Source organism: Microchirus variegatus (assembly GCF_963457635.1).
Source record: "Microchirus variegatus genome assembly, chromosome: 4".
Lineage (NCBI taxonomy): Eukaryota > Metazoa > Chordata > Actinopteri > Pleuronectiformes > Soleidae > Microchirus > Microchirus variegatus.
In genome coordinates, this window is record NC_139805.1 from 5,107,934 (window position 1) to 5,179,699 (window position 71,766).

Consider the following 71,766-nt stretch of genomic DNA (forward strand, 5'->3'; position numbering starts at 1 on the left):
AGGGTTTCCCAATGGTCCTTGAAAATTTTGCGGATTTGAAAAAAGGTTTTTGATCGTCCTAAATAGACAGATTACACTGGGTTACCAAAAAAAAGATAAATTGTAAGTTGTCTATGTCTTTTCAACTGAATTAGGACCATTTTGCACCGCTGAATCCAAAAATAAAATTTTTAGACATTTAGACATCCATTTTTCTCAATCAGGTCAGGTCTTTATGCTAAATAGATTTTTGAAAATTCCGATCTTCTGACTTAAATTTATTACATTTTTGTGACATACCACATTTAATACCAAAATAAGCATGGTAAGCATGGTTTATGAAACTTGTGACTAGATTCCTGTTGGGAACAACGGTGTATTCACCGCAGATTTAGCAGAAAAATACTTAAGGCTTATTTTTGCAAGATCTTCTAGTCAAAGCCATGACTAGAAAAATTGGGAAATTTCCCCACTGCGGGATGAATAAAGGACTATCTTATCTTATCTTATCTAAAAAAAACAACAATTAGTCATAAGTTGGCACATGCAAAATCTTCAGAATGTGTTTATTGCAAGAAATATAAAAGAATTATGCATCATATGATGTGAAAATACATGTAAACAAAAATGTTAAAAAAAACAAATATGTAGCTTTGTTCAGAAAGTTGACCTGATTGAGTAAAGCCAGTGTGATTTTTGGATTCAGCACATCAAATTATCCGAAATGAGCTAAAAAACTTAAACAATAGATTTGGTGTTGACCAGAGTTATGGAAAGTGCTTGTATTTTGTGCAAGAAAGAAGTTAAGTTATTTTTTAGCGACCTTGTTTGTTACGGTGCCACCTACTCTTTCATGTCCTGCATTGCTTGATGTTTGTAGACTCGGCCTACGCAGAACAAACGTGGAGTCATAATTACTAGCAGTGTTGTAGACAGTCTCTCTCTGTCCTCGATTGACGTGAGATTCCATGCAGAACAATGAGCGAGTAATGTTAAGCAAGAAAGAGCAAATGACGTGATGCCTGGGAAATGCAAATTCCAAGATTTCTGACTCACCAAAGAAAATGACAAAGACTGATTTTGACCAAGATCCCAAGGACAACCACTTGTCCAGATGCAAAGCATGTCGCAAATCTATAAAAGTGGACGCCATGGACGAAGCGGTTCTTACAAGTTTAGCCTCCCGTTTTCCCATTCAGGCCTTTTAATTTGAGGGATTTGGTCCTGGAAAGTCCTTGAATTTGATGTGAGCCAAGTTGTGGGAACCCTAATTTTACATATCACCTTTTTAGATGTGTGAAATATTCAACTAGAGTATAGAAGAAGGGAATGGATCTGTTGGGTGAAATATGACTTATTATGCAGTTGCTGCTGCTTCAGTGGTCTATACAGTACTAGTGCAGTGCCCGTAGGAAGTATGTATTCCTAGAGTGGGAGCTGAGGAAGATTTTTCAGTTATGGCCAAATGAGGCTGTGAGTGAAGGTTGGATGTACAAAGAGGTGTACTCTTGTGTAGTGCTAATATACAAAGTGTATATCGGGTAAGACATGGATGTACATTGAAATATGAAGAGACACAGAAATAGTTATTTTAAGAAAAAAAAAAAGTATGTGTGCATGATGATGTAGTACGTAGTAGTATGAAGAGAGCAGTAGGCTATTTACAACCTGTAGAACCGTGTCCAAACTATGTTTTGTCACAATAAAATACTCATCAGTCCTTAAAGTTATGAGCTCGTACACAATGTCTGTACAACAAACACATATTTTTTTAACACAGTGTTTGCAGATACATAGTTTTAAAAGTAGCCGGGGGGGGGGGGTGCACACCATCGGGACCTGCTCAACCCATATCCAAAATCTTAGGTCGATCTGACTCGATATATGCCTGTATCTAACTTGCTTTATAGATAGATAACCTCTTCATTAGTGATGTTTCTAGTATAAAAAGACTCTAGTCCTACTAGTGTGGTGGCACAAAATTGTCTGATCGTCAGGTGAAGGTAACGACAGTCAATAAGACTGCAAACTATCTTTAAACTATGTTTCATGAGCGCACAAGTGCACTTGACAGCTGCACATTGGTTTCCGTAATGGTGAAGTGGTTCCTAAAGAAACCCTTTCTCTCTATACAACACAGCTCATTGCACCGCATCGTAAAAACAACACATTCTCAGTTGAACTCAACAGTGCGTTATCCTGCTCATGAATGTGACGATTAAATACGTTTGCATTTGTGACACTGGTCCTCTTTCATTTGTAATTTTAGACCTCGGGGAAAAGGAGGAGCAGGATGATCTGCAGGACAGCGGATATGCAGAGGCCAGGCAGCACTGCCTCACTGCTGAGCAAGAGGAAGACTGGGGGGCAAATATTTGATCAGGAGGATGCAGCTTGTTTTCTGGGACAAGTAGGTCAGTTCATCAGATTCAAGCGTAGAAAAGTCCCTGTTGGACAGTCTGAAACTTGATGTTTTGAGTATTAAAAATGGCTTGAAAACACTAAATCCTTTGGCCTCGAACATATGAGTGCAGAGTGAAAGTCACTTGCACAATCCAAACGTAAAAATGAATCAGAAATCATCAATCAGAATAACGCAGTCACTTGTACACAGGTTGGGAGGAGATGTATACACCATGAGGCTTTTGGACAGTTTTATTCAGTGCATGGTACACATTTGAAGCATCCAGTACACTTGTTAAGGAAGCAAACGTGGGTCAAAAAAATACAAATCTCTAACAGGAAACACTGGACAGTGTCAGAACAGTGCAGACCATCACTCTACAGGCGAAGAATACATTTTACAGTTTTATACAGACAACAGCTTCACAGAAGAGAAGAAGCAACCATGTTTGTAACATGTTAGGTACCAAGACGAATATACCTGTTTCACACAAGTCATTTTGATCCCAAAAGACAAAAAAGGGACAAAAAAACAAGTTTATAATTGGTAACTATATATATTTTTTTTTTTACACGGAACACTCATTTAGCTATTTAAGGGGGGTGTTTTACCCCCCAAATAAAATGTTTAGAAAAAATATGGCACAATATCAGCAATGAAAGACAACTTTCAGCACAGAGACATTAAAACCACGCTGAACATAAAAAAAACATACAATGAGAACACTGATTTACAATTGTACACTGACATAATGTGCAGATATCATCTTCCAACAGCAAGTATTGAGCAGAAAATGACCGCCTTCATGCGAAAGAGGCAAACAAAACACTGTCTTCTGTGTAGAAGGGTGAAGTTTAACATGTGGCACCATATCAAATAAACAAAAAAATAAACAAAAAAGAATGTGTTAACCTCTGCATTGCTGACAAAATGACAAGTAAATCATGCAGAACACAACAACGTGAAAACTGAACACTGACGTATAGTTAAAATACCGTACACTGATGACGCTTGTGCTGACATTGATATAGCATGATGCTGTGATACTGTGATAAATGACGTGTGCAAACATTGCACACTCGGTTCACTAGTTATGCATCTTATACTGACATTAGTTTATGCATAGTCCTTGACACAGTTCTGGATTAACATCAGCATGATGAGGACTTTGACTAGTTTGATGTTGAACCGACTGTGCACTTAATCTCCTTGAAAGTAGTATTTAGCAAATTTGATGTTGCTGCATTAAGTTATTCTAAAGCACTAACTGATGAGATTGCTCGAGCCAACAGTTGATATGTTGCTAAGAGTTCCATGTATGCAGCTTCAGGACTACTGCATTATTTATATTATATTTTATTGGAGCTGTTAAGTATTTTCTTTGTGGCAGTGGGTAACTTTGTGACGCGTCCTTCATTGTACTGTCTATAGTTTATAGTAAAGTTTATATCAGGTACCAGGTGCAATACCAGAGCTTAGTGAACTCAGAGATATTATGCAAAGCATAGGTGTTGAACAGATGCACACCTGCAACACAGAGAATTACAGCATGACTGTAGATGCTTTTCATAGCATATTTATCAAATGAGCTCCTCTCCTAATTGCACATTCTAGGCTACAGAGACAAAATAAGCAGTTGTTTGGGTACAGAAAAATAATAAAATTATAAGTAAAAAAAAACAAGTCAGGATAAGGTTGCAAAAATAGCAGAGTGGAAGAGAGAGTGCTGACTCATTATTAGAACTTTTCCACTATACAGTTATAGCGGCTCGGCACCACACTACTACACTAATTGAATTAATAAAATGATTCATTGAGTACTTCCTGTATGACCGGAACACAGACTCCGTCTGAGACAGACGCTGAGCTAAAATACAGCGGAAGGGGTTGTGATGAGGCTCGAGATCGTCCGCTTTCGGCAGTGCTGTCGCTAAATACGCTCGACTCCTCTGTTAAATGTTGAGATTTTCCTTGCTAAATGTTGGAGATTAACGCATGTATTCCTGCGTCAGACATCACACTCATGACCCTTCCAGTGATTACACTCTGACCAATCAGTGGCCGGCCAGAGCAGGTACTTAAAAAAAAGCGCCAGGTACTATCGCTAATGGAAAAGTTGTGGTACATCTGTATTGTGGAAAAGCACTATATGTCTGAATCACCTGTTGGGAAACACTATAAGTGAACCATAGTTCTAAATTTAAGCTATTCATCACGTTTCTTTCTCCTTTTTTTCCCCCCAGAAAACGTTATTTATTGATAACTAATCAGGACACTAAGAATGTTTCAGAAACGATTACAGACTGCAGTTTGACTATCTGGTTTGTAGTCAAAGTTAAAAGTTATTTTTCAGTATTTTTTTTTTTTTATTATAGGGCAAACATATTTTAATCTCAAGTGAGTTTCACTGCATTTTGCTTTTGCGGAGTCAAATGGCTCCCTCCACTCATTCAAGACAACAGGATAACTGGTACAAGTAAAGTCTCATCACAGACACGTGACCACACACATTCACAACATTCACACAGCCAATGGCTCAAATCTTACACCTCATATTTGTAGTAAAATATTCTCACCTTCAAGACACCAACAACTGTAGATTACAGGTAACCCTACAGGCCAATATTAAATACAATGTCCTATTTGTAGGAAGTAATACAAAAAAGGTGACAAAAAGGAATGTATCAAACCCATGAACGTAGATCGCCTTCTGTCCTCCATTATAATTTAAAGGTTGGTCATTTATCAACTTTTATAATAAGTTGGGGCAACGCAGTTGACTAAATTTTTTTAAACATGGACATGAAATGTCTTGAACAATCTGTCGGTGTTTAATTTCCCTTCACATATTTAGCTACTGTGTCACGTTGCTGATGTGAGCACATGGGGGCGCTGTTGTTGTTGTTGACTTCACGTAGTCACACGTTGCTGATCAGGTCATAAGCTAAAGGAGTGGAGAATGGAATGAACTTGGGACTGAGAAATATTTTATATTTCCTCATTGCAATAAAAAAAAAAAACTCTCACAGTAAGAAAATTATTTCCATAATCAGATTCAGGATAATCATAAATATGGAAAACGGCTAATATCTCACATTTATGACTTGAAAATGATGTAAACCTGGCAAACAAACGGTTCTAGTGATTAGTTTTTAGTGCAACGAGGGGTGGGTGGGCTTGAGGACCTCATCATTTAAAACAGTCTTATTTAAGATTAAGATAATTTTTCACTTTAAAAAAAACCTGCAATGCAAAGAAAAAACCTTACAATTATTTCTGTGTGTTTTAGGGTTAAAAAAAAGCATATTTGTTGTCATCACAATAATGTAAATTGCAATAATTTTGGTTAGGATAACTGACATGAATTTTTCATATTGTCCCATGCCTGGAATGAACACAGTCCTGTCTCCTTTTTTTTGGGTGTAAGCAGCACAGGTCTTAACGCTTTATCACCACCTGTTCATACGCTCCGGCACCAACCCTATAGGAAGAGAAGACCAGATAAAAAGACTTAGAAATGACAGCGTACAGCCGCCAGGGACAAATCAATAAGGCTTCAAAATGGTGAATATTATCTGGAGGCTTGTGAAGCTCACCTGGTTGGAAGGTGGTGGCTTCCAAGGGCCGTACTTCCGCCAGGGCCGACAAACAGCCGCAGACCCTCCTCTGAAACATATGCAGGTGTCGCAACATTCAGTCAGAACCAAGAGCAACTCTGTCCTCCTGTAGAATTCATGTTATGAGAAGCTGCCAGTTGCTAGGCAACCTATAAATAATCACGTATTGACAGAAGCTTTCTTTTTCTGGCTTTGATCGAGAAGAGACCTTGCATAGAAAAACAATGCCACACTCCTTCGAAATACAAAGACTCATGGAGTCATGCGAGTGACGGAACTGCCCAAGTTAATGACTGTGTTTTGTAAATTCTCTGATGTACAACAACAAATTGCAAATAAAAACGATTAACTTTACCTGATTACTAGGTTTTGATCAGTGAAAAACCCAGGTCATACTTTCCACATTCCAAACGGCCTCATACTCGTATAAAAACAACACTCCTCAATCTCTCGTTCCATTCTAGTAATGGTGATTTCTCACCAGGAGGTGATGATACGTTTTGAGCACTGATTTGTGAATGGCGGACCTCCCTTGCAGCAAGTGTCCATGGTTACTACTACTACTACTACTACTACTTTGGCTCTTGACCAAAACAAGTGTGCCACCCACTAGACTAGAAAGTAGTAGTACTATAAAGAGCGTGCGGAATGGATGTGTACTGTACAGTGCCCACAAACTCAAACTGGAGGATTCCTTACGTTCATCCGAAAAGGGTAGCCTTTTGCAGCTATAACAGCTTTCACTCTTCTTGGAAGATTGCACACAAGATTTTAAAGTATACAATGTATGCCCGTTCATTCTGTAGAGCATTTATAAAGTCATACTCTGATGTTGGGCATGAAGGCCTGTTCCAGTTCATCCCAAAGGGGGAGGGTTGAGGTCAGGTTCTTCCACACCAAACTCACCAAACCATGTCTTTTTAGTCTTTGCTTTGTGCACTGGAGCAAAAATCATGGAATACAAAATGTTCTTCATTCAACTGTTGCCACAAAGTTGGAAACATGGCATTGTCCAAGATGTCTTGGTATGCTGAAGTGTTAAGATTGTCCTTCATTGGAGATGAGGGACATAGCCCAAAGCCTGATTGAAACACCTGAATACTTATTATGTGGCCAAAGCCTGCACCATATAGTGCAGGTCAAGTGGATCTTTGCAAGCAAGTGGAAGGGGAAAATTCTCAATTCTTAAAGAGCAAGACAATGCAACAATACAAAACACCAAAACAATGTACAGTAAGTCATGATGATTGAATAATGTTCCTCGTCTCTTTCTTCTACTGTTCTTCAGATAACACTGTCAATATTTAAATGACATAATTAAAACTTTATTATGTCATAAAAGATGGGGAAAATGTGCATATTATATTACACCTAAAAACCACCAAGACACCAAAGACTAGGGATGGGAATTACACGACATTTAGAGAGTCGACTGTCGAGGTCCACATGCCTTTTTTTTATTTATTTAAGCAACCGCAATGCGGGGGTGGAAAATATTCTACACTGTGCTACTTCCTTTTAGGCTCAAAATCATGGCTGTAATGTCCAATATTGACTATCATAGCAGCAATAATAAAATTGAGGGACAAAAAAATAACTCTTTCTGCTGGCACGGGTGTGTCGCCAGACGGCTCAGGTTAGGTGCCCACCAGAGTGCAGGATCTTGACTGGGTGAGATGCCGTCTTCATTTGTGTAGCGCTTGTGTTGTCCCCCCCCACCCCCGTCCTAAACATAAGCCCAAGCTCGTTCACACTGCATGCACACACACTTGTGCACACACACTTATGCACACGCACAGCCACTGGAGAGAACTGTTGTCACCATGTAGGCTAACCTTACAGGTGACTGGCCACACACTCATCCTGTAAACCAGCCTTTGAGCACCACGGACAGCGACTGAAGCTCCATAGTTAAAGCGGAACTAGACCGGAAGTTCCTATTATCGCTGTTTTTTTTGGTGTGTATCTGCGTCATTACCTTGTTTATGAAGCCCTGACAGTTCGAAACAAACAGTTCAGCCATTGCTGAGAACGCTGTGTTTTATTGTAATCTCGGGGCTCAACGAGATCACTGAAAATCCCGTAATAGTTACATAAGCAGCGGTTCTCCTGAACAACCGATCGTCCTGCTCCGGGCGGTAGTCCGGGCACATCCGGTTACGTACATTGAACCGCAGAAGAAGAATAACGTCCGTTGTGGAGGTGTTTCACGAGCGACAGTGTCTTCTGACTCTGGGTCAAAGTCGTAAGAGGGACTGCGGCGGGGAGTCGTGACGAAGCTATTTTTAAACACTGTTAAAACAATGTTTTGATAATGAGGAGCAGTGCATCCGCCGTTCCAGAGGGGGGCGCTGCGCTTCTGAGAACGGATGTGCTGGATAGTACTGGCCAATCACAAGACTCTGTCTTCTGGGGGTGAAAGTTCACTCTGAAACATCTCGGCTGAAAAACACTGTCAGAAAAGAGGATTTCTATCGGCTAGTTTACAGCAACTAGGAGGTTTTTGACCATAAAAACAAGTTAATATATGTAAGTAGACCTCCATAACTAACATTTATGTGCAACAGGACCACTCTATGTGACCTTTAACTTACCGACCCGCCCTATTTTACCGACGTGCGCACCATCATCTGAGAGCGCAGGGAGCCTGGACAGCAGGCTCACCTTTTCGTGTACAGCTTCCTTAACCTCGTTGGTCGTGAACTTTTTACGCGTTTGTGACACTTTGAACTTTTTTTTTTACCAAAGACTTCCTCCTTTTTATATGTGAGGTTTTATTATCACTATTGTCATACATTGCAGTAAGGCTCGTCAGCATTCCCTCCTTGAACAAGCTGTGTAGAAGTGAGTGTTTTACCTTCAGCACTGGAATCCAGGAGGCTGGGTGTGAAGTCTTGACTCTGGAGAATCTTTTCCACAACATCGTCTGCATCCACCCGTGTGTCATCCATTCTCTTTAGCTGAGACTCCATGGAGTCTTGTTTCACTGGGTGTCTGACGGAAGATAGAGGAGCCATTTCATGTTAATTAAACCACTAAAGAATGGCTTCTTTCTTGAAATTTGCATTTAATTTTGGGATATTCGGGCATTCGGCCAAGCAGGACAATCACAGCATTCCATTTAAATAGATTATGTGACTCAGGAGAAGACTTTTGGTATCAGCCACACAAGTGTCATAATTATGTTCTTACAGGATTAGGTTGTATTCATATTATAAACTACGCCCATATTCAAACAGACTTCATTGTGCTCTAAGCTGACTTTATCTTGCACATGCATAACTCACACCGACTGTATCCATTTACATATACGTAATACACCTGTCAAACAATGTTTTGTGGCTGATATTGATTCCATGTATAACAATTATGCTACACAGTCAGTGTCATGAAACCACAAACATTCTTGTACTGCTCTTCTTCACAGGTGCCAGGTGTGCTTCTGTCTACAGTTTAACGTCCCAACAATAACTTCCACTTAATTTCACTGTCACTGTCTACAATAGAAAGTGGTCACATTTGCCAAATAGATGGTGCTTTTCATGAATGATATTACTTTGTGCTTAAGTACTTACCTGTTGAGACGTTCACAGGATGAGGCACTCCTTACTGGTGTGCCTTGTGAGTTACTAGTGGTTGCTGTGGTGGTGTTGGTGGGGACCGGGTGTTCAGGCAGCGCAGGACAGGGTCTGGACTCTCTGTCCCGGTCATCGCTGGGTTCTGGGATGCTGCCGATGCCTGTTGAGGCACTGCCTACAGAATGGTTTCTCCGGTGGCTGAACTCTGAAATGCTGGACGAGCGGGAGTGACCCGTGCTGTAGCCTGCAAGAGATTGGTAACGATAATTGATTTCACATTGGGTGCCTTGATATTTTCAGATTGAACTGGCCGAACCTTTCCTCTGTAAATGTCAGTTAAAATTGATCTGTGATCTGTGGCTCTTATCTAGTCCCACTTGGCTAATGAAACGGATGCATTCAATAACGGGTAGTAACTGTGTGCGCCCTGTGAAATCCATCAAAGATTTATGTAGGATTCGAGAGAGCTGCGCCACTGCTTCAATCTGCGTGTAATCATTAATGATAGAAGATCAGTTCAAAGGCATAAATGCAGAATGTAGCCCACAATTTCTTGAAATTAAAATCCACAAATCACCAATTCCTACTAAATGTTGCACTGACGTAGATAAGCTAAAAACCCATTTTGAAAACACGTTTTTCAATGATTCAGCACAGTCGTGCAGCGAGCCACTTAAAGCGGAAAGTATTTTCAGGGCATCAGTAGAAATGCAAGCTGCCTTGATGCTAATACGAGGTTCAGATGTATGTATTGAGAGTTGTGTGGCAGGAAATACATTTCAAATTCAGAATTAGACGGCAATTAGAGCAGGTCTTAGTGCGTCTGCACTTCCTGTGATCTTTTATTACAGTCATCTGATCCGCCTGTAATGGAAACTCAAGCTCTGGAGGAGCGAGAGTGACACTGGAAAATAATCTTCCCTCCTCCTCAGTCAAATGGTGTCTCGGTTTGAACTTGCACACATTTCCTTTTAGTAAGGACAAAGAAAGGCGCCATGTCAGCTTAGACACTTACACCGTCTTTGTATTGTATGATATTCATATCACACTAACAGCAGTGTTTTTTTTTTAGATGCGAGGTGTCCCTACCTGAAAGTTTGGACTGTTGGCTGGCGTAGCTGGATGTTCGAGAGTGTCCGCAGCCACCCAGCTCTTCAGAGGTAACCGGACACTTCCCTTCACGGCTCTCTGATAGATTAAATGAAACAAAAAAAAAAGGTGTCAGGGATTCAAAGTTACATAAATACATGTGTAGCTTTAGTTATCCTAATTTTATATTCAGAAAGTAACTTGCGTAAACCAAAAGAAACAACATTATAATGGTATAACAATATAATAGATATATTTAATGTTAAATGAATGTTAAATTCTACCAGAGGTCTCTCTCTCTCAAACAACACAACAACAAAAAAGGTAGTTTGATGACAGTGGGAAGCATTGTGGGATAATGGAAAGTCCTGCGGTCTTGTTTGCTTCCACTGTGTGTTACGGGGAGAGCTTTGGCAGCATCCATTAGTGTCAAATACACACAATAACATGCAAAAACAATACTAGTCATACTACTAGTTATAAGAAATAGGTCAGGGGGGTTGTCCCGGAGGCAGATGCAGCTTAAGTGGATTATAATTATAGACGGGCAAGTAAAAATGAATATGGATTTAAAATACTTTAAACATTGTACACAACTATGTATAACAGTCTTGTTTTTTTAAGATATTTTACATTGAGAATCTACAGTATTTAGCTCGGACCCTGTCGGTGTGTTTTTGATTTTCCAGATTCTTTTTGCAAAGTGGCAGCAGCAACTACAACAGAGAAAAGTCCCCTCTCTGCCTCCCACACACAGTTCACCATCCCCGAGCTAATGAGCGAGTGAACACACGTTGTCAAATACAGCGTTGATTTTTACTCAGGATTAATCACACTTAGTCGAATGCCTGGAAATCTCACTGTAACTCACTGATGCTATTGTGTTGATTAATTGCAACAGAACAAGAACTGAGCAGTTTTGACATGAAAGGGAAACCTTGTAATACACAGTTATTTTGTGTGTAAAAAGGCCCTTTTTAAAAACGTGTGTGGAAACACAGAGCTGCCTGTATTCTTCAATCATTTTCCAGGGGAAAAAAATTTAATAAAAAAACCAAAATGAATAGTTTGACTAAAAATTAATTTAAAAAAATGTGTAAAATAGAATAAATCAATGTGTGATTATACATTTTAGAAATGGGTTTGTCTGAAATACTGTATTTATTGTATTTCAAAGTGATCTGCTAATTACAGTCAACATCAGAGACACTTAATTTGTGCAAAATTAGGAACAGAACGGTCACAGCAGTGATGAGATGGGTAAACAAATCTTCATTGTGCCCTACTTGTCACTTGTAGGATAAGACACATCACATAACCATATTCCATTTACAAAAACTGACACCATCATTTATTTCAATCTGCCAAACATCTACTTCTAATCGATCCCACACATAAAACCCACCTGCACACGAAAAAAACAAAAAAACTAAAACAAAGCATCTGACAGGAAATAATATCTGCAGAAACATGTGGTGAGAGCTCATACAAAAACCCCCTACACCACACGAGACAGACTTGCAGAACGTCCTATTTTTAACCAGAGAGGAGCCCACAGGGCCAGCGCAGATTGTACCTAATCTAAAGAGATCTAGTTTAAATTATACATGAAACGGGCTGTGCTGCTCTCTGAAGCATCCAGGAGGAACATGCATACACCACACAGAGATGTGCTCACATGTGATGCGAGTGTATTGCCATAAAAGTGGATGGAGATGAAGCGTAACACTGAAGCAGAAGAGCGTCATACTCAGGATATCCTGATGCACAGACTCAAAGATTCAGACACGGGTTATTAGATCAGTATCTACAGCTTAATCTGGGAACTTCATAACATGACAACAACCAACTTGATAAGCATCCTCCTGTCACCTAGAGCTTCCTTTATATGTATGTGCAAGGAAACAACTGGTTTATATTGCATTATATGTAACTGTTGCACGGTAGCATACCTTTTTATTTTTCCATCTGAGCTCATTTTTGAATGTATATAGAAAGTCTCACCAGAAGAGCCTTTCTGCGAGTCTCCTCCCCTCCTCTCCTCCAGCAGGCTCTCTCCATCTCCCTGAATCCCTATCACGGTGGCTGTGGATGGAGGCCTGAGGACCGATGAAATGAGGACCATGAGGGTTTGATTTATTAATTATTCTTTTGTGCAGCCAAGTTCTGTGGGTTGTAGTTTGGTTTCAGAAATGGTACCACAGTAGCAGCCACCAGACTGAGCACCGGTGTAAAAAAAAGCAGAAAGGTGTGATAACTTACGTTTTAAAACAGGGATCTCCTGACATGAGCTGTGTACTGATGACGACCTATAACAAGAAAAAATAACAATTATGCAGGTTGAATTCAGTGTTTTTTAGTTTGCAGTGGTCAGGAGCTTGTAAAATACCCAGCCCTATTTTCTTTCTGTTATTCCAGTAGTGGTTTTGTCACAACATTTTTTAAGATGACATTTTACTTCTAATGTTTTTGTTCTCGTTGCTAAATGTGAATGTAAAAAAACAAACAAACATGGCATCTTATTGAAAAAGTCACATCACTGTGTGGCGGATACCTGATCGTATCTTCAGTGTTACCTTGAGAATGGAGTTATCCTGGCGTGTATTTTTAGTATCGTAGCCTTCCAGCAGACATCTGCGGGTTGTGTTCCCTGAGCCTGCAAACTCTGCTAAATTCAGATCTGCAAAACCGAGCTGCAGGAGAAAGAATGACAAATTATGACCTTTTGTTTTCTCTCGGGAGATTGCCTTTTTGCCCAGTCAGCAAATGTGATAATCTATGTGCATGTGAGACGAAGCTATTAACGAGTTACAGACAACAGGAGCGTGTACAAGTGAGCTGTCAGTGAGTTAAAGGCAGAACAGATGACATAATGAGTCAACCTGCAGGCAGTGAGGACCATCTGTTCTATATGGTAGATATGGTATCATCCATCTACATCGATATGGATGATTCCTGTAAATGTAGGTGACAGGGGGCCAGTTGTTCAAAAAATGTAATCCAGATCAAAATGATCCAGATTTAGAAATCCCATTTTTTGCTATCCAGGATCAGGTAATCCGTCTTACTTTTAAGTCGGTTTTTCAAAGCAACATTGGATTGGATCACCCTGATCCAGATACACAGTTTTCAGGATTACCAAATCTGGATTACCAGCTATGTAAAGAACAGGTAGAAGAGCCCAACATGGGGTCACTTTAAGTGTTTATTTTAAAATGAAACACAAATCATAAACATCCACTTCCATTTAAAATGTATTTTATGACCCTTTTATAATAACCTGAGCGTGTTGAAGAACCACACCAGCCTCTGCAGTTCTGTCAGAATGAGGGACTGACTGGACGTGGAGTAAAAGATGCAATTGTTCGAAATGATTTTTGACAGGTTCATATCTGATGAACGTTAATATTCTTTGACATTAATATACAGTGATGAATCAGGGGTTTATTTCATGGGGACAATATAATTTTTATTTCTACTTTACTATACCAAAAGGCTTAATTGGTAGCCTAGGTCTACTTTATCACTGTAACGGTTAAACAAGTCAAGTGCAAAATATAAATCCAAATATACTAAATGATACAAATGTATTATTTCAGGGATCAGGGTAATCCTGTTTTTTTTGGATCAAAGTTATACAAATCCTACTAAAAAGTTTTGAACAACACAAACTGAAGGTTTGATCCATTTCCAAACTAGGATTGGATTTACATGATCTGATCCAATTGCAGAATCCTTCCTTCCCTTTTGAACAACCCATTTTCCAGATTAGAATCCAATCCGATAACCAAAATCCGATCAGATTACCTTTGAACAACTGGCCCATGGAGGTCAGGTTTAAGAGTGGGGGTTGCATCACAGAGGTGTGTGAGCATATTACCTTTGCATATGCCTTCCCACCCTTCAGTTCCTGGAGATGAAAGCATAAACATTTTAATATTACTCGAAAATGACAATACAATTGCAATTGTTATTGTTTATTATTGTAATTCGATCACAGTTTTAAAAATAAGTTGCCTGTCGGATGTCTTTGAGGTTCAGAATTGTCTTATTATGCAACTCTTTAAAATAATAACGATGTATGTAATTAATTTATGGTATGGGGTGCTAAAAATAGCCTCGGCTCTGTGTAGCAGTTGTATGTATTGGCAGCTGCTCCTATGGAGCAGATGGATCATTCAGGGCTTTTCTACATTATATCTATGTTGAAATGAGACTATTGCACATGCCCAATGATTGAATTAGTACTGTGCATACATTATAAATCTCACTTCTAAATAATAAAGCATAATTAATATACTTCCTGCTGTTTATTTTCTAAGTAATGTAGATTGACATGATTTAGACTGCAGAGACCACATTCATGTTAAGTGTAAAATATGGAAAATCCTTTCAGATTCACATTGCCACATACATGTTTATTATTATACACCGAGACCACCACTCTAATCTATGGTCTGAACTGGATGCTGCTAACCAGGGCCCGGGTTTTCAAAAGTTATAAATCTGGATAAAATTGATCCAGATTTGGTAATCCTTTTTTTGCTATCCATGATCATGTAATCCATCTTACTTTTGAGCCGGTTTTTCAAAGTAACATTGGATTGGATCTATCTGATCCGGATAGAAACTTTTCAGGATCACCAAATCTGGATAAGCTCAAATAGGATAGGAAATCGACAAGATATGTAAAGAGCAACACGTAGAATATAGAATAGCAATGCAACTGAGCGTTTAAATGGAATTCTTAAGCGGTGCTTTGCATGCCTTATCTACCTGAGAGCATACATAACATAACCCTTGCCTGTGTTGTCCTGAACAACATCGCTAACAAGCACAAACAGGACGTGCAACAGGGGACGCAATAGTTAGACACTATAAAGGATTTGTTTTTGTGTCATTGTGTCATTGCCATTGTTTTGTTATTCTGTTTCATCAATGCATGCATCACTAAAAATGTTCTAAAAACAAAAAATATATATTTTTGATTGTGATTAATTAGTGACAGAATTTAATATATTATTTGTGGTCAATATTGACAGCTGTTTGGGGGATTATTTATGAGGCCAAACTCTAATCACTGTAGCCTGATGGATGACTAAATCAAATTAAAACCGTATGAATACATAAGATCTCTTGTAGGCTGTACTGCATGATCCAAATTTAGTATTATTTGATATTTAATTTTAAAGTTTCACTACATTTTGGGCCTGAAATCCACGCTGAATCCACCCTTCTGATGGGATCAATTTAATCCAGACTTTTTTGGATCAAAGTGATCCCAATCCTACTACAAAGTTCTGGAAAAACCCAAACTAAAGGTTTGATCCGGATCAAAACCAAGATTGGATTAATCCATTTTTTCTTTTGAAAAACCCATTTTCAAGATTTGATCCAATCCGTCATCCAAAATCCGAGCGGATTACTTTTGAAAAACCGGGCCCTGGTGTTAATTCGTGCTGGTGGTTGAATTGGTGATTGGACTTTTGTGTGTACACAGCCTGAAAAAAGAGAGAGAGAGAATAGTTGGAAGGAGCTGAGAGTGTGTGTCAACATGTGCTGAGTGAGTGTTAATATTGTGACGATATAGAAATACATCCTCAGCTCCTTTTGTCATATGATTGATTCTAGTCTTGGTTGTCATCTGTTGAGGTATGTGAATGTCTCTGTGATTGGGTAGAGCAAAGGCGCTGTATCTATATCAATAAACATTGATTGATGTGAAACTAATTGGTCGGAGGACGTCAGCCGAGAAGGTGGTCTCTAATGCATTTTGAGGACACGTTGCATTGGCACGTGGTGAACATGTGTCCTTGTACAACCTCTGAAAGAATATGTTATTAGTGATTGGACATAAAGACACATTAAGGACGCAGAGGGTGTCCTCAGACCTGTACATACTGCAGTCCACTTGTGTACTTGTATACTAGTAGAATACAATATGACATCGTAGTATACTTGATTCAGTCACAGCGTAGTGCATGTTAGTGATTATATTATAGTATATTATTCAGTTCTGATGTGAGAGTACAGTAAATGATGTTACCATGAAATAGAAAGCTATGACATCACTGTATAGTGGATTATGATGGGGTTCAAAGGCCATTTAATCTGAAGTGGTCAGCGTAAAACATCCTCATGAACACTGGTATAAAAGCACAGCTGTTGAAATGGATTATTTTGGAGAAAAGGCAGCATATATTGTACCTTTCTGACAGATACGCGACACACACACGGGTCGAGGACACCCGTCCCTGCGTTGGCACTCATCTTGCAGGGGAAAGAGAAGCGCTTCCTCCAGCGAACACAGTTGGCCTGCACCGGCTCCCTGTGAGAGGAAATCACAAACACTTCTTTCAACACAAGCTGAGATCACATTATCATGCATGTGCAGAGACAGAGAGCACTGCTGGTAACAGCGTTGCAACTTTAGTGCAAATGTTTTATCGGATAACCGTTTCAGAATAAACGGATAAAAACAAATTGACAAATATTGGCAGGGATTTCATTGCCACTTAACAAATAAATGACAAACTGGTTCACAAACGTTTTAAAAATATTGACAACTCGCACTATAATTATTACTTATCATCAGCTGCTTGTGGCCGCCTAAAGAACGAACCAATAACTTAAGAGTCCTGTTTTCGTCCTATTGACTTATTGAACTGTTGAAACCAAAGGTTATGACAGTGTGGTTCGTATTGCCCTGAGAGAACTACTCATCCTTCATGAGCCTGAAGCTAAAGTGAAGCTGACGGCTCACTATCAGCGAAAGGATGAGATGAAGTGAAGGAGAAAGACTTAGTGTGCGTGGGCAGCATCACGATATTCCAGATGGCCTCTCTTTCACTGGCATCGTCTCCTTTTCCACCCACCAACCCAGCACCCTCCCGTTAAGACGGCTCACACGCCATTCATTTCAGTCAACTCTGCTGGATTTAAACACAAGTCAAACGGAGGATTTTCCTCTCTAGCACAGTGTGACAGAAAATGATGCAACAAGTTAAGATTCTGAAGTGTTTACATCTGTAATGGCGATTAAAAAAAGTCTACATGCTGACGTTTCCTTGGGCAAGACACTTAACCCCCATGTTGCTCCTGACAGCTGTGCCGACAACGTGTGACTGAGTATGGAAGATGAGTGATGGAAAACATGCGCTGCATGGTCCATAAATATTGGGACATCGACACAATTCTCTTCTTTTTGGCTCTATACACCACTACAATGGATTTGAAATGAAACGAACAAGATGTGCTTTAACTGCACACTTTCAGCTTTAATTTGAGGGTAATCACAGTCTTGAATGGTCTTCAGTTCCTGCATGTTCTTGGGGCTTTTTCCCTTCAGTTTGGTCTTCAGCAAGTGAAATGCATGCTCAATCAGATTCAGGTCAGGTGATTGACTGATAACGTTCCATATTTGCCTTAAAAAACTCTTTGGTTGCTTTTGCAGTATGCTTTAGGTTATTGTCCATCTGCACTGTGAAGCGCCGTCCAATGAGTTCTGAAGCATTTGGCTGAATATGAGCAGATAATATTGTTGGAAACACTTCAGAATTCATCCTGTTGCTTTTGTCAGCAGTTACATCATCAATAAATACAAGGGAACCAGTTCCATTGGCAGTCATACATGCCCACACCATGACACTACCACCACCATGCTTCACTGATGAGGTGCTATGTTGTGGATCATGAGCAGTTCCTTTCCTTCTCCACACTCTTCTCTTCCCATCTCTGTGGTACAAGTTGATCTTGGTCTCATCTGTCCAGAGGATGTTCTTACAGAATTGTAACAGCTTTTTTAGGTGTTGTTTGGCAAATTCTAATCTTGTCTTCCTGTTTTTGAGGATCACTAATGGTTTGCATCTTGTGGTGAACCCTCTGTATTCACTCTGGTGAAGTCTTCTTTTGATTGTTGACTTTGAAACACATACACCTACCTCCTGGAGAGTGTTTCTGATCTGGCCAACTGTTGTGAAGGGCTTTTTCTTCACCAGTGAAATAAGTTGTCCACCACAGTGGTTTTCCGTGGTCTTCCAGGTCCTTTGGTGTTGCTGAGCTCACCGTTGCATTCTTTCTTTTTAAGAATGTTCCAAACAGTTGATTTGTCCACTAAACTAATGTTTTTGCTATTTCTCTGATGGGTTTGTTTTGATTTTTCAGCCTAACGATGGCTTGCTTCACTGACAGTGACAGCTCCTTGGATCTCATATTGAGAGTTAACAGCAACAGATTCAAAATGCAAATGTCACTCCTGGAATCAACTCCAGAACTTTTACCTGCTTATCCGAAGATGACATAACGAGGGAATATCGCACAACTCTCCATGAAATAGCTTTTCAGTCAATTGTCCCATTACTTTTGTTCCCCTAAAAAGTGGGAGGCACATATAGAAAGTGTTGTAATTCCTACACCGTTCACCTGATTTGGATGTAAATGCTCAAATTAAAGCTGAAAGTGTGCAGTTAAAGCACATCTTGTTCGTTTCATTTAAAATCTATTGTAGTGGTGTATGGAGCCAAAAAGAAAATAATAATGTTGATGTCCCAATATTTATGGATCTGACTGAATAAACACAAGTGTGAGTGAATGGGTGTGAAAAGGGTGAATGGCAAAACTGTAGTGTGAAGCAGCTCTTCGTGGTCACCGAGACTAGAAATGCGCTATATAAATACAGACTTCACACCCGATGTCCATAATTGTGTCTGTCCTGACCTAATTGCTTGAGAATTTGCCTGAATTTGTAAAGTTTGATCCTGGCATAAGACTGACTGACTTTGCTGACTGCAGCAACAGTGTGACTAATGTTGTGCAAACACTGAATTAACTTGTTTTTCTGTCAGACATTGAACCCCCATCCAGCTGGACATTGTGAGCTTCAGGAATTCTGTCTTGATTACATGGATTGTTGCTTAAAAACCCTATTAGTGAGTGTGACTAACTGGTCTTCATATCATATCCAGCACCAATCTATTCTGTGTATGTATGTGTCAGATACGCTGTTAAACCACAGCTGTTTTCCCCCTTTTTGAAGGCCCCTACTGTCAGACTTCAGATAAACTTTCACAAACACAATTGCTACACAGAAAAAAAAACACAAATCTGACATGGATTTGATCAAGTCTGAAAAGAGGCAAATGTGTGACAGGGAAACTTTGGGGCCTGAAACAATGGAACAATCCTGATGAGAACCCACACCAAAGGGAAAGAAAAGGCTCATAAAACAACAATCCCCACTTCCCTTACATTCACAGTTGGGATGACTCAGGAGCAACAGATTTCCAACAAATCGAACCACTGCAGAAAATTACAACTTAACTTGTCTCAGACTTGTGACTACAAAGTCTTCTGATTAAAATCTTTAGCGGAAGACATAAACCGTCAAAGAGCTTGAGCACCAAACACTTCAGAGGCAGAACAGGATGTTTTAATCAAAGCCAGAAATATGAAAAAAAAAAAAACAGTTCTTGTCTTTCTTGATTACATTTAGCAGTTGTGGCTGCTTAGATGAGAAGAAATAAACCAAGAAAACTGTAGCCATGTTAAAATGACCCTGATGCCTCCAGATTCTGATCAGTCACTCCACTTTTTTCTCGTGTTCCTTTTATGAGAAATACTTTACTATAGAACAGACAAAGGCTTGTTATATAATCTCTCCATAACAACATTTTCTCCATCCAACAAGAGCTTGAATAGCTTAGAGGACAGTCTTCTCGTCTCACATTGACGGCTATAGTAGCATTATTGTGTCACTGCTATTCCCTTTTCAATGCCACCTATTTGATGTCGACTAAAAAAAAAAAAAAAACACCACAGTGTTGACAACACATCTGCAGACTGAGATAGAAAAGTAGATCACACTGTTCTGAAGCTGCAACGGATTGATCTGCAAGTATCTTGTTACATATGAAGGCAAACTGAATACGTTTATTATTTTAGTCTGTTGGACAAGACGTGATGATATCACACTGCTCTGACTGTGGGAGATTATTATAACGGCCATTTTACTTGCTTGTCATTTCACAGACAAACTGATTAATTGAAAAATAAATGGACACATGAATTAATAATAATGACCATTAGTTACTCTACTCTCTTGTAGACATATTCTCCACTGTGAGACAGAAATTATTTGGACAATGTACAGCTGACATGGCCTGACCGACTATAATCAATAAACACAAACAGGTTCGCCAAGGAATTAATAATCGATGACTGAATAATCGTTGCAGCCCTACTAGCCAACATTACTCGGTTTAAAAAAGCTTTGAGTGCATGGAAACGTTGAACTCGGACAACTAACACGTTTTTTTTTTTTATGTGGAAAAAAAAAAGAGTATAAGAGAAACACGGATGTGAGGGAGCGAGCAACGCAGTATGTCTGAAAATTTGAGGTGAAAGTGGGGCCTTCTAAAGCCCAATTTATACTCCTGCGTAAAGTGCTCTGCGTAGGCTACGCAGAGTCCTCTGCGTCGACACAGAACCTGTTGTAGAGTCTCTGCGTCGTCTCCAGCTGCACGGAATATTGTTTAAGTGTCCGTCACTCCGTCAAGGGACAACGGAGACGGCAAGAGCTGCGATTGGTCCTCAGGACAGGCCGAGCTAAGCTGCTCTGTGCTGGCTCACAGTGAGCACCGAGCGTCCACAGAGGGCGGAGCTGATCCCCGCCGATAACGTCGCTGCCGAACTATAAATACGTCATATCTTAACACACACAGCACATGTTTAGACTCTAAATGGCCAATTTCTCGCCTCAAATTATCTTAAAACTGCGTTCCGGGACACAGAAAAGTGACAAACGGCCACTGTTTCAACAACAACAGTCTTTCTCCCTCGGACGCCATTGCTCACTGTAGCCAAAAGCACAACAACCTTGCGCAGCGACCCCTACTGATCGGGCGGGAAATTGCAGTGCCTATCCGTCACCACGGCGCAGAAGTATAAAGGCTTGAGTGGTCTACGTGGTGACGCAGACGGATAACGCATTACGCAGTCGGAGAAGTATAATGTGGCCTTAAGGCCTTCTAAGGGGCCCCCCTTAAGGGGGGAATGGCAAAGAACACAACATTCACAGCCCCCCGGTGGAGGATAAAGCGGTAGATAATGGATGGATGTCATCTCCATTATTATTATGCTATCATTAAAAGTCGATATCAGTAAAAAAAAAAAATTATAATAATAATGAAAAAATTCAACAATTTCTGCTGCTTATATAAATGATATCATAGTTCTATAACCATGTCATCACTGACTCTAACTGTCCTGTATCAACTTATAACTTGATACAGTTGTTGTAAATCTGCTCCTGGTCTCCTTCTGTTTCTACCTCATCTCCCTCTTGTCTTCCACCTCTCCTCTGTCCCACCACTTTTTTTCTTTCACCCCAACCGGCCGAGGCAGATGGCTGCACATCTTGGATGGCTGAGTCTGGTTCTGTCAGAGATTTCTTCTTCTTCTTCTTCTGTTTTTTTATCTCCACTGATGCAGAGTGCTTGCTCATTGTTTGAATTGCTGGGTTTCTCTGCTCTGCAGGATGTTGTCTATGTATGTACCGTGCCTTGAGATGATGTATGTTGTGATTTGGCGCTATACAAATAACACTGAATTGAAAATTGAATTTTAATCTCTTTGTAAATAAAATTAAAAGGAAAAACGCTGCAAATAGGGAGAAACCTCAGGAAGAAACACAGAGGCGAGATCCTTCTCCCAGGACAGATAGACACGGACGATACCTAATTTACACTGGGTTAAAGGGGTAGTTCATGCTTTTTAAAGTGGACGGGTGTATATGTTGCTTATCTATAGACAGTGTGTATTATTGTGTTCAGTGTGCTGCCTGTTAGTAGAGGAAGACAAGAGGTTTTGAACAAGTTTTTCGTGTCGTGTTGATGTAACTGTCCACAGAGAAAAGCAGTACTCAAAGCCCATATTCAGTAATTGCAAAAATAATTCTTACTGTTTCTCATATGAAACCCTTTCAGTGATTTACCATGCTGTCAGGCATCTATAGGATTATGTTGAGAAAATGTTCTATGAAAAAAGGCCTGTGTGGCAGCATGTAAACCTCTGGAAATATGTGAAATATTAGCCTGCAGTTAGCAGGTTATTGGTTCTTCTTACACAAACGTCACGTTGATGTCCTGGCTCATATTGAAACAACATGTAAATCATGTTCCTGTTCTCTGTCTCTTCAACTGTACTGAACGATGTCTATTGTAACACACTGTGTCTGCATACGTGCTTCACACACCCCTACTTGTTTCCCCCCCCCCCCAAAAAAAACTGAACTATCCATTCAAAATAGCCCTGTTGTGGCTATGAATGTAGCTTAATAAGAGGCTGATTAACCTGCGACTGGTCAAAGAAAAGTGGGCTGTTATTGTTATTGAAACCAAAGAACCTCCGCTCACCGGGAGCACTCCTCCGAGAAGCCGCCGTCCAGCAGTCGGACTTTACAGAAGAGCACACCGTTGACGAAAGGCACCGACGAGAGCTCGTCCAGCTCGAAATCCACCTTAAACTTGAATTTCTTCTTCTTCATCATCATTAGATCCATGCACGGACTCAGTACTGTTGAGGATGTGCTGTGGACGCGCCCGTCGCTATCACAGCTCCATTGTGTTGTAGTAGGAACACACAGTGTGTTGTGTTTTGTTGTGGGAGGATGGTGAAGTAAAGTGACACTGCTGGCGTCAACAGGAAGAGCGACTTCCTTTTTGCACTTTCAAAATAAAGGCACTAATGTTTAATAACATTTTTTTTATTCGTTTTTATTTTATGTAAGGAAAGGAACAATGCATATTAATACATATTAAAATGTGAATATGCCAGGTTGTAGCCTGAGGATATATCTGCCTGTAGTCCCTTGAGACATGAGAGCTGACAAAAAAATAAAAGTTACAAGAGGACATACATTTCCATACATACAGTACATACTTACATACACTCACATACTCATACATGCATTGTTGTATAGTTTCTTGATTACACACAGCCCTTCAAATATTGCACTCTGGTGGAAATGCACACAAACTTATTTAACAAACCGCTTACACATCTGTAAAGGGTCAACACTGTCCCAAAATGCAAAACCTTTGAATGAAAGGACACCTTGAGAATGCAAAAACCAAGGAAAAGGAAACATACATAATAAACAATTACTGCCTATTGCAGTGTCCTTGAGATTAACTTGTTTACAGTTTAATATTGTTCTATTAATTTATTTATCTATTGTCATTCTAATAAGCAAGCGGAATTATTATCACATCGACAAAATATTGTGTTAGAGGACGCGTGTGTTAATATTCTATTACAAACTGACAATTGGAAGTTTTTAATCGAACATAAATTACACGTGATCATACTGTTCGTTTGAATGCCACTGAGAAAGTGTGGGTGTATTTAAAAACCACATTTATTTCTGCTTTTATTTTGAAGTAGCTATGGATTAAAAGGATGCAGGGATGTCAGTCAATATCTTGACTGTGTAGATGAAATGAAGCCCGCCTTTTCCCCTCTATTGCCTCCTGGCGGTCAGACAGGACAACAGCAGCACAGGTTGATGAAACGAAAAGAAACCTGTTACGTATGGAGAGAATGTTGTTCCTTTATTATTCAATAAAATTGATTTAATTTTCTACAATCCATTTCAAAACATGTTAACTCTTTAAGTAATGTTTTTTTTAATGTCCATATAGTTTACAGATTTCTGGACTATATATATATATGTGTGTGTGTGTATATGTTTATTTGAGGAATCATGCGATTCCTTAGCCATTTGAAATGGCATCAGCGTGTAACGCTGACGTTTGTCAGTGAATATCAGCTAAACTTAGTTTAATGGTCGCATAACTTGATGGTTTGTTTGTATGATTTTCCTGAAGCTGCACACCAGCAGAGGCGCAGCTTGTGAACAGGCAAGGCAGGCAACTGCTTGGGGCCCCAATCCGATAGGGGGCCCCCGACACTCGGAGCCTGAGGGCTGTTTTTACTGAAATGTGCAGTGACCAGCCGCCTCCCAGTCCCCTTTAAAAAACAATGGGCGATTTGCAATGACATCTCAGTAGGAAACCTCCCTAAAGGGGCCCCACCTCACGTTAATCTGAGTGATAATTCATAATAATTCAATTATTATTCATTATTATGATAATTCATAATAATGAATGAAATAATGATAATTAGGATGAATTCCAATTCCTTAACCCTCAATCTCAAAAAAGCGCGCTCCCTCTAGTGCAAGTTCTGTCCCGATTCTCAGAAAAATTAAGTTGAGGGCCAAGTTTAAGGGCTGTATCGCCCTCAATATTGAGATTTTCCGAGACCACCCTTGGGAGAAAGGGCTACCCAGAATGCATTGCGTGTTTTCACATAACAAAGATGGCACCGAAAGCAGCGAAACGAGTACGCTACAAATTAAGTATTTTCTTTGTTAATAGAGATATAAAAATGATGAAAACCATTATATTATCTTAGTTTAGGCCCATATTATGGATTACTGACGTCATTGTTGGGTAACATTTATTTTTATTTTACGATCTTTGATCTTTTGGCCGGTGCGGACAAGCGATCGTTTGCTATCGTTTACTTCTCAATAAGCCGTGGTGTGTGGTAACTGTCAGCTGAATATGTCCGTGGTTGTGGTATTTGTATGAGTATCATCTTATAACTAACTGACAACCTAATAACTTGACTGACAAACGGATCATAATAAATAATCGTGATGTAAATGTGTTCTTCTTCTTCTTTTTTGGAGTTGACAGACTGGACGCAGCTTTCGCGTTATTCTGCCCCCTACAGTCTGAAGACGTATCTGCATTTAAGGGGTGTCCCATTTCTAAGTGACAAAATAACCCTCAACACTTGGTTTTGAGGGCCAGTTAAGATTGTTAAGAACAATTGTCGCCATCCTGTGGAACAATGTAGGTACTGCCATGATACTCTTGAGTGATAGTTTTTTATTTATAGATGTCTTCAGGAACTGTGGGAACCACACAAGGATATTTATTTAGGAGTATAAAAGAGGTTAAAAAAAAACACCATCCCCCGCCCTAATTAAAATATTTGTTTTGACAGGGGCATTTGTGAGATTCCTGTGGGTATGACTCAGTGAACTTAAATTACTCTCAACAACTCTGTACACTGGAGGCAGCTGGGATTATAATGATGCATAGCCAATCCAATGCACTTTATTTATATATGGTGCATTAGTGCATAGTGCATTATATCGTGCAATTTATTTATATTATTATCTATAATAATAATAATAATTTTAAAATTGCAGCATGGCTGTATTTCCAATTAATGTCCAGCCCTGTACACAGCTTGAAAACTAAGAATACACTTGAAATCATTTAACACCAAAAGACAAAAAGACACTATCAGGCACACCATTGCTGGGTTAAAGGCCAAGGAGTAAAATATAGTTTCCATGGTTGGGGCCAGTTGTAAATTTACATGTCATGCAGCTTATTCAAAATAAGCTTGCACAATGCTTTACATACAGTCTGCATTTATCTATAATGTCTGTCTGTCTTTTTGTCTCTCTGTCTGTATGTCTGTTCGTCGATTGAATTCAAACTTGACAGCTGTCTCGCTTGGGGCACGAGTAAGTGCAGTGCCAAGTTTGACGTTGGCTAAGTAATGCAAAAAGATAAAAGTTAAATATATATATTGGTAAAAGAAGCAAACATTGGCTTTCGCCGCTCTACTCTAGTCACTCCCCCTCACACTGAGACAAGGCGCCGTCAAGCTGAGGCAGACACGAACGCAGTGCCCCTAACCACAGACTGTTCACCCCACTCGACCTCAAGGAGGCGTTACAGGTCTCTCTGCACCAGAACCAGCAGGTTCAGAGGAAGCTTCTTTAACCAACCGACTGTTATGCAACCAAGTTCAATTTTCCAAATTTTAATGTATGCCATTATATCAGTATCAGTATTTGCTTTCGACCATACACAAATAAAAATGTCGCTGAACTTTTGCTGTATAACAGTAACAATGAGCACTCAAACACACCAAACCAAGTGCACTGCACTAGTAATCATAATAAACATACAGTAGGGTGTAGTTGGGAAACACCAACTGTTCAGTTGAGGTGATCAGATCCCAACACAGTAAATGACAAAGACAAAGAGATTTGTTTGGGTGGGACAATGTGGGACGCCCATTATTAGTGCTGAGAAGTCTTAAAGACGTTGATAGATTGTGTATTTACCTGTAAAAATGCATGTATGTAACAAGTATTCTACTGGTGCTTTATAAAAGCTATGGCTTATTCAAAAAAAATAAAAATACAACCAATCTAAGGCATGTTTTTCCAACACTTTCCATCTTTTACGAGCATATCAACATGTACGACATAGATAACTAAACGAATATTTGTAATTATGACTGCAGCTTCTGTGCGACCACATGACACGAGGAGAAATTCCTTCAGCTGGTTTGACCCAGTTCCAGTCAGACAACTGTGGGATACAAGGTCTCTTCTTCTGATGTCATTTGGTGGTGACGACTAATAATAATAATATAACAAAGATAGTTAGATAGAGGGAAAAATAGTGGAGTAAAAGTTGCAAGAAATACAAATGACAACAAGTAAAGAGGGAGGTCACGAGTTTTGAGTCCTCTTTAAGAAGTGATTAAAACAATAGAGAAGTCATGGAGCCACAGAGCAGCAGCAGCAGCAGCAGTGTGTGTGTGTGTGTGTGTGTGTGTGTGTGTGTGTGTGTGTGTTGTAGTTCAAGGGTGTGTCCCTCCAGTGCGTGTGTGCGCAGTCAAGGAGGAGGTCTTCCCAGGCGAACTCAACCAACTCCGCATACACTTCTGTTTCGCCCCGCTACCTCATCACACATTTCTCTCCGTATTTATTTACCGGATCTTTTGACGACTTTTCTCCCGCTTTGCACAATATCTGTGAAATCTCGCTGTCGTCGCCGATCGAAACCAGAAGTGCCAACCACAGGAATCGGTTTGTGAACGCGCGCGCGCGTGTGTGTGTGTGTGTGTGTGTGCGTCTGTGCGCGCGGATTTTTCGTTTCCACTGCAGTTTAATTGCACTCTTGTGTCCTCGTGCCTCTCTCGGTGGAATTCCACTCGCGGTTCGACCATGTTTGAAGTGGCGAGGAAGCTGTTTTTCACGGACTGTCGCTGTGCGGGAGATGCGTCGAACACGTACGAGGAGCTGTTCGCCAAACTGGACGCGAACAAGGATGGGAAAGTGGACGTGTCCGAGCTGAAGGCAGGACTCGCTGCCATGGGCATCAAGACTGGACGAGCAGCAGCTCAGGTAAACAAGTCAACAGTAGAAAAAAACAAGAGAAGTTGTACTGCATTCCTCAATGAAACAAAAGAGGCTGTAATTCCTCAGTGTTAACCCTCCCTAACGTTAGAGAGACTTCACCTCAATCGACACCCTCTTGTGCCCTTAGGGCCATGGTTCTCAAACTGTGTTACGTGTACCACCAGTGGTACGCAGTGGCGGCTCCTCAAGAAAATTTCAAGGTGTTTTTTTCTGATAAGGATTAAGGCCACATTATACTTCTCCGACTGCGTATGCGTTATCCGTCTGCGTCACCGCGTAGACGCCTCGAGCCTTTATACTTCTGCGTCGTGGTGACCGACACGCGCTGCAATTTCCCGCCCGATCAGTAGGGGTCGCTGTGCAAGGTTGTTGTGCTTCTGGCTACAGTGAGCAATGGTGTCGAGAGAGAAAGACTGTTGTTGTTGAAACAGTGGCCGTTTATCACTTTTCTGTGTCACGGAGCGCAGTTTTAAGATCATTTGAGGCGAGAAATTGGCCATTTAGAGTCTAAACATGTGCTGTGTGTGTTAACATATGATGTATTTATAGTTTGGCAGTGGCGTTATCGGCGGGGATCAGCTCTGCCTCTGTGGGCGGTCGGGTGCCCACTGTGAGCCGGCACAGAGCAGCTTAGCTCGGCTTGTCCTGAGGACCAATCGCAGCTCTTGCCGTCTCCGTTGTCCCTTGACGGAGTGATGGACACTTAAAAAATATTTCGTGCAGTCGGAGACTACGTAGAGGCTCTTCGACAGGCTCTGCATCGACGCAGAGTCTCTGCGTAACCTACGCAGAAGTATAAATTGGGCTTTATGGTGACCCATTCAAGACAGTATCACTTTGTTGTTAGATGATTAACAGAGTCCTCCTTGTGTCGACTAGATGGCAACTTCATAAACAAATATTATTTACATGAATCTAATGCAGGGGTCTGCAAACCTTTAGGATGAAAAGAGCCATTTTGTCGTCTCTACACCCAAATAAAATTAATTTGGAGCCGCAAAAAAACACACAAGATGAAGATAATAACACGTATAACGTTTTTTATACAGACAAACTATTTACAATAGTAATAGTCTCTTTCATTTATGACATTTAAGAACTACAACATGTTCAGTGTATACCCAACCTCTAGACCCCGTAGACCTGGTTCTTCCATTGTTTCATTGTTTGTGGCAAACTAAAGAAATTAAAAATGAACCCACTTTGAAATAAATGAAGCAAATATTTGGATTGTATGTTGTTCATGCTCGAGAAAAAGGCATGTGGATCCAAAGATGGACAGGACACATCCAAACATGTACCGAATATTGCATTTTACGTCGACGTTGGATGTGATGTACAAGATATTAAAACACTTTTATTTGTCGCCTTGATCTCTAAAGCTACAAGGAGCCACTGCAGAGTGGCTGAAGAGCCACATGTGGCTCTAGAGCCGCAGGTTGCAGACCCCTGATCTAATGTATGATGCAAAATAGCTAAACAGGAGACAAGATGTGTCCAGCAACCACATAAAGACAAGGGCAGCATTTTAAGTCAAGTATTTATTAACTGACCAAGGATCAAGAGCTTTCACAACCTTTACCAGATACATACAACAAACATGTGACAAGATAGTGCAGTCAAATTATTCATTAAGTGTAAAGGAAAGTGCAGAATTGGATCTTTAGATGTGTTGCTAAATGCATCTATGAACAAAACATTCTTACAAAAAATGTATTTCTTTATTTATAAAGTTTATTTTGTCTGATTTGCGTAAAGTTTAACCTGCAGTTAAAGGGACACTGCGTAGTATTTATGGGTTTATGTGACCCAAAATCCACTCTTTTATACATATTATGTGCTCCTGCATTGTCTAGTCGCTGTATAATAGTTTTTGTTTCATTTTCGTATTGTTTCCAAAAGGCATGTAAAATAACATGGTCGCGGGCCGCTGTTGCATAGCCACTGTTAGCAGCGAGACGCCATGTTTCTACGGGAGCCTGTATAGACAAACCCGAGAGAACAAATCAAGCGTCGCTTTACTTGTAGCGGAAGTCCCGCCTCCACTGACGAAGCAGGAAGTCTGAGGTATAAACAGAGTGGAAAAGTACTGGTCAGCTGGAGAGAGCGCCGAGATGAGGCTGAGAGCGGATCTTTTTACGCGTCTAAAGGAACACCAGTACCTGACCGTACAACCGCAAAGAAAAGGAAACGCGACGCTGGACAACAAGGACGACATTTGACCGGCTGAGGATACCGTAGCGCTCAGGGAAGGGGGGGGGGGGTGAGCAGAGGAGCAGTTCGTTGTTGTAAATTTCAGCCTCTCCTCTAGATGTCACTATAAACTACTTACTTCACCTTTAAACCCTGAGCGATACAAACGTCAACAATTTTAGCAAACAAGCTAACAAACGTTGCCTCAAACGACTGTCGTCTGCTGCTACGAGCCATAAATGGCTAACTCTGAGCATGAACTCCATGGCGCTGGTAAAACTACATGAACTTACCAGTCAGTGCTGTTTTAAAACAGAGAGCTTCCCCCAGGGCGCTGCCACCAGAGAGGGGAACAACTTATTGGGAGACGTGAGTTGAAGATATCCCCTCCTCACCAGCTCAGTTTACGTATGATGCAAGTAAGTTTGTGTGAACCCAAAAATCCTCATTGAAAATGCACTGGAGGGTAAGTTTTCTGAAAAAAAAACATATTTTTTGTCAATAGGAGAATGCTGGGGCGATTCTCTATGTCAAGCAAATCGCCCCAAAAGAGGCGGGACCATAAATCATGACTTGAATCTGACAATTCTGATTGGACTATGACAGATAATATGTCTAGAAAACTGATTTGCTGGCTGAGACGGCTGAAAGTAATATTAGTACTAAGGATCTTTGGAACTGGTTAGGAAAAAAAATTCTCTTTCTGCTGCTAGTTGGTAGGGTGTCGCCCAAATCGCCCCATACACCGTCTGCCCATGACTTATAATGTAATACTGAGTGTGTAGAAAATGAAACAAATGACCAAATTATAATAATGTGGTTCCCATTGGTCCTTGAAATCCTTGAAAGTTTGTGAATATTGCCCTACATTGTCAGGGTGGCTAAAGCCCATTTATTATATAATTTATGCAGATATGCCCTCAAGCAAGTCATTAAACTTCAGACTGCCACGACATGTCAAGCCAGTATGTGAGCATTCCCGTCTTCTCAATTTTTAGGGGCACACACCTTAAAGGTGAAGTAAGTAGTTTATAGTGCCATCTAGAGGAGAGGCTGAAATTTACAACAAAGACCTGCTGCTCTGCTCACCCCCTCCCTTCCCTGAGCGCTACGGTATCCTCAGCTGGTCAAATGTCGTCCTCGTCGTCTTTCTCCGTGTCAGCAGATGAGGTTCGTGAGGCGAGGGATAGGGCTACTTTGATTTCCTGAACATTTCCTGATACACTTTTTTAGCAGAAACAAATCAACTTCAATTCAATCCAAACAACTATATTTGTCTCATTTGGGTCAATTTGTTGTGTCTTTTTTTTCTGTTTTTTGTAAACGTTTTCTTTTTTTTCTAAACTGTCTATCCATCCATCCATCCATCCGTCCATTATCTACCGCTTTATCCTCCACGAGAGGGTCATTGGGGGTGCTGTGCCTATCTCAGCTGACATAGGGCAATAGGTGGGGCGGGGTACACCCTGGACAGTTCGCCAGTCCATCGCACTACCAAAATTGTGGATAGCAATAATAACATGGCCTCTGGTTTATCATGTCAAAGCCCACAAACAAAAGGCAGTAGCACAAGTAGGGACGGCGCTGCTGATTGCGAGCAGCGAGCTACCGCTGTATGTGATATATCAGACTGAGTGTTTGCTCCGCAGACCTCCCACACAGGGATCAAGCCAACAGTGCCGAACTGTCGATCATTTAAAGATATTTAACAGTCAACAAAAATGTGGCTTAATCTCCTACAATTTATCAGGGAAATGTCAAAAAATCTCAATATTTAACTTAGTAGTCTGGTCCACGACAGAGACTGTGACACAGACACGGAGTCTGTGCTACAGTCGTGGAGGATGTATTTAAAATATTTTAATTACCTGACACTGAAACACTGTGTATGTGTGTGTAAAATGTCATGCATTTACACATAGTACATCATATGGATAATTATTTTGTCTTTAGTAGTTAAAAAAAAAGCAATACAATATTAAAAACAGAATAAAACAACATTAAAAACAGCACATGTTTAAAAGCCCAAACATATATTTCAAAATGGCTGATAGTACTTGTAAGTGACTTGTAAAAAAAAATAACCATCCAGCCTGTAGAGAGCAGACTGTAAAAGGGAAAAGCTGCATCGGAATTCCTCAAAGTGTCTCAAAGTTCAAACTGATGTTGTATTAGTTTGCAAAGGCCCCTCCCTTTGTGACCACATAACTCTCCCAGCTCTAATTGTGCAGGTGCAGGATGATAATATGATAAGAAGCCGTAAACGTGTACACCGGCTGCTTTTCGAACAGCGTTCATTCAAATGAACAAAGAATATGGCATTGAAACTCGTTTGTTATTGAGTCTTATTTTATTTTCCAAATTTAATTGCTGCCATATGGATTACATGTAGGGCGAGGCATGGAACCATAATAAACATGGCAATCGGAGATGGCAGAATTCAGCCCATTCATGCAAAAGGCCTCTAGCGCCCTCTGCTGGTCATAGTGGCAAGTGGAAGTACGGAAGCACAAACAAACAAACAGAACTGCCAAAAAACAATACTTATCCCTGCCACACCGTGGGGTGAAGTGATAAATATTTACCCGATGACTGAAATAGAATTTCTTTAGATCCTTAAACTCAAGCAACGTTGAAATTAATCACAATGAATGTATGTTGTGGTGAATTACACAGGATAAGGTTAATGTCACTCACGTTTCAGGCTCTTTAAAACTCTTAAATATAATAAAATAGAGAAAATATGAGACAAAAGCAAAATATACACGCAAATGAAGTAAAATATACAAATGAGAAAAACATGGACAGTCATTCAAATTACAATAAAATGTCATACAAATATATTATGATAAAATGCCAAGTGTAAGTGGAAACGCCACAGCTGTACAAAGAAGGAATACATCTCATATCTATATCTAATGTCTAACCAGAAAAAACAATAAAATCAGCAACCATCAACAGTGCAAATGGGCCATTTATTTTGCAAAGTTCAAAATAAATATTATATATGGTCTATTTGAAAATGTTTTTTGGGTCAATAAATACTTTTGTACACATATGATTGACTCATCTTAAGGAAAAGTCTGGTTTATCAATTCAAACCAGTAGCAGTACATGTTATATAATGTACATATTTCCTGTTGTCATGAATTGGGTCACAATCATTTATCATCTTGAAAAAGTGGGTCACCATAAATTAAGTTTGGCAAAGCGTCTTTTAAAGTATTGACTTGTGAAACCGTTAGTCACACTGGGGTTTGGGCAACAAATCCGGAATCAGCACGTTGCTATGCAACAGTGTGTGTCAACAACACCGTGACAAGAAGTAAAGGAACTCCGATCTCTTCCTGATCTGGGAAAGAGTTTATTTTCACCCAGAAAACAGAAGATTTAAAGCGGCACAAAGCATGTCGGGGTCAAATAGCGGCGGATAATCAGGCCGAGTCGATGAGCTCACACTGGAAGTGAGTTCATATTAAGGCGAGCAATATTTCTCTGTGCTATTCTGCCACTGTCTGGCAGAGCTGAGCAGCTGTTGGTTGAGGAGGAGATGGGAGACCTTCCTCATGTCAGAGCAGAACTAAAACCTCTGTCTCCACTCGATGAGGAGTCACACACATTGAGGACAGATGTAGGACACATGTAGGACACATGTAGGACACATGTAGGACACATGTAGGACAGATGTAGGACATGACGAGACTGGATTGATAGATTAAAGCGGAACAAGACCGGAAGTTCCTATTATCGCTGTTTTTTTGGTGTGTATCTGCGTCATTACCATGTTTATGAAGCCCTGACGGTTCGAAACAAACAGTTCAGCCATTGCTGAGAACGTTGTGTTTTATTGTAATCTCGGGGCTCAACGAGATCACTGAAAATCCCGTAATAGTTACGTAAGCAGCGGTTCTCCTGAACAACCGATAGTCCTGCTCCGGGCGGTAGTCCGGGCACATCCGGTTGCGTACATTGAACCGCAGAAGAAGAATAACGTCCGTTGTGGAGGTGTTTCACGAGCAACAGTGTCTTCTGACTCTGGGTCTGACTCCGGTTTAAAGTCATCAAAGGGACTGCGGCGGGGAGTCGTGACGAAGCTATTTTTAAACACTGTTAAAACAATGTTTTGATAATGAGGAGCAGTGCATCCGCAGTTCCAGAGGGGGGCGCTGCGCTTCTGAGAACGGATGTGCTGGATAGTACTGGCCAATCACAACACTCTGTCTTCTGCTGGTGAAAGTTCACTCTGAAATCTCACAGCAGAAAAACACTGTCAGAAAAGAGGATTTCTATCGGCTAGTTTGCCGCAACTAGGAGGTTTTTGACCATAAAAACAAGTTAATGTATGTAAGTAGACCTCCATAACTAACATTTATGTGCAACAGGACCACTCTATGTGACCTTTAAGATTCATATTCATATTTCCTTTCAGAAAATAGTTTCTTCTGGAGACTCGGACAAAGATGACGGGCTTGACTTCACTGAGTTTTCCAAATACTTAAAGGAGCACGAGAAGAAATTACAGCTGACCTTCAAGAGTTTGGACAAAAACAATGATGGTATGGTTTGATTTTCTTTTATTTCTTCAAATTCCTTTTTTTTTTCTCTGATTGAGTTATATTGTGTTGAGTATTGAGTATATACAGCACACATTCACACACACACACACTCGCAAACAGACGACTGTTTTCATTTTCAACAGGTAAGATAGACTTCCTGGAGATAAAGCAGTCACTTGCTGATCTGGGAGTGGACATCAGCCAGGAGAATGCAGAGAAGATCCTTAAAAGGTTTCTTTTTTTTTTTTCTCGAAAATATCGCACAAACATTGTCATTTTTAAGTAAAAGAAAGCAGCTTTAATGTGCTGCAGTATGCTGAGGGTGGGGACCAGTATTGTCTGTTCTGATAATAACCACTCTTGTGTGTCATTCAGCTGATAAAGATGGATGCCCCAGCTGGGGACTGTATATGTATATGTACTGGATCTATAGTGTGTATTCGAGTTGTCACAATACCAAAATGAGTACAATACCAGACAAAGTATCATGGTTCCGGGTAGTATCGCGTACTGCAGCCTTTTTTTTATTATTATTATTTTTATGAACTGCAATGTATTTGTGCAAGTTATACATACTTATTAATTTCTTATGATGTTATTTGGTGCATGATAACCAGGATACTGGTGAAGTAAGAATTAGACTGAATGGTTTTAGTTCATAACTCGGTCAACTCTTTAATTTATACTGTACCGTGGGTACCGTGCAACTCTAGTGTATATATCGTAGGTCTGTCAAATAATACATTTTTTTCAATAGATACAATTAATTGCATATTTATCACATTTTACAACAGTTTTCAAGTCTGTATTATCAATTTAAAGCAATGTTTAGCAGTGCATTTTGATTGGGGATCGAATGAACGCAAAGAAAGTTACATTAATGACCCTTAATTTCTAGATTTATTCGATTATTTCAAATCAAAAGAAGTGCACTGAGCCTGCGGTTACGCAATGTTTATTTTAGGAATGATAGTTGTCTGCACTGTTTCATACAGGCTGTTTTTAGGGTTGAGCAGGAGAAGCAGGCTGCAGCATTAACGAACGCAGGTCCTGAAGAGATAACAAATACAAGTACAAACACACACACACACACACAGAGTAGAGCCCTGGAGACCACTTTACCACTCACTTGAATAAAACTCACTACACATGAAGATCACCCTGAATAAACCAGTGTATATGTCATCATTCCATTTGAACAAAACCAAGAATATTGCAACTTTTTGTTAATTATTAGACAATGGTATTAAAATTGAGGGTTGCATCAGGAAATATTTATATACAGAAGTACAGAACTGCCAAGGGGCAGAAAAAATTTATGCGTATATAGAATAAATATCTATTTTTTTTAAATCCAAATACCACTTATATAGGCTAAAAAATGGGACGTGGAACAGACCGTTAACTATTACTTCTTGTCCAGTTTCCTGTGGCATATGGCTCAATGATTTAACTTGAATTTGACCAGATGAATTCAACAAACAGTCACTTTTATTTGATGAATGTAATGGCATTTATGTTCGTCAAGTCATTTACACACTAAACACAAAGATATAAACTTTAAAAAGTACAGGATAATTTTTGGGACGGCAAAACTTCCAGTTTTTTTTTTAGGATAAAATGAGGAAAAAAAGGTTTTTGAAGGCTTGAAACAGTTGTCATCAGATCTGTTGTCATATGACAATCTCTGATTAAATGAATGTTTAAATTTAAGCCATGAAGCTTTTTGTTTATTTTATTTTTATAGATGATAATTATTGTTATTGTTATTGTGATGATCATGAATATTTGCCTTGCCGTGTGGAAAACTATTGGTAAATATGTGTATAAACCCTGTCAATTTCCCTCAACATTAATCTAATTAATTGGCCTGTGAAAACTCTGCTGTGTGTATCCTTATATTCTGTAATTGGGTTTGGAGGAACAAATGAAACACTGTGAAACTACCGAGTCAGTATCTCTGCACGTCATCTTCCTGGGCATTAAAAATAATGTTTTGTCTGTTTGTCTTTGTGATGCAGTATCGACGTGGACGGCACCATGACTGTGGACTGGAATGAATGGAGGGAGCACTTCCTGTTTAACCCAGCCACAAATCTGCAGGAGATCGTCCGCTACTGGAAGCACACCACGGTGAGTCATAAGTGTCTGTGAGAGAACACACAGACAGAGAGAGAGAATGTTCTATGTATGGAGCTGCAGCGTTTTGTTTACTTAGAAGGGATGAGAGAGAGAATCTGCACAAATAGTTTAACTTTTTTTTTTGGTTTTCCATATGTTCAGATTCAGCCTAGACACAAACTTCATAGAGAGGTGTCACTTTTATGTAATCATGATGGTAGAATCTCAATATCATTATCAAAAGAGCTTTGCTATTATCTGTTTTTGCTGGGAATGCGCACGTCACCTGTGAAAAATTGGCAAGACGCCTGAACTCACTGGGTGTGTCTCTCAGGTGCAATGTTGGCACTTTCATTCATGCATGCATGAACATAAAACTCTAATTCAAAATGCACGTCAAGTGCTATGAAAACATTATCAACTGCCGTGAGAGACATTTTTAAAATGAGGGAATGAAGGACGTTGGTCAAACATTTTCAAGTGTCATTAAGAAATGTCAGAGATGAAAACACCCAGTTTCAGGTTTTTTTTTACAACAACAAAAAAAATCTGTTTTCCCTTATCCAAATGTGCCCTACTGTGAGTCAAATGACGCGTTTTGCATCACAGTAGGGCAAATTTTGAAATGGAAAACAGATTTTTTTTACAACTCAGTGAAAAACTGAGGGAGGGAAGCACCTTTTCTAAAAAATACTACTGCTATTCTAGCAATACAAAGCTACATTCAAATCGGTGAAGTATCCCTTTAATTAACATGAGTGGTGAGGAACGGCCTATTCAATGAATTCTTACCAATAGAGCCAACACTGTGACGGGGACAATAATTGCACGTCAAAGGCTAATCTCTGACATTTTCTGCACTGGCACAATCTGCAAGGTTAAATGAACCTGTCGCTGCTAAACTTGGCAGAGATAAGCTAATTTAATTTGGTGACCTGTGGAGGGATTAGCTTGTCAGTGGGATTGGATCAGGTCAAGAAAACTGAGGAAGCGACTCTAGAACAGGATAAGCCTGGAGTGAGAGTGAGGCGTATGTGAGAGTCAGTAAGATCTGTGGCAGAGAGAGCGTGGATCTGCAGACCCTCAGGTTTTGACTGGACTTCTTGTTAGTATAGTGTTAAGGATTGAGTTCAGCTCAGGTGGAGTTGGCCATGGCTCTGCAGCAGCAGTAGCAGCATCAGAAAGACTGGTTTTTCCTTAGTTTTGAGGACGATGGTGGGATCTATGAGATGGAGCTGGACACGGTAGGTTTGGGTGTTTTTGAACTCTCCAGTTTGCTACTTTGGTCATAAAGTCAATATCATGTAGGTGTACCGTGAACCTTCAATATAAAATTAGGTGCATTTCAGGTAATTAAGTCAACATCAATGTCGTCTCGAAGGTGATGCGTTGGTGTGAAAATAACTACTATAAAATAACTTCTCATCACAAGGATTTTCTTTCCACCCATGCTTTGATTCAACATGTTTCTTTAGTTGAATTGTTGCTGGCGCTGTATTAGGACCGCACAATAATATGTGAACGATATGTATCACAATTTATATCTCAATGTTCTTCCATTGTAGTACAATAGAGGTTCAATATATCAATATATCTATGCTAGGAGTGTCAAATGGAAAAAAAAGGTCCAATCCGGCCTGCATTTCACACTATGATTAGAATCTTATCACCATGTGATTAATATTTTTTTAATATTTTACCTGGGCTTTTTTGAATTCACTGTGATCATGTGGTAAGCTTAGGCATAATATTGTTGAAATTGCACTTATTTCAACATTATTATACCTTATTATTACACGTACACTTTCTCATGAAACTTCCGGTTGTTCATAATGTTTTGTGAAAAGATGTAAACAAAGGGAACTATTTGGAGTTCTTGTTGACTGAAACTGAACTGAAATGAGTTTGACACCCCTGAGCTATGCACTGTGCAAAAACACAAACATGCAATGACTTTGAATGTTTTACCTGCATTTACTAGATTTTTCTGGAACAAAATTCAGTATTTGTTGCCTGACATTTATCATGATTATTATCAGTCTGATACGATTACCTTTTTGGCCATTATGTCCAGTCCTATTCCTGACAATTAGTCCAAATATTCCTACTTTACATTTTATGTTTTTTGCAGTGCCATACAATGATATAACTAATCTCACAACACGGATGTGTGTTTATGCAAGAAAACAATGATATGGTGTGTGAATGTGCACCTGCTCTTAAGTTCTAGGTGAAGCTTTGTCACCTTGAAAAGCATCAAACTGAATTGAATGAATATATCCTTGACCGTCATCTAATTGCTCTTTACCCATGGGAAGGCGCTGGACATCGGTGACAGCCTCACCATCCCAGATGAGTTCACCGAAGAGGAGAAGACGTCCGGTGTGTGGTGGAAGCAGTTGTCGGCAGGAGCCATGGCGGGTGCTGTGTCCCGTACAGGAACTGCCCCGCTGGACAGAATGAAGGTCTTCATGCAGGTGTGCTAGTGTTTTTAATCTACTAACGTGTGTGTTTATTATTATCCAATATGATTTTTCAGGCCAAACGGAGACAGTTGTAGTGCGTATATTTTAATATACTGGGGACTGTGCCATATAAATACAGCAATACACATATAATTAACAGAATTACAAACCAGATTCTTAGTGTCTTTTTTAGATGGGCTTTTACTGAGGGTTGATTTTAATTTGTGTATGACAACTGTGCGTAGTATGTGTTCTTATTTTTCCTTGCTGTACTATTTTATTTATGATTGTACAGCAGTTTGTGATTTCTATCTGTGAAAAGTCCTACATAAATAATCTTTGCTCACTTATTCACTTACATATTTTACACATTGCCTGCACTTTATTATTTTAGTGTTTCTTTTAAAAAGGCTAATGGACACTTACAAATTCAATTGTTTTTATTTCTTACAGGTGCATGCTTCGAAGAGTAACAAAATCAGTCTGTCTGGAGGTTTCAAGCAAATGTTAAAAGAAGGAGGTGTAGCATCGCTGTGGAGAGGAAACGGTGTTAACGTCCTGAAGATCGCCCCCGAAACGGCCATTAAATTCACGGCGTATGAGCAGGTGAGTATGTTTGACCGCTGTAGGTTTGTCTGCGCTCATCCAAATACAAGTTCATTACAACGTGCTATGAGTAACTAGCGCACGAGCGCCAACTTACTCAGCGCCATGTGCACAGACGGCACAGTGACACATCAAAGTGACACTAACTGTTGCCGTGACATTAAAGGGTGCAGACACACACACGCACACACACACAAACATGTTTTTCTATCTTAGTGAGAATGAATCATTGACATAATGCATTTCCGAGCTCCTTACCCTAACCTTAACCATCACAACTAAGTGCCTAACTTTAACCCTTAAGGCCACATTATACTTCTCCGACTGCGTAATGCGTTATCCGTCTGCGTCACCACGTAGACCACTCGAGCCTTTATACTTCTGCGTTGTGGTGACGGATAGGCGCTGCAATTTCCCGCCCGATCAGTAGGGGTCGCTGCGCAAGGTTGTTTTGCTTTTGGCTACAGTGAGCAATGGCGTCCGAGGGAGAAAGACTGTTGTTGTTTAAACAGTGGCCGTTTCTCACTTTTCTGTGTCCCGGAACGCAGTTTTAAGATAATTTGAGGCGAGAAATTGGCCATTTAGAGTCTAAACATGTGCTGTGTGTGTTAAGATATGACTTATTTATAGTTTGGCAGCGACGAAGTCAGCAGTGTTCAGCTCCGCCCTCTGTGGACGCTCGGTGCTCACTGTGAGCCGGCACAGAGCAGCTTCACTCGGCCTGTCCTGAGGACCAATCGCAGCTCTTGCTGTCTCCGTTGTCCCTTGACAGAGTGACGGACACTTAAAAAATATTCTGTGTAGCCGGAGACGAAGCAGAGACTCTACAACAGGTTCTGCGTCGACGCAGAGGACTCTGCGTAGCCTACGCAGAGCACTTTACGCAGGAGTATAAATTGGGCTTTACTCTAATCTAAACCCATTTCTAACCCTAACCTTAAAACCAGGTCTTAACCCTGAAAAAGCCCTTTAAAGTTGTGGAGGCCAAGACAAAATGTCCCCACAAACTTTGCTTTTTTTTTGGATCTGACAAAGATATAAATACAAGTACACACACACACACACAGACAGATGTCTCTTGAGCTGGAGATGGTTATGTCTGACTTCTGATTACGTGTCTTTATTCCACACATAAAGCTTGAGATGTGTTGTTTCTGAGACACTTTTTATGATAATTACTGAAATCCTCTTTACATGCAGATACAGACATCCATATTTTAAGTTGTCTGGGGAAAGAAAAGAAGAAGATCGGTTGTCTTCTTATCTTAATAATGACAGACCTTGCCACAGATTTTCAGTTTTGCAGTGGTTATGGACCCCAAATCAGTTTTTTTTCCCCAGACAGCTTTATTGATTTTTTTAGAAGTAAATTATGGACTATGGATTTAAACTAAACTGGAGATCACTGACTTTTTCCATGTATGCCTCACTCCTGTGTCACTGTGTTACATCAGTATAAGAAACTGCTGTCCAGTGAGCCAGGCAAGGTCAAGACCCACGAGAGGTTCATCGCTGGGTCACTGGCTGGAGCCACAGCACAGACTGCCATCTACCCCATGGAGGTAGGCAGAGACGGAGCTAACGACCGAGAAACATGCACCGTTTCTATGGTTTCTGTGTTATATTGCACTTTTATTTACATGGGCCACATGATAGATGACGCACATGACCTAACGTGACCTGTGTTGTATGTGGCTGTATCTTTCTGTGTGCTCAAAGATTACAACATAATGCCAGAATTTGTTTTATTGAATGCCAGATTTTCAGAATGCAGTAAACGGACAGTTAAGAGGACATGCAAGTGTCACTCTCTCCCTTAGATCACTTGATTCACATTGTGCTAAAAGGTTGTTGCGCAGTTGTTGATCAATAATGACCAAAGATTCCTGCCTGAGTGTTACAAAATTAAAGTTTTAGAAGAAATTATAATGTCTTATGTGAAACAAAATACAGATGTTTAAAAAAAAAAGATTTTGACTACAACATATTACAAATATGAATAGAAAATTTGCTTTCGATCGTGTAATATTTACTTTAGCATGGCCATCCCACTTTATCACAACTCTGATCAGAATGTAGGGTCAAGCATTTCCAGCCACAGATTATACACATATATATATATGTATATACGTATGTATATGTATATATACATACATGTGTGTATTTATAGTATATAAAAACATATATATATTGAGATGGTCATAGAGAGTAAGTAGTCCACACCATCACAAGTGACCAAACTGACCTTGTAAAGCATCATAAAAAAAGCAGTATTTCTCTCTATTCAGGTGATGAAAACCCGTCTGACTCTGAGGAAGACTGGACAATACTCAGGAATGTTTGACTGTGCCAAGCAAATCTTAAAAAATGAGGGACTGAAGGCATTTTACAAGGGCTACATTCCCAATATTCTGGGCATCATTCCCTACGCTGGTATAGATCTGGCTATATACGAGGTATGTGGCATTTGAACAAATATTCTCTGGAAAGTATAGATGCATAATAAAACTTTCTTACACATCCCGTTTTCAAAATGCTGCTATTTGACGCAAGACTGTTGATAACACATGTTTTCAAATGACACACTGTACATGTATACTAACCTCAGAGCTTGAAGAACCTCTGGTTGTCCCGCTACGCCAAAGACACAGCCAACCCAGGTATTCTGGTCCTGCTCGGCTGTGGTACCATATCCAGCTCATGTGGCCAGATAGCCAGTTACCCGCTGGCTCTGATCCGCACCAGGATGCAGGCACAAGGTATGCTCAACCAAACACAAGTAAGAAGTGTCACATTGTGTTATTGAGGATTTGATGTCTTTTGTTACTAAACTTTTGTAAAATTCTTGAGAAAAATTCAAAAATGATGGACTGGCGATCTGTCCAGGGTGTGACCCCTGCTTTTCACCCTATGTTAGCTGAGATTGGCACAGCACTCTAAGCGACCCTCATGTGGAGGATAAAGCGGTAGAAGACGGATGCGGAGAAATAGAGCTTTGTGCACATGCACTTGTCATTGCGGTCGCCCCTCACGACTTCCACGGAAACAACTGTCACCAGCGAGTCACGTTTGTGTAACGTCAGCTTCTCAGTACCCTCGTTCCTAAACGGCTGAATAACCAAAGTGTACATATCAAAAGTAAAAGTTATCTTGGAAAAGGAAGCAGAAGCACACAATTCTACAGCCATAAAATCAAAAATAAATCCAGGCTGCCTGATTATCCTGATGGTCATAAGAGGGTTAAAGGTCTCAGCCTAAACAACGCATTATCCATAACCTGGACTATAACCAATTAACCAAAATTCAAATCTTCACCCTAAACTTTAACCAGTTCTCCTTCATTAGGGACCAGGTTTTGCTCTCTATGGACTACTCTGCAGGACTACTGGTCCTGACAAGATTAAGTGTTTATGCCAGAAAGGGTCCTAACACACACACACACACACACCTGATTCAAACTCTCTTCTCTCAGCGTCTGTGGCAGGCTCAGAGCAGCTGCCAATGAACCTCATGGTGAAGAAGATCGTGGAAAAGGAAGGCTTCTTTGGACTTTACCGCGGCATCTTGCCCAATTTCATGAAGGTCATACCGGCCGTCAGCATCAGCTATGTGGTCTATGAGTACATGCGTTCTGGCTTGGGGATTCAGAAGTAAGACGTGGAGTCGTCTGTGGTGACCAGAGAGTGAAAGTACAGCAGCAGTTTTGTATTTCAAAGCACTTCCCTCCTTACAAATCCAAGAAACTGTCCCGATAAGAATGTGTTTACCTGTAGCCTGTTTACCTGGACTCAGACTGTTGCAATGTAGGTGTTTTACAATGACTCCAGAACTGTGTCTAATCTTGCATAGGGCTGTTTAAAAGCAATATACATCTACAGTGTTTCTGTCTGTGTGGAGTTAATTCAGGCTGCATTTGTGGCGCCCTCACAGATTTAAGTGCACGGTCAGTCTCAGGCCAGTTTACTGACCTTACATTTAATTAACCAAAGATGTGAATAATTAAGCATAGACACATGGAGAGGTTTTCTATGATTATTTCAAGACATTTTTGCAATTTTGCTTTAAGTCATTCTCGGTCTTCACCGGGCATACACTATATGGACAAATGTATTCAGACGCCTCAACAAGGACTGTTATGACGTATTCAAAAACATATACAGTACTTTAATGTGGACTTTTGCAGCTATAACAGCTTCCACACGTCTTGATTTTCAAGTGTTTCCTTGTGAATTTGTATCCATTCATTCTGTATAGCATGTCTGAGGTCAGGCACTGATGTTGCACGAGAAGGCCTGGCTCACAATCCCTGTTACAGTTCATTCCAAAGGTGCTCGATGGGGTTGAGGTCAGCAGGGCTCTGTGCAGGGCCAGTCATGTGCTTCCACGTCAAACCATGGCTTTATAGTCCTTACTTTGTGGGGCACAGTCATGTTGGCATAAAAAAAAAGGGCCTTTCTCAAACTGTTGCCACAAAGTTGGAGGCATAGCATTGTCCAAAACGTCTTGGTATGCTGGAGCGTTAAGATTGTCCTTCATTGGAGATAAGAGTCCGAGACGCCTGAATTCAATACTTTTGTCCATGTGGTGTGTCTGATAATGTTTGACCACAAAGCACCCGACTCTTATCAGAAATTCAGGTTTGATATCACAATGGAATCATTCTAAATGCTGTTTTTACTGTCTCCTAGTCTAAAACTAGTCCAAAAAACCCCCCAAAAAGTCTCACTGTTCATTTCAGACATGGCTTACTGTAATCTCACCTTTGACCTTCACTGGTATATTTGAAACATGCATGTTTTCTTTGGCAGTCAATTTCTCTCAAGTGTTGCGTTTAGATTTTCAAGGAGATTGGTAAAACATTCAGTGCCTTATGTTATTTCTGTGTAATGTTTGTGAACGTTGTTCTTCCTTTGTCTTGCCTTTCTTTCCAGAATTTGGTGAATTAGATCATGGTGTTTACGGTAATAAAAAAAAATATTTGAATACAAACCGGAGACGGCGTGCTCAATCATGTTTTAAATTCAATTCATATATTCTATGAAAACCCTCTCTTTTCTCAACTGAGCACCGTCTCTCACCAGAGCCATGTGATGGTTTGCAGATGATCCTTGTTGGGTTTTAAGTGGAGATCACTTCAGTTCAGGGGGCGTATTTATCAAGCGAGTGCCATTTTACACTTAAGCCCTGAGAATTTGTGAAATTTAGTCCTACTCTCAAACTTAAGAATAAAAGCTATTTATTAACTTTCTTCAGTCTAAGAATCACTCCTACTCTCCCCGATATTTAAAAGGCCTCCAGAGGTGTCCTAAGTGGTCAGGACTTGCCAGCAGGGGATGGCACTGAGGTGAGAAGGATGTCCTGGCTTTGTTAGATGACGAGCAGCTGATCAAACGGCAGGGGCGGCGATTTATGTTTTTGCTGGCGGGTGCTCATCATCGTGCTTGCATGATTGTTGCTATTTTGACACGCGCACATTCGTCTCATAGCAAAACACATAAGATCAATTAACAGCAGCGGCCGCAATGAACGAACGCACGCATGCACACGGACACGATCTCTTTCACAAACACAGTCTACACACTGGTGATGCACACGAGGATTTTAATGTCAATTATGCAACCCTAACGCAAGAGACTCTGATGAAGAAAAAGGAAAAACAAAATCTACAACCCAACACCACAGCCTGGATTGAACAGCATAGCTACCGTAACGCCCATAAGTTTATAGGTAATAACATAGCCTACCGACTCAACAGCAACTTCAATGATCACAACTGGCTTTAATGACACAAATGTAGGTTAAATCAAAAGTGTTACTAACAGGAAAGAAATAATCATAACCACCAAAACTACAGCAAAAAGGCTCAAATAAAAGCAAATCATGGACCAAATCCACAATTCAAAACCATTCTGACATATCCTTTAAAACAAAGTATCACAGTAGGCTATAACACATATTTAAATTGTTGTTTTGTCACTCGCCATACTTTTTAATTTTTGGTGAGGACTGTGTTGGGGAATGGTCCGCGATTATTTCCAGGTTGCTATACCTTGACAATGTCTTGATATTGACGATATTTCTTTATTCTTAGACACGGGATTCCTTTCCATGATTGGTCATTTCTATGGACACGGAAGTGACGTCACCTAAAATTACATTTATGGCACATCAGTACTGTCGTAATTCAGCTCTGAGAGTGACACTTAAGATTCAGTCCTACACTTTGCTGAAAGTGTGAGTAAGACGCTTGATAAAGAATAGGACTGCCACTTTGTGCCAGTACCAAGCGTCTACTTGTATAGATTATTCGTGGTCCTATGTTTCTCATAACCCAAAGTGAATAATCATTTCAACTAGTAAATAGTTTGCAGAGAGCAGTTTTGGTTAATTTTACCATTTGTTTTTGTTTATTTCCCAATTTCTTGACTTTACTGTGAAGGTTTTGAAAGATTTTGGTGACTCTTAGTAGTTGTATTAAAAACTAGACCTCTGACATAGATCATAAGAAAAACTTTGTTGTTGGATCACCAAAATAAAAAGAAAAGTCTCACTTTAAATATTTTTGTGCAATTTAATCTGAGAAAAATATCTTTACTGGGTACATGGCATTTATGATGAGTGTACTGATTAGAGAAAGAAATGCCACTGCGGTGAAGATGGCACGCAGGGCTTTGAACCAGCTGGGGTAAGTGGGCAACAGAGACAGGTCATAATGCAACGAGATTCCAAGTCCCATTATAATTGTGATGGTGGCAGGAATGATGTCCCCACTCATCAATATGGCAACCCAGGCAAATAGGGAGGGAACCACACTGTTGGCAAGGTTTATCCAATCAGGATTGGCTGGGCTTGTTTCAGGAAGCGCAAATCCCCAGCGAGCTCCACCTAAGAAAGAAGTAATGGAGGCACCATAAGCTATCTGTGCATAGGCCAGGTCTGGGATGTAGCTCTCAGTCACAGCCATGAGCAAAGGCGGGACCACAAAGGGGATAAGCCCAGCAAAGCCCAGGTATATGGCAGGTTTGGGACCCTTCCACAAGTCCTTCATGTCATAGCGAAGTAGATCCAGCTCCCTAGGTGGAGGCTCAGGCTGCAGTCGCTTCTTCCTCCTCACAGCAGAAGAGTGGAAATTTTGATATCTCACAAGAAATGGAGAAACATAGGATTGAGTCATCAGGAAGGGCCTGGTCTTCATGAAACCACGGACAGGAGAATGCGGTGAAAGTCCGATGTCCTTTTCTGTGGATGAGGCCCGGCAGGTCTGCAGAGAGCCAAGGTAAGACGCTCTGGTCAGGCCTGATGTCCAGCATCTGTGTGCAGGGCCCAGCCAGGGCAAACACTGAGAATAAAACCCAGAAACACAATTTGAATTTTGCTTTCAAAATATTAAATCAAAAAGGTTGGATATTCAGAAATGGTCCTGTACCTTTTGAGCTGCAGAGGTGCTTCTTCTGAACGTGAAGGCGAGCATCTGAAAAATCAAATAGTGGAGGTGATGTTTGGCAGAGCAGAAACAATACACACAATAAATAATTTCTGGTCTAATGAGGTCTTCTTGCTGAAAGAACGGTGAAATGTTCATTTATTGCATTGTCACAAATAGAATACAGGTTTCACAAATCAGAGACTGTGTTGATATACATCTTCAGGGTCAGTAGGATAATCTAGTCCACATTTGAGAAGTGTTTTTTGATCCAGACCTGGTCTAATGAGGTCTAGGTATAAAACATAAACGATGTAATCTCCCCTAGGGCATTTTCACAAATAAAAGTTTCATAAATACAGCAGCCTAACTTCAACGTCGTGTCCTGAGGTCATTTGAAAACATAATCACTTACAGGTTTTCCCCAAATGTTCTGAATTGTTATGGACCAAACAAGTAGTCGATTAATGTAGACAATAATCGACAGATTCGATTGCGTGAATCAGTTCATGGGGTGTCTCACTACTACAGGTCCGTGTGGACACAGCAGCACCCAATCATGCCGGGGAGCTAAACGTCTGAAACATGACGCTAACGAAACGAAACAAAGTACATTACAAACATTAGACTTTCCACAGCCGACGCCTCGATATTTATCGAACATTACAGCTATGATAAACAGTCACATGTATTTATCTGTGTTGTAATTAAAATAAAACCTCACCATTTAAACACTTTTCATCCTCAGGGTCAGTACGGAGCTCGTCGGTGAGCTGGTGTCACTGTTTATGTCTTCCGTGTTTGACAAGAAAGAGCCAACTCCTACCTTCAGTTCCATATCAGTCCAGCGACTTCAGAAAGAAAAACTGTAATTTAAAATTTTGCTTAGTATGACCACTTAATTTTTGGAATGGATTTGGTGCAATTGTAGTAGTAGTAGTGTTATGCTTCACTCTTAATATATCCATTCAAATTATGTATGTCACGGTTTTAAATGCAGTATGAAAATCTTGACTAGGCAGTCTAGTACTCTGTTTCTACACTGATTTGGAGTATGCAGGTCACATAACCTGGAAGGTATTGAGCTTTAATGTTCAAATTTACTTTATTTTGTGTATTAAAAATCCTTTAAAAAAATAAGAAAAGTGTTCGAATGTGATGTATTTAGCTCAATAGCTTCAGCTGCTGGCCCAACATCAGTGCATGATCACACTTGCTTAATGAGACACACCTCTTTATTTATTTCTTTATATATTTAAAACCGGAAGTTTCTACACGCGAGTGACATCTGGTGGCGAAGATCAGGCAACACATACTCAAACGTCAATGCAGCATAATATATATAATATATTATATTATACATAAATATTATATATATATATATATATATATATATAAAATACAATATATTATATATACATATATTATATTATATTACATATATATATAGCGAGAGATGATAATGTAAATATATTATTCCATGTTGTTTTGTAAATCCCTTTTTAAACTAGAAGCATTGGATTAAAACATAATTTACAAGTTGTTGCTGTAATTTCACTTTTTATTACCATTTACAATGGCAAATTAATAACATCTTGTATTACTTTTTCTGTGACACCTGCAGTCCTATATATACTCACAACTTCACATACTTCTTACATGTATAAAGTACATATGCACATATATATGAACTGTACATAGACACATACATACACATATACACATGTTGTTTTGTACACTCAATTATATTAGCTAAGTCAAATAAACCAAAGACTGTAAATAGAAAAAAGGTAGATGTTATAGCTTAATCAAGCACATTTCTCAAGCATTCCATGAATGTTCATGACACTTAAGAACAAACATGAATATTTAAAGTTGAATTTCTCCATATTGGTACAGTAAAAATGCTTGATATTGACTGTGTGTGTAGTCTTACAAGTGTAGAAGACAGAAATACCATCCATAGCCATGCTTTGAAGACAATTTTTACACGGTGGCCACTGTGGTTACTGCAACAAAAAATCCCATCGGGCCCAAAAAGCAATTTTCCCATTGACCACAATAGTAAAAGAGACGCATGTAAAAGTGTCCACAGGACACCTCGAGACATGGACACGGGCTTTTATAGATTTTTATATTCTATAATTTCAATTCATGGAGTTTCATGTTTGAAAAATATTCCTAAAGGCCATAAAAAGCCCAGACAAATCTTATTTCTCAGAGTGACAGCTGTGTACGAGCACAGCCAAGCGCGGTCATGTGGGCACCTTTAAGATCAAATGTTTGGAATGTCCAGAATCACTATGGAATTTTATACCATATAATATTTTTTAATTTGGAATAACAGTGATATCACTGTTAACAGGAAAAGTCTGTATAAAGAGGGCTGGATTGAAAAGGGTATTATCTGTGTTTCAGCTTTGTTTGATGATAAGGTAATCTTTATAGCTATGAAGAATTTCTAAGAACAAAATCTTTACCTGTCATTTATGAAGAATTTATTTCTGTAATGAGAGCTATTCCTACAGTTATAAATAATTAGAATTAATGAAATGTCACCTTGTCATATTATAGCAATTACCCCCAAAGATTTTGTCACTGAATTTAAATGTAACAGCAAGTCTTTTAGTCACATGAATCTTATTCTTGCATTCTGTAGATTTAACATTCATAAAGCACGATTCTCTAAATCCTTCCCTAACATTAACGGTTTTATAATTGAATTCAACGTGTACATAGATACTTTATTTTGATGAACTATTTTCCGTAGCCCTAGTTAAGACATTATACCTATTTTTGATTTATTTATGTATTTATTTTTTGTTAGTTTGTGTCTGTAAATTACATTATTTATTTTCATATATTTTATTCAGAATAAATGTGATCTGTTTTTCTGTCATATATATATCTGATATACACATTGTTTTATATGTATTTTGTCTGTATGTTTCTAATTTCAAATAAAGTTTTTTCAAAAAAAAAAGAAAGAAAAAAAGCGTGGTCGTGGCGTCTCGGGAACGGCGGTGCTGACAGGGAAGCTTACGCTAAAAAAAACTTCATGAGACATGTGAATAAATGAAGACAATGAGGGGGTTTCATTTACACTTTTTTAAAATGTTACGACAGAGCAGGTTTTTGTTGTTTATTCGTCGCTCATTAACATTTATTTTCAAACGTATTATCGATGTTTTAACGAGCTGCTGTGTGGATTCATCGAGGAGAGGAGACTGACGTGCTGCACTTCATCACCTGGCGGACTGATTCCGCTGCTGCTGAGAAAGTAGTCCCTCAAAAATTCATGCGATGCAAGGTTAGTTTTGTTTCAAATATTATTCTATCAACACAGATATGTACATCGATAGTCTGCCGTTACAATTGATTTGCCTCGGGTGCACTGTGGAGTCGGTATGAGTGTTTCTAATGTCATGCTAGCTGGTACCATTGACTTGTGCTAGCCATAGCACCAGCGAACTCGGCAAATAGAAGAACTGAATTAAATTTCTTAAAAAAACGTCTCCAGACGTCTCTATCACACCGGCTGAGTTGGAAAATATGTCTTATGTCCAAAATTATGTCCTACAGCACACACACATACACAGGTCTTCACACACACACGCGCACGCGCGCGCGCACACACACACACACCCCCCCCCAGGTTTAGCCTGTAACATAGATTACTTTGTCTGCATATTATATTATAAATATTGTGTCTTGAAATTGCAGTAAGCTGTATTGCAGTTTAGATAAATTTTGATTAATTGTTCAGCCCTACACTACAGTATATGCCAAAATAGAGTAATTGTGAGTTAACTATGACATTAATGCGATTAATTGCGATATATATTTAATTTTAATATTTTAATCGTTTGACAGCACTGAACGATTTTGGTGAACAAATCTTTTTAACAACTTATTTTAATGAACGGATTCTAGGGATTCAGTACACTCAAATGAATTGCCGATCCCATCACTAACTCCCAGGAAGCGGAAGTCACTGACTCTTTCCACAAAGTCCTCCTCAATGAAAATGGGTCTCCCCACACATGATGTGTTGATGGAATTTGGGCACTGATTTTAAATCCACATGATTAAAATAATCAACAATAATGTGCACCGCATCTGGATGAAGGTTTTGCTGCAGGCTAATGTTGTTGTGTAGCAATCAGAGGGCCGAGCTAGCATTAGCATCCTGTGGAATGTCAACAACGGTTAGCATGACCCCAGTAAACTCCAGAGGAAGGTAGAAGGGTCACAGATACATATTCAAGGTCTGGGGGAACAATGGCTGGCTACAGTCTTTGTGTCGTTACACCAGTTGTTGTTGATGTATATACACAACCCTCCTCAATAACTAAATAGCAGAGTCCGGGATGAATGAATAGAGCCATGTTTCAGTAATGAGAACAACACAGCAGTCTCTGGTGAATTTGTCTGAAGACGCCGGGAGCCTCAACTCGTCCATTTCGTTGGCGAGGGATCTCACATTTTGGAGGGAGAGGCTGGGAAGCTGTGGTTTGTATTTCAGTTTCTGTAGCCTTGCTAGCCTGCCGGCCCTGCATCCCCACTTCTGCTTGTGGGGATGCCCCACCTCCCAAATAGAATAAATAAACAGCCCAACCCACTCAGCCTTAAATGTTTTGCTGATATTTATTTACATTTTTACAATCTGTGCATACTGAAGAATGTGATATAAAGGATTTTTGGAGTGTATCATATTCCACATTCATCTGTGACTGTCACTGCTTCTGTTGTAATGAGTCTGTTCAGTCTCCTGGATTAACAGGAACTTGCTGAAACCAAATGATAATAATTGTGCGATAAAGAACAGATTTTTAGCAACTTGGACCTTGTGTTTTGGCATCGACCGGTTGTTTTTGTTCAGCTTGTGCAGAACGCTGCAGCGCGTCTTCTGACTGGTCCACTGGCTACCAGTACGTTTTCGGGTTGATTTTAAAATCATGTTGTTGTTGTTTTTAAATCATTAAAATAACATACACATACAGCATATTTGCAGTGGCAGCTCATCAGCTCTGGAATGCCCTACCCTGGTACTTCAGATGTGCCCAGACTCATGAGCTCTTTAAATCTTTAAAGTTTAGAATATAACCCAGAAAGGTACATTTATGCACATTTGTTAATAAAGAGACTGAATCTTATTTTTTTATTTTTTTATTAATTTTTATAATGCATAATAGTGATAAGAGCAGAATACCTGTCTATAGTGTGAACATTATCATATTTACGTATACACACACAAACAGGAAAGCAAAGCATATTTGGATTTAAAAACATTATGATTCTGAAATTCTGAAGAAGAAGATGTTCACTACTTTGGTTCAGACTGAAACAATTTAGGGCCATACATACATACACGGACACACACACACACACACACGTTAAATATCTTCAATATGCATACTCAGGGCTCCAGAGTGTGGCCTGACTGACAGTCACTGACAGTTGAAAAATGTGAGTGCACCTACATTTTGTGTACATGGTGCACATGGTGCACCTGTGCAAACAATGCAAAACACCCTGATAATTTAAATACAATTTAGTTTTAAATATAATTTAGCAGAATGTCATCATAAATACATTAAAAAGTGCAAGAAGAAAATAAGTGAAATAATAACGTTTCCTTTTCAGTGTTTGTGGAGTCGGTTGTCAGACTAGCATGGGCACCCGAAGCGTACTTCATAGTCACGGCACCTGGCACCCTTCTGGTCTCGGTTGCGACAGACGAAACCTGAAGTTGGGCTGAAGCTGAAAAAAGAACACGACAACAATTAATGATCCGGGGTGATTCTGTAAGTCTGTAACATTTTATACCAAGTACCAGCTGAGAATGTATTGAGGTTCCGGAGAAACAGCGTTATCACCAACATTAAAACACAGCGCTGTTACCTACCAGTTACCATTTGTTCCGGTCAGCTTTAATTAGCTGCTAGAAGAATTTTTTTTTTCATATCTATCAAATTAATAATAAATTCATAAAGTATGGCCTTGTCATGCAAGGTTGTTAAGGTTATAATGAAAACTAACGCAATAACAAAAACTGGTTTCATTTACTGTAAGAAAAATAATAATTGGTGTTTTTTAAGACATAAAATAAAACATTAGTAACTTAGTAAAGGGTTATTAACAGGAACCCCGTCTAATAGTGAGACCATAAAAATATCTTATCGTAATTAATTTGTGCCCTTTAACCTAATTATGAACCATTTAAAGTCTTTATAATGGTAGTTTTGTATATTGGTAGGTCTGGAATTATTCTCATAATCGAATAATCAGTTGATTATTCTCTCGCTGAATTGAATTTGTAATTTGGCCCACAAAATATCAAAACATTTTATTTCCCAAACCTTGAGATGTTCTCAAATATCTTGTTTTTAAAAGTTTTTCCAAGAAGTATTATTTTAAAGTACTAATGCAGTTCTAACCAGCATCTTGGCCTTCAACTGACTCTGCATTACGTGCATGGCTCAGTGACTCATCAAAGCCACACGAATGCTGTTGCTATTAGACCTCTCAGTGTACAGCTTGTAGAAGGGCATCATTACACTTATTACCACCTGCGGGAAACCCTGAGCCTTAAGTAGCCAGCTTCGAATTACAAACTATATATCATCATCATGAACAATTATTTAAACTAACTTACATATGGGCTATCTGTCCAGTGGCGGTGGCTGGAGTTTTCGTGTCACTGGTAACAACATCTATGTAGAGAGGGCTTTTACAGATTTCTCCCGGATTGTTTTTCCTCAGGTTACACAAGAGCTCCCAGTCCCCAATTCCGTTGGGATTATCTCCATTATACCATTTGGTCCAGCATACTGGATGAAACACAGGAAGACAGAAATTAAATGGCTGTTGAGTCATCAGATTTTTGGAAAGTAAAAGAACAATTGTCAATTAAAACGAGAATGAGAGCATTGGAAAATGTTGGAATGGCTCACAACTACCTTTTTGGCTGCAGAAGTCATTGGGACACAAGAAACGAACTTGATAATCATGACAATCGCAATCCTTCTGGTCAGAGTTTTTACAGATGAATCCGACAGTTGGTTCAGAACTGTGAAGGGAAACAAATAGGGTTAGATCTGAGCAATCCATATATAGACACTACAAGAAAACATTATGCAATATCATTTAGTGTACAAAAAAGGTATTAAACTGATAAGACGACCCAATCAAAGATAATAAAATAACAACAAAAATACACTTACACAGCAATTACATCCCCTGTTTCATTGACACTTAGTCCGGATGTTGTTTGGACCTCAATTTGAAGTGGACTATTGCAGATCTTTCCAATGTTTTCTTGGTAAAGATTGTCAAGTAACTCGAAATCTCCTGTTCCAGTTGGGTCATTACTGTCAAACCATTCTGTCCAGCATTCTGGTTTTTGAGTGCAACCATGTCCCTTGCATTTTGGTCTGCCACCCTTATGTCTACATTCTTTGTGAGGTTTCTCAGGCTTCTCTGGTTTCTCAGGCTTCTCTGGTTTCTCTGGTTTGTCAGGTTTCTCTGGTTTGTCAGGTTTCTCTGGTTTCTCAGGCTTCTCTGGTTTCTCGGGTTTGTCAGGTTTCTCGGGTTTCTCTGGCTTCTCTGGTTTCTCTGGCTTCTCTGGTTTCTCTGGTTTGTCAGGTTTCTCTGGTTTGTCAGGTTTGTCGGGTTTCTCTGGCTTGTCTGGTTTCTCGGGTTTGTCAGGTTTCTCGGGTTTCTCTGGCTTGTCTGGTTTCTCTGGCTTGTCTGGCTTATCTGGTTTGTCCGGTTTGTCAGGTTTGTCAGGTTGGTCTGGCTTATCTGGTTTCTCTGGCTTGTCTGGTTTCTCTGGTTTGTCAGGTTTCTCTGGTTTGTCAGGTTTGTCGGGTTTCTCTGGCTTGTCTGGTTTCTCAGGTTTGTCAGGTTTCTCTGGTTTCTCTGGCTTGTCGGGTTTCTCTGGCTTGTCTGGTTTCTCTGGCTTGTCTGGTTTCTCTGGCTTGTCGGGTTTCTCTGGCTTGTCAGGTTTCTCTGGCTTGTCTGGCTTGTCAGGTTTCTCTGGCTTATCAGGCTTCTCAGGTTTGTCTGGTTTCTCTGGCTTGTCAGGTTTCTCTGGTTTCTGTGGCTTGTCAGGTTTCTGTGGCTTGTCAGGTTTCTCCGGCTTGTCTGGTTTCTCTGGCTTGTCTGGTTTCTCTGGCTTGTCTGGTTTCTCTGGCTTGTCAGGTTTCTCTGGCTTGTCTGGTTTCTCTGGCTTGTCAGGTTTCTCAGGCTTCTCAGGCTTGTCCGGTTTCTCTGGCTTGTCGGGTTTCTCTGGTTTCTGTGGCTTGTCAGGTTTCTCTGGCTTGTCAGGTTTCTCTGGCTTGTCTGGTTTGTCAGGTTTCTCGGGTTTGTCAGGTTTATCTGGTTTGTCAGGTTTGTCTGGTTTCTCTGGCTTGTCTGGTTTCTCTGGCTTGTCGGGTTTCTCAGGTTTCTCTGGCTTGTCTGGTTTCTCTGGCTTGTCAGGTTTCTCTGGTTTCTCTGGCTTGTCGGGTTTCTCTGGTTTGTCTGGCTTGTCAGGTTTCTCTGGCTTGTCTGGTTTCTCTGGCTTGTCAGGTTTCTCCGGTTTATCAGGCTTCTCAGGCTTGTCGGGTTTCTCTGGCTTATCAGGTTTCTCTGGTTTCTGTGGCTTGTCTGGTTTGTCAGGTTTCTCTGGCTTGTCTGGTGTCTCTGGCTTATCAGGTTTCTCTGGCTTGTCGGGTTTTTCTGGTTTGTCTGGCTTGTCAGGTTTCTCTGGCTTGTCTGGTTTCTCTGGCTTGTCAGGTTTCTCTGGTTTCTGTGGCTTGTCAGGTTTCTCTGGCTTGTCTGGTTTGTCAGGTTTCTCGGGTTTGTCAGGTTTATCTGGTTTGTCAGGTTTGTCTGGTTTCTCTGGCTTGTCTGGTTTCTCTGGCTTGTCGGGTTTCTCTGGTTTGTCTGGCTTGTCAGGTTTCTCTGGCTTGTCTGGTTTCTCTGGCTTGTCAGGTTTCTCCGGCTTCTCAGGCTTGTCGGGTTTCTGTGGCTTGTCAGGTTTCTCTGGTTTCTGTGGCTTGTCAGGTTTCTCTGGCTTGTCTGGTTTGTCAGGTTTGTCAGGTTTGTCGGGTTTCTCTGGCTTGTCTGGTTTCTCTGGTTTGTCAGGTTTCTCTGGCTTGTCTGGCTTGTCTGGCTTGTCTGGCTTGTCTGGCTTGTCTGGCTTATCTGGTTTGTCAGGTTTGTCAGGTTTCTCTGGCTTGTCTGGTTTCTCTGGCTTGTCAGGTTTCTCTGGTTTGTCAGGTTTGTCTGGTTTCTCTGGCTTGTCAGGTTTCTCTGGCTTGTCTGGTTTGTCAGGTTTCTCGGGTTTGTCAGGTTTATCTGGTTTGTCAGGTTTGTCTGGTTTCTCTGGCTTGTCTGGTTTCTCTGGCTTGTCGGGTTTCTCTGGTTTGTCTGGCTTGTCAGGTTTCTCTGGCTTGTCTGGTTTCTCTGGCTTTTCAGGTTTCTCCGGCTTCTCAGGCTTGTCGGGTTTCTGTGGCTTGTCAGGTTTCTCTGGTTTGTCAGGTTTCTCTGGCTTGTCTGGTTTCTCTGGCTTGTCAGGTTTCTCCGGCTTCTCAGGCTTGTCGGGTTTCTCTGGTTTGTCAGGTTTCTCTGGCTTGTCTGGCTTGTCTGGCTTGTCTGGATTATCTGGTTTGTCAGGTTTGTCAGGTTTCTCTGGCTTGTCTGGTTTCTCTGGCTTGTCAGGTTTCTCTGGTTTGTCAGGTTTGTCTGGTTTCTCTGGCTTGTCTGGTTTCTCTGGCTTGTCGGGTTTGTCTGGCTTGTCAGGTTTCTCAGGTTTGTCTGGCTTGTCTGGTTTCTCTGGCTTGTCAGGTTTCTCTGGTTTCTCTGGCTTGTCGGGTTTCTCTGGTTTGTCTGGCTTGTCAGGTTTCTCTGGCTTGTCAGGTTTCTCCGGCTTATCAGGCTTCTCAGGTTTGTCTGGTTTATCTGGCTTGTCGGGTTTCTCTGGTTTCTGTGGCTTGTCAGGTTTCTCTGGCTTGTCTGGTTTCTCTGGTTTGTCAGGTTTCTCTGGTTTCTCGGGTTTGTCAGGCTTGTCAGGTTTCTCTGGCTTGTCTGGTTTGTCAGGTTTCTCTGGCTTGTCTGGTTTCTCTGGCTTGTCTGGTTTGTCAGGTTTCTCTGGCTTATCAGGTTTGTCTGGTTTGTCTGGTTTCTCTGGCTTGTCTGGTTTCTCTGGTTTTTCTGGCTTGTCTGGTTTGTCAGGTTTCTTTGGTTCATCGGGCTTGTCTGGTTTCTCTGGCTTGTCTGGTTTCTCTGGCTTGTCAGGTTTCTCTGGCTTGTCGGGTTTCTCTGGCTTGTCGGGTTTCTCTGGCTTGTCAGGTTTCTCTGGCTTGTTGGGTTTGTCAGGTTTCTCTGGCTTGTCAGGTTTCTCAGGTTGCTCTGGCTTGTTGGGTGTGTCAGGTTTCTCTGGCTTGTCTGGTTTGTTGGGTTTCTCTGGCTTGTCAGGTTTCTCTGGTTTCTGTGGCTTGTCAGGTTTCTCTGGCTTGTCTGGTTTGTCAGGTTTGTCGGGTTTCTCTGGCTTGTCTGGTTTCTCTGGTTTGTCAGGTTTCTCTGGCTTGTCTGGCTTATCTGGTTTGTCAGGTTTGTCAGGTTTCTCTGGCTTGTCTGGTTTCTCTGGCTTGTCAGGTTTCTCCGGCTTATCAGGCTTCTCAGGTTTGTCTGGTTTATCTGGCTTGTCGGGTTTCTCTGGTTTCTGTGGCTTGTCAGGTTTCTCTGGCTTGTCTGGTTTCTCTGGTTTGTCAGGTTTCTCTGGTTTCTCGGGTTTGTCAGGTTTGTCAGGTTTCTCTGGCTTGTCTGGTTTGTCGGGTTTCTCTGGCTTGTCTGGCTTATCTGGTTTGTCCGGTTTGACAGGTTTGTCGGGTTTCTCTGGCTTGTCTGGTTTCTCTGGTTTGTCAGGTTTCTCTGGTTTCTCGGGTTTGTCAGGTTTGTCTGGTTTCTCTGGCTTGTCTGGTTTGTCGGGTTTTTCTGGCTTGTCTGGCTTATCTGGTTTGTCCGGTTTGTCAGGTTTGTCGGGTTTCTCTGGCTTGTCTGGTTTCTCTGGCTTGTCAGGTTTCTCAGGTGTCTCTGGCTTGTCGGGTTTGTCAGGTTTGTCTGGTTTGTCTGGTTTCTCTGGTTTCTCTGGCTTGTCTGGTTTCTCTGGCTTGTCTGGTTTCTCTGGCTTGTCGGGTTTCTCTGGCTTGTCAGGTTTCTCTGGTTTGTCAGGTTTGTCTGGTTTCTCTGGCTTGTCTGGTTTTTCTGGCTTGTCTGGTTTGTCTGGTTTGTCGGGTTTCTCTGGCTTCTCTGGTTTGTCAGGTTTATCTGGCTTGTCTGGTTTCTCTGGATTGTCAGGTTTCTCTGGCTTGTCTGGTTTCTCTGGCTTGTCTGGTTTCTCTGGCTTGTCGGGTTTCTCTGGCTTGTCAGGTTTGTCTGGTTTGTCAGGTTTGTCTGGTTTTTCAGGTTTGTCTGGTTTCTCTGGCTTGTCTGGTTTGTCTGGTTTGTCGGGTTTCTCTGGCTTATCAGGTTTGTCTGGTTTCTCTGGCTTGTCTGGTTTGTCTGGTTTTTCTGGCTTGTCTGGTTTGTCAGGTTTCTTTGGTTTATCGGGCTTGTCTGGTTTCTCTGGCTTGTCTGGTTTCTCTGGCTTGTCGGGTTTCTCTGGCTTGTCGGGTTTCTCTGGCTTGTCAGGTTTCTCAGGTTTCTCTGGCTTGTCTGGTTTGTCAGGTTTCTCTGGCTTGTCTGGTTTGTTGGGTTTGTCTGGCTTGTCTGGTTTGTCAGGTTTCTCTGTCTTGTCTGGTTTGTCCGGTTTCTCTGGCTTGTCGGGTTTCTCTGGCTTGTCAGGTTTGTCTGGTTTCTCTGGCTTGTCAGGTTTATCAGGTTTCTCTGGCTTGTCGGGTTTCTCTGGTTTGTCTGGCTTGTCAGGTTTCTCTGGCTTGTCTGGTTTCTCTGGCTTGTCAGGTTTCTCCGGCTTATCAGGCTTCTCAGGTTTGTCTGGTTTATCTGGCTTGTCGGGTTTCTCTGGTTTCTGTGGCTTGTCAGGCTTGTCAGGCTTCTCTGGTTTCTCTGGTTTGTCAGGTTTGTCGGGTTTCTCTGGCTTGTCTGGTTTGTCGGGTTTCTCTGGCTTGTCTGGCTTATCTGGTTTGTCTGGTTTGTCAGGTTTGTCGGGTTTCTCTGGCTTGTCTGGTTTCTCTGGCTTGTCAGGTTTGTCTGGTTTCTCTGGATTGTCGGGTTTGTCAGGTTTATCTGGTTTGTCAGGTTTGTCAGGTTTGTCTGGTTTGTCTGGTTTCTCTGGTTTGTCTGGTTTCTCTGGCTTGTCTGGTTTCTCTGGCTTGTCAGGTTTCTCTGGCTTGTCGGGTTTGTCAGGTTTATCTGGTTTGTCAGGTTTCTCTGGTTTCTCAGGTTTGTCAGGTTTGTCTGGTTTCTCTGGCTTGTCGGGTTTCTCTGGCTTGTCTGGTTTCTCTGGCTTGTCGGGTTTCTCTGGCTTGTCTGGCTTGTCAGGTTTCTCTGGTTTCTCTGGCTTGTCGGGTTTGTCAGGTTTATCTGGTTTGTCAGGTTTGTCAGGTTTGTCTGGTTTCTCTGGCTTGTCTGGTTTTTCTGGCTTGTCTGGTTTGTCTGGTTTGTCGGGTTTCTCTGGCTTGTCTGGTTTGTCAGGTTTATCTGGCTTGTCTGGTTTCTCTGGATTGTCAGGTTTCTCTGGTTTGTCTGGTTTCTCTGGTTTGTCAGGTTTATCTGGTTTGTCAGGTTTGTCAGGTTTGTCTGGTTTGTCTGGTTTCTCTGGCTTGTCAGGTTTCTCTGGTTTCTCTGGCTTGTCGGGTTTGTCAGGTTTATCTGGTTTGTCAGGTTTGTCAGGTTTGTCTGGTTTCTCTGGTTTGTTTGGTTTCTCTGGCTGGTCGGGTTTGTCTGGTTTGTCGGGTTTCTCTGGCTTGTCTGGTTTGTCAGGTTTATCTGGCTTGTCTGGTTTCTCTGGATTGTCAGGTTTCTCTGGTTTGTCTGGCTTGTCTGGTTTCTCTGGCTTGTCTGGTTTCTCTGGCTTGTCGGGTTTTTCTGGCTTGTCGGGTTTCTCTGGTTTGTCTGGTTTCTCTGGCTTGTCGGGTTTCTCTGGTTTGTCTGGTTTCTCTGGCTTGTCTGGTTTCTCTGGCTTGTCAGGTTTCTCTGGTTTCTCTGGCTTGTCAGGTTTCTCTGGCTTGTCGGGTTTGTCAGGTTTGTCGGGTTTGTCTGGTTTGTCGGGTTTCTCTGGCTTGTCTGGTTTGTCAGGTTTATCTGGCTTGTCTGGTTTCTCTGGATTGTCAGGTTTCTCTGGCTTGTCTGGTTTCTCTGGCTTGTCAGGTTTCTCTGGTTTCTCTGGCTTGTCGGGTTTGTCTGGTTTCTCTGGCTTGTCGGGTTTCTCTGGCTTGTCTGGTTTCTCTGGCTTGTCGGGTTTCTCTGGCTTGTCTGGTTTCTCTGGCTTGTCAGGTTCCTCTGGTTTCTCTGGCTTGTCGGGTTTGTCAGGTTTATCTGGTTTGTCAGGTTTGTCTGGTTTCTCTGGCTTGTCTGGTTTGTCTGGTTTGTCGGGTTTCTGTGGCTTGTCTGGTTTGTCAGGTTTATCTGGCTTGTCTGGTTTCTCTGGATTGTCAGGTTTCTCTGGTTTGTCTGGTTTGTCAGGTTTATCTGGTTTGTCAGGTTTGTCAGGTTTGTCTGGTTTCTCTGGTTTGTCTGGTTTGTCTGGCTTGTCTGGTTTCTCTGGCTTGTCAGGTTTCTCTGGCTTGTCAGGTTTCTCTGGTTTCTCTGGCTTGTCGGGTTTGTCAGGTTTGTCTGGTTTGTCTGGTTTCTCTGGCTTGTCGGGTTTGTCTGGTTTATCTGGTTTGTCGGGTTTGTCGGGTTTCTCTGGCTTGTCTGGTTTGTCAGGTTTATCTGGCTTGTCTGGTTTCTCTGGATTGTCAGGTTTCTCTGGCTTGTCTGGTTTCTCTGGCTTGTCAGGTTTCTCTGGTTTCTCTGGCTTGTCGGGTTTGTCAGGTTTATCTGGTTTGTCAGGTTTGTCTGGTTTCTCTGGCTTGTCTGGTTTGTCTGGTTTGTCTGGTTTCTCTGGCTTGTCTGGTTTGTCAGGTTTATCTGGCTTGTCTGGTTTCTCTGGCTTGTCTGGTTTCTCTGGATTGTCAGGTTTCTGTGGTTTCTCTGGTTTGTCAGGTTTATCTGGTTTGTCAGGTTTCTCTGGCTTGTCTGGTTTCTCTGGCTTGTCAGGTTTATCAGGTTTCTCTGGTTTGTCAGGTTTCTCTGGCTTATCAGGCTTCTCAGGTTTGTCTGGTTTATCTGGTTTGTCGGGTTTCTCTGGCTTGTCAGGTTTCTCAGGTTTCTCTGGCTTGTCGGGTTTATCAGGTTTCTCTGGCTTGTCTGGCTTGTCTGGTTTCTCTGGCTTATCAGGTTTGTCTGGCTTGTCTGGTTTGTCAGGTTTCTCTGGCTTGTCTGGTTTCTCTGGATTGCCAGGTTTCTCTGGCTTGTCTGGTTTCTCTGGCTTGTCAGGTTTCTCTGGTTTGTCTGGTTTCTCTGGCTTGTCTGGTTTGTCTGGTTTCTCTGGCTTGTCTGGTTTGTCAGGTTTATCTGGCTTGTCTGGTTTCTCTGGCTTGTCTGGTTTCTCTGGATTGTCGGGTTTGTCAGGTTTATCTGGTTTGTCAGGTTTCTCTGGCTTGTCTGGTTTGTCTGGTTTGTCTGGTTTCTCTGGCTTGTCTGGTTTGTCAGGTTTATCTGGCTTGTCTGGTTTCTCTGGCTTGTCTGGTTTCTCTGGATTGTCAGGTTTCTCTGGTTTCTCTGGTTTGTCAGGTTTATCTGGTTTGTCAGGTTTCTCTGGCTTGTCTGGTTTCTCTGGCTTGTCTGGTTTCTCTGGATTGTCAGGTTTCTCTGGTTTGTCTGGTTTCTCTGGTTTGTCAGGTTTATCTGGTTTGTCAGGTTTGTCTGGTTTCTCTGGCTTGTCGGGTTTCTCTGGTTTCTTTGGCTCGTCAGGTTTCTCTGGCTTGTCTGGTTTGTCGGGTTTCTCTGGTTTGTCAGGTTTCTCTGGCTTGTCGGGTTTCTCTGGCTTGTCAGGTTTGTCAGGTTTCTCTGGCTTGTCTGGTTTGTCTGGTTTCTCTGGCTTGTCTGGTTTCTCTGGCTTGTCAGGTTTATCAGGTTTCTCTGGTTTGTCAGGTTTCTCTGGCTTGTCAGGTTTATCAGGTTTCTCTGGCTTGTCGGGTTTGTCAGGTTTCTCTGGCTTGTCTGGCTTGTCTGGTTTCTCTGGCTTATCAGGTTTGTCTGGCTTGTCTGGTTTGTCAGGTTTCTCTGGCTTGTCTGGTTTCTCTGGATTGTCAGGTTTCTCTGGCTTGTCTGGTTTCTCTGGCTTGTCAGGTTTCTCTGGTTTCTCTGGCTTGTCGGGTTTGTCAGGTTTATCTGGTTTGTCAGGTTTGTCTGGTTTCTCTGGCTTGTCTGGTTTCTCTGGCTTGTCTGGTTTCTCTGGATTGTCAGGTTTCTCTGGTTTGTCTGGTTTCTCTGGTTTGTCAGGTTTATCTGGTTTGTCAGGTTTGTCTGGTTTCTCTGGCTTGTCGGGTTTCTCTGGTTTCTTTGGCTCGTCAGGTTTCTCTGGCTTGTCTGGTTTGTCGGGTTTCTCTGGTTTGTCAGGTTTCTCTGGCTTGTCGGGTTTCTCTGGCTTGTCAGGTTTGTCAGGTTTCTCTGGCTTGTCTGGTTTGTCTGGTTTCTCTGGCTTGTCTGGTTTCTCTGGCTTGTCAGGTTTATCAGGTTTCTCTGGTTTGTCAGGTTTCTCTGGCTTGTCAGGTTTATCAGGTTTCTCAGGTTTGTCTGGTTTATCTGGTTTGTCGGGTTTCTCTGGCTTGTCAGGTTTCTCAGGTTTCTCTGGCTTGTCTGGTTTGTCGGGTTTCTCTGGTTTGTCAGGTTTCTCTGGCTTGTCGGGTTTCTCTGGCTTGTCAGGTTTGTCAGGTTTCTCTGGCTTGTCTGGTTTGTCTGGTTTCTCTGGCTTGTCTGGTTTCTCTGGCTTGTCAGGTTTATCAGGTTTCTCTGGTTTGTCAGGTTTCTCTGGCTTATCAGGCTTCTCTGGTTTATCTGGTTTGTTGGGTTTCTCTGGCTTGTCAGGTTTCTCAGGTTTCTCTGGCTTGTCGGGTTTGTCAGGTTTCTCTGGCTTGTCTGGTTTGTCTGGTTTCTCTGGCTTATCAGGTTTGTCTGGCTTGTCTGGTTTGTCAGGTTTCTCTGGCTTGTCTGGTTTCTCTGGCTTGTCAGGTTTCTCTGGCTTGTCTGGTTTGTCAGGTTTCTCTGGCTTATCGGGCTTGTCAGGTTTGTCTGGTTTATCTGGCTTGTCAGGTTTCTCTGGCTTGTCAGGGTTCTCTGGTTTCTGTGGCTTGTCAGGTTTCTCTGGCTTGTCTGGTTCGTCAGGTTTCTCTGGCTTGTCAGGTTTCTCTGGTTTCTCTGGTTTGTCTGGTTTCTCTGGCTTGTCGGGTTTCTCTGGCTTGTCTGGTTTCTCTGGTTTCTCTGGCTTGTCGGGTTTGTCTGGTTTGTTGGGTTTGTCAGGTTTCTCTGGCTTGTTGGGTTTATCTGGCTTGTCTGGTTTCTCTGGTTCGTCCGGTTTCTCTGGTTTCTCTGGCTTGTCTGGTTTCTCTGGTTTCTCTGGCTTGTCAGGTTTCTCTGGCTTGTCAGGTTTCTCTGGTTTCTGTGGCTTGTCAGGTTCCTCTGGTTTCTGTGGCTTGTCAGGTTTCTCTGGCTTGTTGGGTTTGTCAGGCTTTTCTGGTTTGTCAGGTTTCTCTGGCTTGTCTGGTTTGTCTGGTTTGTCGGGTTTCTCTGGCTTGTCTGGTTTGTCTGGTTTGTCTGGCTTGTCTGGTTTCTCTGGCTTGTCAGGTTTCTCCGGCTTGTCGGGTTTCTCTGGCTTGTCTGGTTTGTCAGGTTTCTCTGGCTTATCTGGCTTCTCAGGTTTGTCCGGTTTCTCTGGCTTGTCGGGTTTCTCTGGCTTGTCTGGTTTGTCTGGTTTCTCTGGCTTGTCAGGTTTCTCTGGTTTCTCTGGCTTGTCGGGTTTGTCTGGCTTGTCTGGTTTGTCAGGTTTCTCTGGCTTGTCGGGTTTCTCTGGCTTGTCTGGCTTGTCTGGTTTCTCTGGCTTGTCAGGTTTCTCTGGTTTCTCTGGTTTGTCAGGTTTCTCTGGCTTATTGGGCTTCTCAGGTGTGTCTGGTTTATCAGGTTTCTCTGGCTTGTCAGGTTTTTCTGGTTTCTGTGGCTCGTCAGGTTTCTCTGGCTTGTCTGGCTTGTCAGGTTTGTCTGGTTTGTCTGGCTTGTCGGGTTTCTCTGGCTTGTCAGGTTTCTCTGGCTTGTCTGGTTTGTCAGGTTTCTCTGGCTTTTCGGGTTTCTCTGGTTTCTCTGGCTTGTCAGGTTTCTCTGGTTTCTCTGGCTTCTCTGGTTTGTCTGGTTTCTCTGGCTTGTCGGGTTTGTCAGGTTTCTCTGGCTTGTCTGGTTTCTCTGGCTTGTCAGGTTTCTCTGGCTTGTCTGGTTTCTCTGGTTTGTCTGGTTTTTCAGGTTTCTCTGGCTTCTCTGGTTTCTCTGGCTTGTCAGGTTTGTCAGGTTTCTCTGGTTTCTCTGGCTTGTTGGGCTTGTTTGGTTTGTCAGGTTTTTCTGGCCTGTCTGGTTTCACTGGTTCTTCTGGATCCTCTGGATCCTCTTGTTCTTCTGGATCCATTGGCTCCTCTGGTTCTCCTGGATCCTCTGGGTCATTTGGATCCTCTGGTTCTTCTGGATCCTCCGGGTCATTTGGCTCATCTGGTTCTTGTGGATCCTCTGGGTCATTTGGCTCATCTGGATCCTCTGCGTCCTCTGGTTTCTCTGGATCCTCTGGTTCTTCTGGATCCTCTGGGTCATTTGGATCCTCTGATTCCTCTGGATCCTTTGGCTCCTCTGGTTCTTCTGGATCCTCTGGGTCCTCTGGGTCCTCTAGGTCCTCTTGTTCCTCAATTTCTTCTGGGTCCTCTGGTTCTTCTGGTCGTACATAATTTTCACAGTCTTTTGGTTCATGTGGTCTTTCTTCTTTTACAGGCTTCCCTGGCTTTTCAGGTGTATGTGGCTTTTCTGGCTTTTCAGGCTTTTCAGGTTCATATGGTTTCCCTGGCTTTCCTGGCTTTCCAGGTTTATGTGGTTTCCCTGGCTTTCCATGTTCATATGGTTTCCCTGGCTTTCCAGGTTTATGTGGTTTCCCTGGCTTTCCATGTTCATATGGTTTCCCTGGCTTTCCAGGTTTATATGGTTTCCCTGGCTTTCCAGGCTTTCCCGGTTTATATGGCTTCCCTGGCTTTCCATGTTCATATGGTTTCCCTGGCTTTCCAGGTTTATATGGTTTCCCTGGCTTTCCAGGCTTTCCCGGTTTATATTGTTTCCCTGGCTTTCCATGTTTATATGGTTTCCCTGGCTTTCCAGGTTTATATGGTTTCCCTGGCTTTCCAGGTTTATATGGTTTCCCTGGCTTTCCAGGTTTATATGATTTCCCTGGCTTTCCAGGCCTTTTGGGCTTTCCAGGTTTATGTGGTTTCCCTGGCTTTCCAGGTTTATATGGTTTTCCTGGCTTTCCTGGCCTTGTGGGTTTTTCTATTGTCACATATTTTGCTGGTTCAGCTGCATTCTCTAGAATTTCTAATTTCTCTGGGACCTTTTTACGTCCTGTTGTTTTATGTCTTCGTTTCAGTGTTTGTTTGTCAAACTCTTTTTTTTCATCTGGATCAACTAGCTGTTTGGTGTTCATATATTTGGAAGATTTTTTGTCTCTCCATTGCTCAGGGGTGCCCTGATTTCCATCTTGGTTGTCTGGCTGTCGAAGATTTTGCTTGGATGCCTGTGTTTGGTAGATTCCTGGTAAACAAAAAATGATTAAATTATGTATGTAACAGAATACAGGGCAAAGAATATCACATTTTCTGATGATTGTTTTATGGAAATGAACTCACCAACTAAAATGACTGCAAGCAAAATAATTTGCAACTGTTGAGAAAATAGAACAAATGCACAGCATAAGATTATTATTGTATTTTTCAACATGTAATCGCCTATTGTCAGCAGCACAAATATGGATAAAATAAATACAGTACCAGTTTCATCCTGGTTGAAGATGATTCTGGTCCTTTCCACCTGCGCATATGAAAATATATATGAACATATAAATAAACATATATTGTATAATTATCCACCATTAAAATCGTATTTGTGATTGTTCGTGTCAAAAAATTTATTCAGAATTATATGCATATCCTGTGTGTCGTATGTCTTCAGTATTTTCAACATACTATCCTGAAAGCATAAATTAAATAACCCAGTGTCCTTGTAATGTCCTTGTAAGTGGATTGAATGGATTTAAGATCTTATAAAATGAGTGATCAAAAATAACTTACACATGTTTGTTTAGTTTAAATTAGGGTGTAAATCGAATATTGATTAAAACGACAACAGGATCTCGACCTTCGCAAGCAAAGGTGGAATTGAGGATTTAACCAACCCCCCATTTTGACGTCCTGCAGGCGTGCCAGAGGGGAAAAAACACTGTTGTGGTTGTAGCCATTGTAGTACGACTACACGTTGCCTCCTCCAACTAACCAAAAGCAGAGGCTAACTAATAGTAACCATTGCAACTGCTGATTTGCGCGACACATCGACCAAAATCGAACCTGCTCCCTATTCTCAGAAGTCACTGGAAAATATGGAAATATTTTGCATTCCCTGTGAGTTTTGTCACCAACCTTTGCGTTGTCAAGAAGAAAAGAAAAAAACCACGGTGTGTAAGCTATGTTATTCACGTTTAGACATATTACAAAAACAACTCCCTTAACAAAGGAACTATTCCGTCCTCATTTGGAGCTAAAGCAATAACAAACGCTATAGGCTTGTTAGTAGCATCAGACATGTGACTTTATTCAGAGGTGGAAAACCCTGAATTTAAGCATTTACTTAACAGTGCGGCCTTAGTGTGTGACATTGCAAGCAACTGATGGACATTGTATCTCTCATAACAGCATGTAGACAAATCGAAATGGGACCTAAAAAGAGTTATTGTGACATACAAAACCAATGAGCCTCGCCTAAACTAGACAAGTCTATAAATGGAAAACCCGTCTGTGCTTAAAGAGAGGAAAAGAACGATTGAGAATTGAATCGAATCCTGAACTTAAAATCAAATCAAATTAAGGATTTGTAGAATCGTGACACCCCTAGTTTGAATGTTACATATAATACTTGTACCCAGAAAATTCCTCAGAATTCTAGTCAGTTGTAATGATTTAAGTAAAAAAACAAAATAAGCAAGACACTTACCGAAAGTTGAAAGTATTGACTGATGCTGATGGTGTCAATAAATGAAAATCATGCTGTGCATCCTTCTCTCTCTTGCTCTCTCTCTGTGTCTCAGTGATAAATGGGCCTGAGCTTTAATAAGTCACAGAGATAAGGAAGTTGGGTTTCGTGCAACAGTACACACCCAAAATGTTACAGTTACTTAAAACAAGTAATAATTATCATAATTATTTTCAGTGAGATGATAATAATGGGTTGGCACCAATTTTGAGAGCATTGTTTAAATTGTTCTGGCTGTGCCCTTTGCTTTGATCAACTGTTTCCCTGGCAGGTAGTGGACACAACTGACACTATATGTTCAGCATCAAACTGCAGACAGTCTGTGTTTCAGACTTTTAATAGGGCCCACGGTTGGTGCAGTGGTTAGCACTCTTGCCTTTGCAGCCCGGATTCCTTTATTTGAGCCCAGTTTGGAACAACTTCGGAACAAGGGCAATTCTTCAAGGAGTTTGCTTGTTCTCCCCGTGTGCGTGGGTTTTTTCTGGGCAGGTTCTCCGGCTTCCTCCCACAGTCCAAAAACATGCGATATGGGGTATAGGTGAATTGGTCACTCTTAATTGACTGTAGGTGTGAGAGTGTGAGTGAATGGTTGTTTGTCTCTATATGTGGCCCTGTGATGGACTGGCGAACTGTCCAGGGTGTACCCCGCCTATAGCCCAATGTCAGCTGAGATTGGCACAGCACCCCCTTTGACCCTCTGGTGGAGGATAAAGTGGTAGACAATGGATGGAAATGGATGATGGTTGGTTTTAATAGTGGATTTTTTTTTTTTAAAGCTTTCATGAGTTGGAGAAGCAAGACCACTTATAATATAAGACTTATGATTAAAGTAGTGGGCCAAAAAAAAAAGTTTTTCCCAAACCTTTTAATATGGGTACCCACTTGTAAAAGGTGAATGACAATTACACCCGGTTTATGCAAATGTCTGCAAGGCAAACCATCCATTTCCAGGAATAGTATATATCAAACAAATGAATCACAACTTAATTTTATTGAAAACATATCCACATACTAATACTTAGAATAGATGTGACTTTATAAATGCATCTTGTCAGAGTTTACATGATGTCTGATGTAACAGGTGGAACTGCCCAGTCTGTTGCACAAGTCCATTTTTGTGATTCTTTTTCTTTTGGTGTGATTGTGACTTTATTTTTGGGAAAACATATAAATCTCACTTCACACTTAATTGTCACCTTACAGGTGGTAGTTCAGCCTACTTAAAGGTACAATGTGTAGTATTTATGGGTTTATATAACCCAAAATCCACTTTTTTATACATATTATGTGCTCCTGCATTGTCTAGTCGCTGTATAATAGTTTTTGTTTCATTTTCGTAGTGTTTCAAAAAGTCATGTAAAATAACATGACCGCGGTCCGCGGTTGCATAGCCACTGTTAGCAGCAAGACGCCATGTTTCTACCGGAGCCTGTAAGGACAAACGCAAGAGAACAAAACAAGCGTCTCTTTACTTGTAGCGGAAGTCCCGCCTCCACTCTCTCCGCTTCGTCTTCTACGGCCGCGGTAGCTCGCCCTCTCCCTCACCTCACGAACCTCATCTGCTGACACGGAGAAAGACAACGAGGACGACATTTGACCAGCTGCGGATACCGTAGCTCTCAGGGAAGGGAGGGGGTGAGCAGAGCAGCAGGTCTTTGTTTTAAATTTCAGCCTCTCCTCTAGATGGCACTATAAACTACTTATTTCTCCTTTAAGCTGCAGTCTGTTCCTTAAGTGACTCAGTTCATGTCCATGATCCTGCTGTTATACCTCATATATGATGGTGCCAATGATGAGCCAAACTTTTCTTTGAAGCTCATAGGCTTATTGTAGATATACCGTAAAGGGTTTTAATTCCAAATTAGGTAGAAACCACATTAAAACATTTATAATAATTGGGCCAATTGACCTCTTGCATCAGAGGAAAACATAACACACCCACAGCAAGAACACCACACCTCAGCTGATGGAATATCTCAACTCTTTAAGGGGACTCAACCCAGAGTAGTGGTTGAGTAGTGTGGGGCATACAATAACCATTTGATGATTCAATATGTTATAACAACACAATTCTAAAACATATATTTTCTTTCTCACACACACACACACCAAACACCCAAAACATCCGTCATATTCACGATCCTGAAAAATCAGGAGTTTCAGACATTCTAGGTCAGGAGTCACCAACCTTTTTGAGACTGAGAACTACCTGAAGGGTAAAGAATAAGAGGGAGGGCTACCATATTAACATTTTATGCACCATTTTTTTTTGTGTGCGTGTTTTAAGTCCACTTGGAGCCGAAATCTCCAGCTAGAAATGTTGGCTGAAGTAATGTGTAATGTGTGAGTGTGAATGGCAGTGTAAAGTAGCTTTGATGTCAGCTGTTGGCTGTTTGTATTTATGTATTTTGATCATTCACAAACATGTTAGACTGCGCACACACGCACGGAGTTGACAGAGATAAATTAAACATGAAGACATTAAGGAGATTAATACCATTTAATTTATTTCGATTTGTAAAAACAGTACATTTGAAGTGATATTGTGGTCCTATTATGCCCCACTTCCTTTTAAACATTTAAAAAAAAACAAAAAAACAGTATATTTGTATCTTTGTGTACTGTTTGATGCAAAAAACAACACAGTGGACAGAGTTTTAGTTTGGCAGAAGATACACATGCAGGTTGCATAATGAGCCAATGGAGTAAATAGTAGACATTTTGAATCAGAGCTCTGTCATTTCACTCATGCTGTTTGAAAATTGACACACGGTAATCAATGAACTCAAGTTGCACTGTAAAGTGGATCAGCGGTGACAGCAGCCAACCTCTGGAAATAGAATAAATGCAGGGAAATCCGTCGCCTTCAGACTCTCATCACTGCAGGGAATGCCTAGACAGCGCCATCGTTCTGAAAGACAAACATTAACATTTTAAATGCTGATTCAACAAAGTCCTCCAACTACTAATTTACATGACGCACTGGAACTGGGTTAAAGAGTTCTTAAAAATACCAACCAGGTTAATGACATGTTACGCTGTAGAAAATGAAATTAGGTTATTGTTAGGGCGGCCAAATAATAGCCTATGCCCTAGTCAGTATTCACTTCCTCCCATAAGTAAAGCAGTAGCAGTAGAGTCAACTCATCTCAAAGTAGATACTGACCCCTCCACAGCAGCCACAGTCACCACACAGACATCCCAGTAGACCATTCACCACCTGCACTGCACACAGTACCATCTGGATTAAACCCATAACCAGCAGCAATGAGAACAGAGACAGATGCCAGGACACCACGTTAACTGGCGTAACACACTGAGACCAAGTGTTTTTGTCAGACAGGTAGTTCCTGGGGAGGGAGAGAGACACAGAGGAGAGAACTTGTTTTATCAGGTGACGTGCAGTATATAATTGATGAGTAAGCAGAAAATTGACTGCCATAGTCTGGTGTCAGAGGACCAGCTACTTGTTGTTGTTGTGTTCATGCACAGTTGTAATTGTAAATAACTGCCAGATATTGAACGTTATTCTGGAAACATTGGCAAAAGCACTTACTCACAGGATCATTTTCTGGCCCTTTTATGGTTAAAATAGGCAAACGAGTCCAGACTTAGGGGTTAATGGGTTAAAGGCCTTTATCTTGTAAAGCACTTATCCATGAAAAGTGCTTAGAAATAAAGTTTAGTTACTTACTACTTACTTGAGTTAATCTAGTTACTCAAAAGTGTTCCCACATATCTGTGTGAGGAGGAAAATTTGTGCTGGGCAACTGTTTTCCACAAACAATGTTCCATTAAAACAAGTTCCGACATAGAAATTACTGTATGTGTAAGTCCTGATGAAGAATCGAGCCAGTGAGGACCAAAGTGAGGCCTCCACTGCTGCCCAATGTAGAAAATCACATGAGAAATGTTAACTTGAGGCCCCAGAAACACAACCGAGGATGATCTCATATGAGAATGAGACAGTATACAAACTGGCAGCACAGTTTAATAAACAAAAAACCCTGATAGATGAACAAACAAAATGTGAGAATATTTAATATGCAACCAGTGTGTCACAGTAATACTTAAGCATAGTTTGTGTATCTTACCCATTTGAGAAGGGAGTGTCCCACACATA

General features: G+C 41.0%; 4 protein-coding genes across 4 annotated transcripts in view; 2 read left to right on the plus strand and 2 right to left on the minus strand.

Moving 5' to 3' along the window:
* henmt1 (HEN methyltransferase 1) overlaps window positions 1-2,358 on the plus strand; it is a gene marked incomplete at both ends in the record, with an annotated part of 7,623 nt that extends 5,265 nt beyond the window's left edge. The window contains one exon of the mRNA XM_083887743.1: window positions 2,249-2,358. Coding sequence (XP_083743869.1) covers window positions 2,249-2,358 — 110 coding nt within the window. The remainder of the gene's footprint in view (window positions 1-2,248) is intronic.
* Window positions 2,359-5,821: 3,463 nt separating this feature from the next.
* On the minus strand, window positions 5,822-23,223 carry fam102bb (family with sequence similarity 102 member Bb; the record flags this gene model as incomplete). Its single annotated transcript, XM_083888732.1, has 11 exons — window positions 5,822-5,864; window positions 5,980-6,049; window positions 8,858-8,994; window positions 9,576-9,822; window positions 10,668-10,766; window positions 12,672-12,766; window positions 12,930-12,976; window positions 13,244-13,360; window positions 14,548-14,577; window positions 16,875-16,995; window positions 23,078-23,223. 11 exons carry the CDS (start codon window positions 23,221-23,223, stop codon window positions 5,822-5,824), a joined length of 1,152 nt encoding a protein of 383 aa, XP_083744858.1.
* Window positions 23,224-27,618: 4,395 nt separating this feature from the next.
* On the plus strand, window positions 27,619-44,764 carry LOC310926476 (mitochondrial adenyl nucleotide antiporter SLC25A24-like). Its single transcript, XM_083888613.1, has 10 exons — window positions 27,619-27,951; window positions 34,589-34,715; window positions 34,859-34,946; window positions 36,737-36,848; window positions 39,155-39,313; window positions 39,755-39,907; window positions 41,362-41,469; window positions 42,196-42,363; window positions 42,516-42,666; window positions 43,380-44,764. Exons 1-10 carry the CDS (start codon window positions 27,772-27,774, stop codon window positions 43,559-43,561), a joined length of 1,428 nt encoding a protein of 475 aa, XP_083744739.1. The 5' UTR covers window positions 27,619-27,771; the 3' UTR covers window positions 43,562-44,764.
* A 909-nt stretch (window positions 44,765-45,673) lies between these two features.
* Window positions 45,674-48,109, minus strand: LOC310926529 (transmembrane protein 69-like). Its single transcript, XM_083888680.1, has 3 exons — window positions 48,055-48,109; window positions 47,334-47,378; window positions 45,674-47,246 (listed from the first exon to the last, which is right to left on the minus strand). Exons 1-3 carry the CDS (start codon window positions 48,055-48,057, stop codon window positions 46,479-46,481), a joined length of 816 nt encoding a protein of 271 aa, XP_083744806.1. The 5' UTR covers window positions 48,058-48,109; the 3' UTR covers window positions 45,674-46,478.
* Between the last annotated feature and the right edge of the window lie 23,657 nt (window positions 48,110-71,766).

Bases quoted from the DNA above. Each gene is read 5' to 3' on its own strand.
- LOC310926476 (XM_083888613.1), top strand. From the start codon at position 27,772: ATGTTTGAAGTGGCGAGGAAGCTGTTTTTCACGGACTGTCGCTGTGCG. The intron at 36,849-39,154 runs GTGAGTCATAAG...ACCCATGGGAAG, and splicing joins GCTACTGGAAGCACACCACG to GCGCTGGACATCGGTGACAG. The intron at 39,314-39,754 runs GTGTGCTAGTGT...TATTTCTTACAG, and splicing joins GAATGAAGGTCTTCATGCAG to GTGCATGCTTCGAAGAGTAA.
- LOC310926529 (XM_083888680.1), bottom strand. The intron at 47,247-47,333 runs GTACAGGACCAT...TTTTATTCTCAG, and splicing joins GCACCTCTGCAGCTCAAAAG to TGTTTGCCCTGGCTGGGCCC.